The sequence below is a fragment of the Euleptes europaea genome, chromosome 1 (assembly GCF_029931775.1).
Source record: "Euleptes europaea isolate rEulEur1 chromosome 1, rEulEur1.hap1, whole genome shotgun sequence".
Taxonomy (NCBI): domain Eukaryota; kingdom Metazoa; phylum Chordata; class Lepidosauria; order Squamata; family Sphaerodactylidae; genus Euleptes; species Euleptes europaea.
This window is the reverse complement of record NC_079312.1, coordinates 70,154,290-70,206,762: the sequence shown is the minus strand read 5'-3', so window position 1 is coordinate 70,206,762 and position 52,473 is coordinate 70,154,290. Positions and strand designations below refer to the sequence as shown.

At 41.3% G+C, this 52,473-nt stretch overlaps 1 protein-coding gene across 1 annotated transcript; it reads right to left on the bottom strand.

The window, feature by feature from the left end:
- Positions 1-318: 318 nt before the first annotated feature.
- SFMBT1 (Scm like with four mbt domains 1) lies at positions 319-47,226 on the bottom strand. The gene is made up of 20 exons (XM_056854723.1): positions 47,080-47,226; positions 40,393-40,487; positions 32,655-32,895; positions 32,177-32,265; positions 30,898-31,144; positions 29,723-29,820; positions 27,466-27,567; positions 24,039-24,189; positions 23,084-23,166; positions 20,438-20,564; positions 19,680-19,793; positions 19,224-19,266; positions 16,906-16,970; positions 15,123-15,262; positions 11,235-11,344; positions 10,951-11,126; positions 9,483-9,661; positions 9,150-9,395; positions 7,528-7,656; positions 319-946 (listed from the first exon to the last, which is right to left on the bottom strand). Exons 1-20 carry the CDS (start codon positions 47,105-47,107, stop codon positions 806-808), a joined length of 2,604 nt encoding a protein of 867 aa, XP_056710701.1. The 5' UTR covers positions 47,108-47,226; the 3' UTR covers positions 319-805.
- Positions 47,227-52,473: the final 5,247 nt, after the last annotated feature.

Genomic DNA, 52,473 nt, shown 5'->3' with positions numbered 1-52,473 from the left:
CTGTTTCTCTGCAGTTTATTAGTTAAAAGCAGGACCATAAGCTAACATTTAAATTTCTATTAAAAAAAAAAACAACTTTGGGCCTTTAACAGCAGTTGTGTCAGCTGGAAATTGCAACAAGCATGACCTTCACCACTATCTTTTCATGTCAGGGAAAACTGTGCCCGTTAAACGCACAGAGCATCTCTCATTAGAAACAGAGGCAGCATCCTGACCTGCAAAACACCTGTTGCACAGCCATATAGGGCCTTTTCGGAAGAATTTATTTCCCTTGCAGCGCTTTCAGGTTGCAGAGGTAGAAAGCACGCTCCAAAATAAGATCACAAATGAATAAAACTTGACTGTACTTTTTCGTTTACAGGCTTTTGGCCACCTCACTTACCTTGACACTAAGCTTTCCTTTTAAGTATTATTTTAAGACAAAGAAAAATGGGACAGTTCTGTGAAGGGTAAGGAAAGGGAGATTTCCACCAAATTGCATTCCCTTGCACATGCTGTCAGTTTGGCTCTTTCCAGACCATAACAAGAAAATAATATTTCTCCCCTCAGAGGAGAGACGTTAAACCACCTTTATTTCTTAGAAGAAAAAGCTCTGATGTACAGAACGAGCATTATTTGTGAAGATAGCCAGGACTGCATTAACATTTTGCTCCAGGAGTCTTTTTTCCTTCTCTCAAAGTGCAAGGCTGCAAATGCCAATTTATAAGCAGTTTCCATGGGATCTTCCTTGGATTCCCCTGCTGAAGGAAGAGCAGGAGACTGCAGTTGTGCTTCAAAAATTCGATTTCAACTTGCTTCCCCCCACCTAGTTAGCAAACTGCTGGTAGAAGGCAAATTTGACTCTTTCGATGTGGTGGCAAAGTTTAATAGCTGGGCCAAGCTTCAAGTCCATGCACTCCTGAACAGTAGGAAGAGTAAGTAGCAGAAGTGCCTGCCCATCTATTTCCTGCCAACAAACAAAAAGAAAAAAGAGAGTCAGAATTTACTGTTTTCTTTCTGCTTCTTCATTCTGGTTTCTTTTTTTAAAATATAATTTTATTGATTTTTTCAAATACATATATCACTATTTATCAACAATTAAAAAATAAATCATAGTAATAAAAAGAAAACCAAAAATTGTTGTTGATATTATAAATTACTTAACTAATATATTGACTTCCCCCATCACCTTCTTCTACCTCAAAATAAAACTATGAATTCTATTGTTGATTATTTGCTGATCCTAATATCATTACATCCATGCTACCTTTAATTACTTAATAATATATCTAATTTTCCTTTCAATCAATTGTATAGATATTACTCTCTGGATCAGATCAAAGAGTAACCTTCCATTTCCCCCATATATAATTCTTGTTCACAGTAATTCTTCCAAGCCTCCCATTCTCCCATAAATTGCTCATTGTCTTTTTGGCTAATCATTGCAGTTAATTTCGCCATCTCCACCAGTTCTAGCATTTTTAATATCCAGTCTTTTTTCTCTGGAATATCCGTCGATTTCCATTTAGCTGCATAAAGCAATCTTGCAGCCGTGGTGGCATAGATCAAAAATCTCTGGTGTTTTGGGTATATTATTTTGAATAATCAGTCTTATCTCGTTGTATATCATATCCCAAAAGTCTTTAGCTTTATCACATGTCCACCAGCTATGATAAAAAGAACAAATTTCTGTTTTACATTTCCAGCATTGTAGGGATATCACCTTGTATATCTTCGCTAACTTTTTAGGTGTTAAGTACCACCTATACATCATTTTATAAACATTTTCCCTCATTGATTGAGCGTAGATACCCTTTAAGTCTCGGGACCACAGTCTTTCCCACTTATCTAAGGGAATATCATGGCCCAGTTTGTGCCCAATTTATCATAGTAGGTTTGATTCTTTCTTGTTCACAATAAATTTCCAATAATAATTTGTACATCCTAGAGATGAGCTGAGTATTGTAATCCAATAAAGATTTATGAAAAGGTGACTTGTTTTTGGAGAAACCTGTTTTCATATCTTGTAAAAAAACTGAATTAATCTGATAATATTGAAACCAGGTTAAGACGTCTTTCACCTCCTGATAGTCTTTTAAGTAACATTTATTGCCATCCCAGTTCAATAGGTCTTGATATGTAATAAACTGTTCAGGTCTAAGTGGGCGTAGTGTCAACATTTCTTGTGATGATATCTACACTGGTGTCTTTGGTTCAAAAGCATGTTTGTATGTCATCCAAATCCTAAAAAGCGTGGATTTAATTCTATGTTTCCGAAATGATGTTTTTATCTTATTTTTGTCATACCATAAATAGCCATGCCATCCACTTATATTCTCGAAACCTTCCAAATCAAGTAGTAGTGCATTTGATAAGGTAATCCAGTCCTTAAGCCATACTAAAGTAGCTGCTTCAGCATACAATTGAAAATTAGGAAGGCAAAACCTCCTCTATCTTTAGAGTCTACAACATGTTTGTAAGCAATTCTCGATTTTTTCCCTTGCCAGATGAAATTTAATAAATCTCTTCTCCAGACATCAAAATATTTTACATGGGAAATAATTGGCAAATTCTGAAATAAGAAAAGTATCCTCGGTAAAATGTTCATCTGAGTTGTTGATATACGTCCCAAAAAGGAGTTTCTTATTTGACCAAGATATCATATCCTTCTTAATAGTCTCCCATAGTTTAATGTAATTATTTACAATCAAATCTTTATTTTTTGTAGAAATCCATATTCCCAAGAATTTAACTTTATTTACCTTTTCCCATCATGTATATGATACAAAATCCCTCTGTTCAGTTTCAGACGTATTCTTAAATATTGTTTGAGTTTTTTCTTGATTGATCCTAAACCCTGAGACATGTCCAAATGCCCCCAAACCTCCATCAACACGCCCATTGATTGTATTGGATTTTCCAAGATTAATAAGAGATCATCTGCAAAAGCTCTCATTTTAAATTCATGTTTTTTAATTTGTAATCCATGGATGGTCTCCATTGCCCTTATTTTACAACACAAAGATTCCAATACTAAAATAAACAACAATGGAGATAACGGACAGCCTTGTCCCTTTTTGAATTAAGCAAGTATCAGACATGGATTCATTAACCAAAATTTTTGCTTGTTGTGATGTATATATAGCTGTTATGCCTCTCAAGAATCGTTCACCGAAGTTCATTTTTTCCAAAACTTTTTTCATAAAGTCCCAAGAGACCATATCAAAAGCTTTTTCTGCATCCAAGAAAACAAAAGCTGCTTTATGCTGATTATTATGCTCATAATATTCCAAGGAGTCCAATAGTATCCTAATATTGTCCTTAATTTGCCTTCCTGGTACAAAGCCTGCTTGGTCCTCATGTATTAAATCTTTAATGAACTGTTTAACTCTATTTGATAGTATCGAGGCATAAATTTTATAATCCACATTCAACAATGAAATAGTTCTATAATTCGAAACCTTCTCAGGATCTCTTCCCACTTTATGAATTAATGATATAAAAGCATGTGACCACGTCTCAGGAGAAGTTCCAGTATCCAAAATTGTATTACAGGGTGTCAAAAAGGGATTTAGAATACTTTCTTTGAACATTCGATAAAATAAAGCAGTAATTCCATCTGGACCGGGAGTTTTGTCAATTTTTTGTTTCATTATTGCTTCTTATAATTCTTCTTTGGTAATGGGAGCATCTATAATTTTCTGTTGGGCAATTGAAAGAGAGTTCATCTGTATTGAATTTAAGAACTTTTCTATTTTCTTATTTGAAACATCATCTTTTTGAGATAGCTTAGTATAAAAAGTCACAAATTCCTGTTGTATTTCCACAGATGTATACAATGGTCCCCTTGCAGATTGTAACTTTGTTATTATTATTTTTTTAAAAGAGTCTTTCAGTTGAGAGGCCAAAAATTTTCCAAATAATTGCTTGTTCAAAATATTTTTGTTTAGCAAATTTCAAATTCTTATTCATTTCTTCCGTTACCACTAAGATCAATTGATGTTTACATACAGATATCTTCATCATCAAGTCCCAAAGTATATTGTTGGTCAACTGTAGTTGTGTTTTCTTCCATGCTGTATGTTTCTGTATCATAAATCCTCTCAAAACAGCTTTAAAGGCATCCCATACAACATTCAAGGTAGTTTCTCCATTCAAATTGATTTCAAAAAAGTCTTTAATGAGAGTATTAAGTTCCTTCTGCAATTTCTCATCTTTTAAAAGTTTGTCATTTAATCTCCATCTAAATGCTTGTCTGTTATTCCATTCAAATGAAACTGGATTATGATCCAAGAAGGTTCTTGGAATAATTTGAATTTTACGTAGTTCTGTAAAGATGGATTTACTTGCCCATATCATATCAATTCTGGAGTGTGAATAAAACGTATATTCTCTGGCTGTTGTATTCATAGTTCTCCAGATGCCTTGTAATTCCAGTTCATTCATCATAGAAAAAAAAGTTTTTGGTAAACATCCATCTTTATTGTCCTTAGCTCTTGTTTTCTTATCCAATATAGGCAGAGTAACTCCATTACAATCTCCCATAAATAATATCTGATCCCCAGCATATTGGGAGATTACTTCATGAAGTTGTGCGTAAAATTTAGCTTTCCCTTCATTGGGTGCATATATTCCAACAACAATTGTTTTTTGTCCCAATATTTTTATTTTAATAATTACAATTCTGCCTTCCTCGTCTTTATACATCAATTCTGGACTCAAATTAGGATGAGCATATAAAGCTACTCCTTTAATTTTTGTTTTAACTGATGAAATAAAAACTTGGCCCAATGACTGTCTTTCCAAAAAATTTCTGTCTTTTGATGAAATATGTGTTACTTATAAACAAATCAGTGAATACTTTTGTTTCTGTAGGTATTTGAAAATTATAGCTCTTTTGATTTTTTCATTCAGTCCATTTACATTCCATGAGATTACTTTAGCCATGGTAATGAAATTTTGTTAAAAAGAAGGAAAAATTAAATTTATGATTTGGACCCTCCGGTCACGCCTTTCAGTTCCTCCTGGTCTTCTTCCTCTTGTTCTCGTTCTTGTTCTGGAGTGAGACCTACTAGTTCTTTCTTATATCTCCTCATGAACTTTCCAGCATCCGCTAATGAAGTGACAGTTATTCTGACCTCTTTGTAGGTAAAAGCCAGGCCTTGTGGCATTATCCAGCGGTACCTTATGCCATTATTTTTCAAAACCTGCACAAATTCTTTGTATATATTTCTCTGAGACAAAAGATGGCGAGAAATGTCTTTAAGAATAACCAAGGGTGTCTCTCCTGCAGCAACAGGATTATCAAAGTGAATTTGCATTATCATGTCTTTAATCCTAATATAGAAAATTATCATAACATCTCTTGGTTTTGACTTTTTCAGTCTTGCCGGTAAAGGTATCTGTAAATTCTATTAATTGCCTGGTTCAATACTTGTTCTTGGATTTGAAATAGATCAGCCAATGCTGTAATCAGGGCCTCCTTATTATCTCCATAATCTTCAGGTAAGTTGCGCAAGCAGAGGTTAGATTCTCTGACTTTCATATCCATCATTGCCAGTTGGTCTTTAACTGTGTCTTGATTAGTATGTATCACATCAATTTGTCTCTCATGTCCTTCTATCTTCTTCTTGACTTCTTTTTGCTCTTCCGTTACCTTCTTGACTGAAGAATCCATCGCCTGCATATCTGTTTTCATGGTCATCATTTGAGCCTTGACGTCCTTTATATCTTCTGTAACAGTATCCAGTTTCTGATTAATAGACTGTGTTGATTGACTCAGAGTTGTCATCATAGATGTCAACTGTGTCATCTGGTTAGACATCTGTTCAAACTATTTTGCAGTCGCCTCAGATTGTTTGGCCAACATGTCCTGCACTTTTTTCTCCATTGTTAGATCTTGCGAGGCTTCTTTTAGTTTTGTAAATGCAGGGCTTTGTAAAGAACCAGAACATGGACGGCCTCCAGACATTTACATAAACTGACAAAAATAATAAATACCTAGCAGGAGTCCAATATGTAGAGCTTGTAGAAGATAATTTGCTGATCGGCAAATTTAGATTTTCGACATATCAAAGTTATTTTTTACTTAAAAATAAGCTTTTAAAATTTGTAGAACCATCGAGTTGTACAGGATGCTCTAGGTCGGCAGAAGCAGGAAGTAGTAGGGAATCAAAATGGTGCAGACCGTCTATTGCCTCGTCTCGCTGATCGTTAAGTGTAGGAACGGTTTTGATGGTACACGAGTAAGACGTAGTTATGGTCCTACGACCTTCTTCCCAAGTTGTTCGAGCAGTAGAAAATAAGAGTTAAAGTCTTCTGGTTCTAGTGTCCCTCCATTCCAATGCAACGTGGCTGGAGGACTCTTTTAAGCCGGAAAAGCGTTCCAATTATTAAGGGAGGAGGTTCAGTTTTTCCCTCCCCTTCTGCCTGTATCGCATCTGATTGGTAAGTCCCCTGCCAGTCTCTGAGTCCCGTTTGTTTTGTTTTAAGCTGATTAATTTGATAAGGCTCCTGATGCTTTATCTGATGGATTTTAAAAACCAAAATTCTCCCATTGTATTAAAGGAGGAACAAGGATTCTAGGAGAATGTTCATCGGCCCCACATTATGCATTTATTCCAAGTAAATACGAGAGATTGCTGGTAACTCACTCGGATTTCAGAAGGTGAGGTTTCAGTTTTGATGATGTCGATTAGATGGTTATTGATGGGAGAGGGCTGAGCCTAATGCCGAAGTAGTGTTCCGGCGATGATATATCCCTTCGTGCCTGCGGGACCGGCATCTAAACCTCTGGGGGACTTAAAAAAGCTCCCTCAGAGAGTTCAGGAGGTCTAACCGCTTCAGTGGCTGCAGGGAGTTTCCTGCTTCCCAATCCACTTATTAGGATCGGGTTGGGGTGCTAGTTAGCTCCCCAAGTTCAACGCTTCTTGGATTCTCCCGGAGAGAGGTCCGGGAAACGTAGCGCTCAGTCCAGCTGCCCCACCGGAAGTCCCTTCGTTCTGGTTTCAACCACAAATTCATTGCATTTTCTCCTATTTATTTCTTTTAAAGAAAACTACAGTTCCATTCTGAACTGAAACGGAAATGCAACCATTCTGATGCACTTATTGGTGGTAAATCTGCCATGCAGCTGAAACCTAACAAACCAGCTTACAAAACATTGAGCAACTTAATATACCAAGTTAAGTATAAATTGCCCTGACCTGGGTAGCCCAGGTAGCCTGATTTCCTCAGATCTCAGAAGCTACGCAGGGTCCACCCTGGCAAGTATTTGGATGGGAGACCTCCAAGGAGGCAGGCAATGGCAAACCATCTCTGAACATCTCTTGCCTTGAAATCCCTACCAGGGATCGCCATAAGTCACATGTGACTTGACTGCAAAAAAGTTAAATATATAAATATAAATGTGGGGATCAGAAAGGACAGATATTTGCCATGATAGAAAATCACTAGGATAGAGGCCATTCCCTTTCTTTTTAACACGATAACCTAGTTTCACCTGCTTAATTGGCAATTATCATTAAGGAAACACAGACAGCATATTACCTGATCCAGAAATATTCTAGCTAATGGTGCACAGTCTGTGGATTTGAGGAATCGCACAACATCAGCTACACTCCATTCCAAAGGGTTGCTATCCAGGTGCAGCTTTTCACCAACTTCTATCTTGATTTCCTGTTCCACAAGACCCGAACACAAAGCAAGAATATGACGTGGGCTCTGCTTTTTTCTTCACAAACCTCCCCAATGGACTTCCGTATCAGTTAGTGTGCCCCACACCAAGAATCAACCATTTTGAATTTCCAGTGCCAGTTGTTTTGATAACCAGGAGATGTGTGCACTGACTAAACGGAGTCAAGAAATGTCGTCTGTATATTCCAAGGCAGAATTCCAAAGAATCTCAGCGTTCACAAGTGTAACAAAGATGTATACCTTGTTATTGCAGCACAAAATTGTGCCATAACTGGGGTACTATTGTGAGGGGGAATACCACAAAACCAAGCAACCAGAACTGTTCAGTGGAATGCACACAGCCAAACCTCTTACCCTTCCACCATCCCACTCCCTACTGATCCCAATTCTGTGTGCACTGCTTAGTAGTATTCCTCCACTTTTGCCCAATCAGGATTTTCCCCCTAGTTTATATTTTTTCCTGTGACTGGTAACATAGTGCAAGGCGTGTGACTTTATTTCTGCTACTGATACTTAGCTTACATGGGAAAGTATACTAGTAACTGTATATACCATTCTGCTCAAACTGTTTAACTAGGTAAACATTTACACACAAAAATTAAACACTGTGCTATACACTGAAACAAAGTTTGGGGTATGCACTCTGAGTCGCAAGCTGTAATTTTTAACCCTGCTCAAAGAACCACACTAAGTCTGTATCAAAAACAGCTTCTTAGAATTTCTTATACATTCTAAAGAAAATGATTTGATATGGCTTTACTATGTTTAGAGCATTTTGAGCTATTAATATTAACTGGAATTGTTTCCCAGAAACAATTTTAAACAATCACCTGTTCATTGCAGTCAAGGTTGGCCTAACCCTGAGGATCAGAGATTTTGACCCAACCTAAATCTCAGAGTCTTGCAAAGAAGCAAGTGCCTCCAAGCTGGCCTACCACACCCATGAAGTGTTCCTCTTCCATGTCACCACTGGGGGAGACCAATCACATGCAGAGTGTGGATGCATGCACATGTGTGTTCATCTTCAAGAACACCAAATCATAGAATAGAAACATGGAGTTGGAAGGGGCCATACAGGCCATCTTGTCCAACCCCCTGCTCAATGCAGGATCAGCCTAGACCATCCCTGACAAGGGCTCATCCAGCTGCTGCTTGAAGGCTGCCAGTGAAGCAGCTCCAATATGTAAGCAGAATTCAGCCAACTAGAGGGTTATTTTGTTTCAAAGGACACCCTTAGAAAGTTTAATAGTTCTTCCTTGTCAGGAGAAATTATTTTGTACTTTTTGCTTTCAGTATTAAGTATGCCTGATAACTAGAAGTATGTAAGTATATATTGCCATCTCAAAATTAAATAGAAATAGGGCCTAGAATACAAGGAACCTCAATGGCTGAATGACCCAGTGAACAAGCTCTACGTTTTTGTTTTAAATTAAAAGATGTCCCCTACTAAGATTTTTTTTGAATGCCAGACATACCTTTGGTGAGGGAGGCTTATTTTCATCATCTGAGAAAGAAAAAGTACGTAGCTTCCTTTTCCGTTTGTCCCGGTCTTGAGCCACAAAATGTGACCGCTCACTCTGTGTCGGTGAGGAAGACTGTGACTTCTTCTCTGAAACTTCAGATTCTTCAAGCAGATCATCTTGGTGATCGGAGCCACTGTCCTCTGTTACAGAATCTTCATCCACCTCATCCTGGTCATCATCGTCTTCACCCCCACTGCCCTGAAATGGTACAGAAAACATGTCAGAATATGTCAGCATACCTATCCAGGACAGGATGCATTAGAATTCTCTATTATGATGGCATACTTGGGGTGAGCCAGCTGGTGTGTTATCCACAGAGGTAGAAGATCGTTTCTTCTTATGAACAAAGAAGTTTTTCCGCTTCTTTCTTTTCTTGTTTGCCTTCTTCATGCTTGCTTCTATGTTGCTGTGGATACCTGGTGGCCGGCCAATCCTTTTGTTTCTTTTCTTTCCATAGTAATGAGCTAAAGGAATTTAAAGAAGAGATTCTTGCCATGAAACTTCAAGAGTCATCATCATGTTTTAGTCCATAGCAATAAGACTTTGGAGACTCTGGTTACTAATAGGAATTATTTTGGATATTTGTAAATCCAGGCCATTTAATCTTTAGAAGAGAGCACTTGGGTATCCACCTTAAAAAGGATGACCAATAGCCCAGGATATATTTAGTAGTGGGACAGTCAGTTCACGAGCACAGTCAATCTTGGGGCAAGCCAACCATTTTGATGTCAATATTGGTACTTGGCATACAACAGTTAAGGCTCAGGTTCCTCTCTGTGTGGGTTATGATCCCCGTGGAAGTGATGAAAAGGAGGAATCGCACTGTCCCTGCTATGGGTCCAGTTAGCTAAGCATAACATAGCAGGAGAGGAATGTGTAGGATCCATTATGGAAAGACAGGGAGGGGGGAAGAAAACAAGGAGATTAAGAATATGAGCATAGGGAGAATTAGTATAGCAACAAAACTTGTCTGCTAGCAGAACTGGAAGAAAAGACGTGGCGTGAGACCTACTGAGGGGTAACCAATTAAGTGTTTATCTTTGACAGTGGAGAGCGCAGAGAACAAAGGGAAGATCCAGTACTTCACAAATGCTTAACTAGAAATGCAAAATAGTATGGCTTTTCTTTTTAAACCAGGGACCAGTTATGATCATCTGGAAGTAGCCCTAAGCAGTGCTTAGTTTGCTAGATGCCAATATAAATCGGTATTCAGTATTTTTTCTCCCCCCAAAGCATGAGAAAAAGAAATGGAAATGTTTATGATCATTTATAAAGAAACTGGGTGTTATTCTCAATGGTCCCATTCTTTCCCACAAAGAGTGCTGATACACACATTCCTTTGAAGCAAATAATGAATCCCAACACTGAGATTACAGCAGCCCTTATGAAAGAATAGGTAAGGACGATTATACTTCACAAGCGCTCTGTGCTGCTAGTTTTAACTTTATATGAACTCTTTGGATGCATACTGGACACAAGGTCAACATGAACTACTCTTTGGATGGATATTGGACACAAGGTCAACATGAATTACTCATATGATCCTGGCATACTGGTTTTTCTGAACTAATTATCTAAGGGGGATATGACCACGAACTTTAAGGACACTGGGCTGTATTTACTGCAAAATGTGTTTTGCAAATAGCAACAAAAATCAGTGCTATTTCATAGTAGTTAACAAACTAAATTCCATTCATGGAATTTCCATGTGGATTTTTTGCATCAATTAACACATACAATCTGCAATACTCACTGTATTTGGTTTTTGTCAAAACAGAGCAGTTCTCTGAACACTTGTCTAGCACCATTTGGGGGCCAAAGAGATTTGGACAACACTCCAGTTTGATGCAGGTCTGCCTACAGAACTCCGCCACCCGATCAGCTGTTCTTACAACTTCCACCGTGGCACGATAGCTCTTCCCTTTATATCTGTAGCAACAATAATAGAAATATTATCAAGCGGGCACCTGGATTATAATTAATCAATTTTTAAAAGTTACAAAGCCATGTGACTTTTAAAACTCTAATTTAATTTACTTTGCTTTCAGGGTTTCTCCATATCCATGCCAAGCAGCCTCCTCATCCAACTGTATTTCTCTAAGAACACGGCTGGGTTTATAAGCAGCGTTGATCAACAGAGAGAGAACCTGAAACAATGTACAGATAGTGAAAAACATTAAATGACCTGCCCAGGGACAAATGCATTTTAACGTGACTTAATACAACTTCACTGACCATTCTGTTTATCAAAAATAATTATACCATTTGGGAAGGGGGTTCCCTACTTCGTGCCTACACACCAGTTATTACTGCTGGTGGGAGTGCAGAGCCAGAAGCTGCAGCACTTGGACATCAGCCATGTTTATCAGACACCACCTGGTGTTCCAAAAAGAGACGGCCTTCAGCATCAAAGAAATGCAATCGGTTTTACCATTGTTCTCACTTTGAGATTGATCATGGTTGAAAAGCAGTATGCCAGTACTAGAAATAAAATACTCAAGCAAAACAATTATTGGTGATAATAAAAAATAAAATAGCCAGTATCGTGGCGCCTTGATAGAAATCTACGGTAGGGTCTCTTCTGGGATAAAAGCCAAAGGAACCAGGATTGTGTCAAATAAGGTTTGGTAAAGAGTTTAAACATGACTTACTTTCAAAAGACAATACTGACTTCTGCATCAAAATGCCCCTTAAAAATGAGTGAAAACTGCCTCAATTTGGTTTACTCCAAACAGACGTATAAGAATATACACAGGATTTTAATGAACAAATAGCCCAGAGTGATGATTTCTAGCAGTGTTTCAAAAAAATCTCCAACAAAAGATTTTGCACTCCCACACTGTGGTTATGAGACCTCTAGTTGACAAAGCTGCCACTATGAAGAATAACCAATGGCATTTAACATGCAGTAGAAATTCCCAGAGGTAGTTACCATAATCTAAAATGTTCTCAAAGGATTATAAATTTGTCTGATCTGATCAACTTGCTGACTCATCAAATCTAATTCTCTGCCTAGGGCAGTTTGATACTATACCTTTCAGAGACCGGTGTAAATTATCTTCCATTATACTATCTGGGTATTTCTGCCACCCAGTGAATAAATAAAAAATCCTACAAAAATCTGTACACACACAACAGCACGGACAGTGGATATAGACTACATGAGAATTTGTGTGCATGTGTACAGACACTACGCACAGACTTGTGGTCCATAATTTTAGTATAGTAGTTAGTCCTTTACAAAGTCAGGGAGAACAGTCAGCGTGACTCTTCTCAGAAAGGTTTGTGCTGCTATGAGTGATCAAAACAGGCCAAATTATGAATGGACCAAGCAGTGGATAACTGAAAGGTGACAGCCTGAAAACAAAAGCATGGTATGCTCCTTGATAGCCAAGAATCACCCTTCAGCCTTTAGAATACAATTGCCGTTAAGAAAGTTTAGGCAGAAGACATTTTCCTGCTATAAGTAAGGTTTGGGGCTGTTCACACCATCTGAATTTGAGCTCAAGGTAAAGCAGGAAGAAAACATGAATTCATTGGGAATTAGCTAAAACTGGGAAGCAGCCTGAAGTGCTAGTTCATAATAGCCGCGGGGGTCTATAGCAGGAACAGGCAACCTTTTTGGTCTCGGTGGCAAAAAAATATAGTCTACCTGTGAAGATGCTGAATGTGCTGGCAAACAAAAGGGGTGGAGACAAAGGGGGGTACTTGACCAGACACACCAGGAACAAGATGAGCCCCCAGCAGCTGCTGGTGCCTGAGGGGCTCGTCTCTGACCCAGTTGACAGGTGTATGGGTTCAGGAGGCGACGATGGGCAAAAGCCATGCCTGTCCCCTTCTCCTATGCTAGCTTCCCCAGAGGCATGGCCAGCATCCCTGGGGCTAGTGCTGCTTGGATGGAGAATAGCACCCTACTGCTCAACAAGTGTGCTAGGCACTGCTTACTCCAGTCTGTGCTATTGCTAAGGGAATCTGAAACAGGCTTCCAATATGTTCTTTTTGCATATATGTAAATGAAACAAATACTACAAACACTACGAAGATGCCATTAATAACTATTTCTTCTTCTCCAAGACTTCCTGCTCCTTGTGGAAAGAGGGGGACACAACAAAAAACAGTATTTTGAGCTTGTTATTTTTTTTTATTTTTTCATGTTTCAAAAGTAACTAAATGGTTACCAAAGCATACAAAACTCACGCATGTTCAACACTGATGCACCGAAGGTTATAGATCTGCAACCTTTTGTGTAAACCAGGCATTTTACCAGCCATTGGTACACAAACTCCAGCCACAGGAGACCCAACCTCCTCCCTAACCCAGCATGTCTCTTCAATAAATCCTACACATAAAGCCCATGCAAGTGAAGCATGACACACTAATCTCCACCACTTATTGTTAGTACCAGAGACCAATCAATCTGGCCTTCTTTAAGTCTTTCAACTATCCTGGGTCGAAAGCATACTGTGGGGCACATGAGCTCTCTCACTTCCTTTTCTGTTTATCAATATACCCCCCTGTGTTGTAAACAAGAGCTGTGACTGTCAGACAAACTGCCATTGCTTTGCTTCAGTTGCTTTTTAGGGGTACTTAACATTTCAATTACATTTGCAAAGAATGGTTTCACATTTGGGACCTGGCAGGAAATAACCTAGGGCAGGTGGGCTGCTAGACAGAAACTTTTAACCTGCCATTGGTAATGTGGCTGTAAACCTGTATCACTTCAAACTGCAGGTGCAGGCCATATGATTACATGCGGTTCTTTAAGGAAAAAATTCCTCCCCATAAACAACCAGGAGGCCAGAGAGAAGTCCAGCTTTCCACAAGGAGGGATTTTTAGGAAGTGTGGAGAAGTATTCGGCCTGGGAACCTCTAACTGAAAGTTGACCTGGTACAGCCCAGACACAGGTTTACAAACTCAGTAAGAATGAGACCTCAGCTTGATCTCTGGCACAGTACAGGAAAGGCAGGAAAAGAAATATTGGGAACATGGTGAGACAAAGGGAAAGCATCTCTCTCTGTTTTGCGTTTGTACAGCAAGGTTATGCATATGATATGACGTGACCACTACCACCCCATTTTGGGAACGAAGTGTACAAATTATATGGCACAACAAAATCTAAACGCAGAAATTTATCATTTGTCAGTTGTGGCACGTTGCTGTTCTTTTTGTTCTGAGGAAATTTTCAGCCTCCCAGTTTGTAGCTATTGCTTCTTGCTAAGCAAAACTATCAATATTTTTTAAAAGGATGTTCTTGGAATACCAAGGCTTGAGTTGTCAGTGGGATTTAAGGGCAGGCAAAATCGATTATGCTTATGCCATAAACACTGGCTGGTATTACTAAGAGTTGCTTCACACATGATTATTCTCCTACACAATTAATGCTCCCACTTTGGAAAAATGGCAACATATTTTATCTATTTTGCCACGTGTACACATGGTAAAACATGCAATTGTGTGTTTGTGATAGCATAAATGTACATGCTACACAGGATGGATACCTATATAGGAAAATAGTACATTATGTCATTCTTATCTGTCTATAAAGGATTTTCTAAGGTAATCCAACCCGAACCAACCAAACGCTTTGCCAGATTATGTTTTGTTCAGAAATTCAATGGAACTCAGATTAAAAAAGCCACTGCTGGCAAACCTTTTCTCAAACACAGTCAAGGAAGTTATTTTTGTTTTAGGATCCAAAGGCTGAGAATATAGCAAGCAATTTGTTTCTGCTACTCCCACCTGATCTTAATTTTTAAACATCTTTTAACCTAGCACAGGCAAGCTAGGACAGTATATCACAAGTCAATACACATTTTTGTACTTACCCTGAAGGCTGTATTGATTTACTTCTTGTCTGTTGTTACATAGATAAAGGTTACTAATAGTGCTTCAAACACCTAACTGTGTTTTCCTAATGCTCTCACCTCTTTAAGAACAAGGACACAATTCCCAGGTCCCACAGACTGTGGCAGTTCTGCGATTCTACCTTTATTAAGGTATGGCCCCGAGAAGCAGCGATGATTGAAGTAGATCTTTGGACAGCAGTATTTACCGTTAGTTACAACTGGAAAAAGGAAAGTAATATCAGAATACCCTGCATATCCAAACACTTTCGAATATTAGCATCTAGGGTCTTTCAAACTATAAAAGGGAAAGTAACATCTAGCAGCTTCACACACCGGCACTCTTACTACTGACAATTCAAACTCCCATTATAGAGACCAAAATACATGGTTGGTGAATCACTGTTATTCCCACATGGATGTTCTGATCCAGCTTGGTTTTAAAGCACAGCAGGGTTCTTTTTAGAGCTTTCACATGGCATCACGGTATACTTGTGTACCTTCAAGCTTCCCCCCTGCTTTGGTGCAATCGTTCTAACGCCTGTTTTGCTACTTTGGGCGGAGGGGGGGTAAAGATCACAGTCAAAGTACCACATGAATACCATGTAGTATAGAGCCTTCCTTGTCCTACCCATACTGGTGCCATTTTCTCTGGTACAGCCTCCCCCCTTAGCCACCAGTGCACCCCACCACACCTGTTGGAGGGGTTTGGGTGGGGGAGAGGGTTCTTAAGCAGTAATTGACAATTACCAATTTTAGAACAACAACAAAAAACCAAAGCCCTCTGGTAGCACAGGGGGGACTATGGCAAGGAAATATGCCATGTGGATGCTCCATCGCTGCTGTGAATGTCTCCACATTTGCGCCAGTGAGAGCCCCATCACAGTGTAAAAGCAGCCCATTTTTGGCTTGGTGACTTAAAAGTCACAGTGCCTGATCTTAAATATTCGTAACGTCGTCTCTGCCTTGAAAACCAGTTCTCCCACTGCTACATACATATTTTGATGTTGAAGCAAGGCTTGTAGTTATTATATATTGCTCCAGTTTGCAAAATAAGTCAGAATCTCCTGTAATAGTTATGGATATGGATATAGCGACAGTCATTTCATTCTAGCTGAGAGTAAGTTTCTCTTCAAGCCCTCAAATCCAAAGGTTTATAACTTGCATATAAAGAGACAGGATTATATTGACATCATGCTTCTCCATTTAAAAACTAATTAAATCCCAGAACAAGTAGTTCCCATTTCTGCAAAGCTTCTATTAGGCAGTGCCTCATGCACACATTTTTGCTGCATTGTAAGCCACACAAGAAGCTGCTAGGAAGTGCGGATAGATTGGTGTAGCTATTTCACCAGCAGTTGTATTTATTCAACATTCATTCACTGAACAGTTTAGCAAATGATTAGATTTCACCATCTGGCACAAATGGAATTCTACTGTCAAACACACTTATTTATAGTGTTGCCACAGTTATCTCCAAAGTAGAAAGCAGTACCTCATTGTGAATTGAAAAAGTTCAAAGTACAAGCAAGGAGTGTGCATTAGGGAACAATCTATCCTCAGTATCTTGAAATCTTGGGAAGTGGAGGAACTGAATTATATTTATTTTGGTCTGGAACTATCATACTATTATTCTGAAAGTTTAAGCTCAGTGGTAAGAATGGAGTCCCAGAAAAACAACAACATTTCACCCATTTTTATCTACTGCTGCCCCATCTTTCACCATTATAAAGCAAGTCTCATACCTTTATAAGGAGCAGCACTTTGTAACATGCAAAAATTAATCTACCCCTAGATAAGATTCCAGGTCAACCCTTTCCCACTAGAAGAGTATATTACACAGGCTGTAATATACTCTTCTTACCTGTGTCAGCTGAGTTCAGTTCCTGGCTTTTTAGTCCCTCGTGGACAGTTCTTGAAGACAATATTCTGACAAAGAAGGAAATGGGAAAAAAAACACAGCATTGTTTACACTTGGGGCCTTTCACTTTTCCCACACCTTTTTAGAAGCCTCTGAACTTGATATCTAGCACACATACCGAGTGAACAAATCCAAGGAATAATCACATGTGATCTGAGAAATTGGGGTGGGGGGGAATGATTAACCAAAAAACAAACAAAAACCCCCTAGAAATAGTAAGGCCAAAGCATGCAACGATTCCTGCAGAAACTGGCGAAAATCAATGGCTTTTTAGATGCTTTCCCAAAGCACATTTGTGTTCCAGGTACCTGCATTTCAGTAAAAAAATATATGAGGCAATGAGACCCATTGATTTAAAAAACATACATTTCTATGCAAATATGCTGAGTAATGCAGCCAGAGACAATACCACACCCTTTGGACAAAGTCATCCCAAAACAGCAGGTAATTTCAACAAGGCAACCGTATTTTGAAAGAGGGTTAACCTTCCATGGTTTTCACCAGACTTCTAAGATCTTGATTAAATGGAATGGCATCTTCCAGATTAGCTAGACATCTCATACTTCTAATTCTTCTGATAACAGTATAATAACAGTTCCAAAAGCTACCTTCATATCTCTGTCTCAGGCATTCTTGGACTTGGGGGAAAAAAACTAAATGAGAATACCCGCTCCTATACATCCTCCGAACAACACATTGAAAAGGTACTCCCAGTCTGAGCCCTACTTAAAAGAGGAGGGCATTCACACTGGAAAACAGACTGAAAAACCCAGCTCCTCCCTCCCCTAACTGAGCAGCAAATAAGTGCTCATGCTGATTGCGTTCACCACAGTTGACCTCCCAGCCAAACAAAGCCAGGGCAGCAGAACAGAATGCCCTGCTGTATATGGAAGCACTTCCTTCATTACTTTTCTAACATCAACCTCAATAAAAAGAGTGCATTTTGAAATATCAGAACAGCTGCACAAGTATCTTTACTGCCATATGGGCATATGGGTGGCAATGCCAATACATAGGGTGCTGTCCTCATCTCCCTTGTTTGACAGCAGAAATGGCACCTGCAAATCATTCAAAATACTTGGTTGGTCAAGAAAAGTGACCCCAGAGGTATTCTTTGAGCACCATGTGAACAGTGCCTACTCTACACCATTGCACGAAGAAGGAGCGAACCCTTTCCCTGGCCATTACCAAACGACTATAGGGCACAAAATATAAACTGAAGCAGTGGAAGCAAGATGTTGACCTCCTGCAAAGTGCCCACCCATATGGTGTCTCATTTATTTATGACAGACTTGCTCACTTGTGGAGGAGTGGGAAAAGGTCTGAGAAATCACTTCAGTCTGATACACAGATCCCATTCCCTCAAACCCAAGTGTTTATTTCAGGTATATATTTTTCAGGGCTGATTACATAGAGTTAGCCTACTCCTAGAATGTCAATCAGTTAACAGGAACCAGTATTAGATTTCCCTCTGGTATGAGCATTAAGAGGAGCACCAAGATCTTGCTACCCTACATTACACTGTGTGTATTCTCTCTTCACATAGCCAAACCTCAGAATAACAGAAATGATGCAGAAGAACTACACATACGTTGATGACCTCAGAGTTCGTCATATTTCCACTCTTCTCCAGAAGAAGAAAAATTAAATGCAGCTTCTCTTGCCAGTTTAGCAATTGAGTTTTCTCAACCATTCTACTCAGTATGCTTCCAGAAGGGAAGTGGACCCCAGTGGACTCACTGCCACTGCAGAAATCACAGCAGCAACGAAGAGTCATCACGGGATGATTCTCTGATCTTTCCTCCCTGTCTCCTCATATCTTCCCTGCCCTGGCAGAGGGATTTTGCCAGCCTTTAAAAAGAACTCTGTATTAGGTATATCTGTAATATACATTGATTTTTTAAAAAAAAAGCTAGTTAAAAGCCCAGGGTGGTGATGATGGCATTGGATGTGGGCAGAGAGGTTGGAAACGGCATTGGATGTGGGCAGAGAGGTTAGGAAATCTGGACATTCCTATACACACTGTTGGGAAATTCATTTTGGTTCTAATGTTTCTAGAAACGTCAGAGCAAACTGAGGGAAATGACAGAGGGTGACAGATGGAGCACAGATGGGGGACAATGTCTGAAAAGCCTAGCTTCTGCAGAGCACATCCACTTCATGGAAGCAGCCAAAATGTAACTGCGTTCTAGTAAATTGATGGTGATTTCAAGATTTTAAAAAACGTGACATTATCAATGAGTGATAGATTTAATGCTTACTGTTTTTCTGGTTGGACCACTGCAATTTTCTTCTCCTTGTTCACTGTAAATCAAGATAACCCACAATTAATAACTAATACAAATTTACTACAGCTTTTACAACATTATGAGCTGGAAGCGAATTCAAGGGCAATGGTGACTTTCCTCCCCAGAACTGTTCCAAGAAAGCTCATCAAATGCCAAATCAAGATGGCAAACTCACCTCAACACTAGTCTCCCAGGAGTTCTAGATCACCCAGTAATAATGTAAAATGTCTTGCAAATAGGATTGCCACACACCTTGCTTCCCTAAAAGCATGCTCTTGTGTTATGAAGTAGGGCTATACTATTTTTTATCACCATCAGTACTAACATTGACTTAGTGGCATATACTCACAGTACTCTGAAGCACTATACCATGATCAGTTCCATAATATATTCCATCCCATCCCATTAGAGTAATGATATTATTCATACCTACTCCTTTGCGAGGAGGTCTGAGCTGATATCCATTAGTTTCACACCAACCTACTGGAAATATATTCATAGATTCTACACTCACAATGAAGTCGCGGGCTGGTACTTTAGAGCCTGTTAAAATAAAAAGCAAAAGGTTACAGGGCTACCCAAATCAACTGATTACTGGGATTGGACACAAGCCAACTTAACATGTTCTTTGCATCTGTCTGTTTCTTCATTATCTGGGATTGATCCTTCTTATTATTTTTCCACTTATATATGTATGTGTGTGTGTGTGTGTGTGTGTGTGTGTGTGTGTGTAAGTACACACGGACACACACAAAGAACATGAAGATGACTATGTTCTGATGTATCTCCAATCCCAACACTTACAGCACATCCAGGAACGGAAGGATTTCTGCTCACAGAGCTTGGCTTTCTCCCCTCCTCCCTCCCATTGAACCCCTAAATGCCCCTCGTGCTGTTCTTTAGGGTCTTCTGTTCCCCAGAAGCACCATCTGGGGAGGCATTTGCAGCTGTGGGGGAGGGGAATGAGAAAGTCTATGGGCAGATTCAGTTGTCTTTTGTGTGGACTTTACCAACAGTGGTGACAGCAAACATAGGCTAAGCACATGTGTTCATTCATATTCAATTTAACGTTTTTCAGGACATGCAGCTTGCAGGTGATGTATGACACCGAAACAAAGAAGTTATGTTAACATGTCACTGGGAAGGCAAGCCAAATGTAAAAAGTCTGTCCTCCTGTGACAACTTACTTTCTAGCTGTAGCCAGAGATAGGAATCCTTCACTTTTGTGACAGTAGCAACACAAATTTCTTCTGGGTCTTGTGGATTTACAGCTTCTAGTTTCATGTTCTCCTTAAAACCATGGTCAGAATTTAGCTACAAGAAGCAAAACCAGAGACCTTCAGGCAGGGACCACACAGATAAATTGTCAGAATGACTTCAGTATAGTTGTTAAGAGGTTCTTAGAGAATAAGGATTAATATCTAAATTTCGACAACAGTACCAATCAACAAGTGTGATCTAAAAAAGAATTTCAAGTCTGCCACCAGATGACTATGAAAAAATATCGATACATTTTCAACAGGATGTATGAGATACTGTGCTGAAAATTTACCGGTCATAATGTTTAAAATTGAAAACAATCAAGACAATGCATCACGCATAATTGAAGATGTAAAGGTAGTCTGTTTCTCACAGATAACCTTCAGGCTAAAAAAACGGCACTTGTTGTGTTTGATCACTCCTCCCTACTGCAGAACCCCAAAGTCTGATGTTGTTTCCTTGCATGTACACCCCAGGGCTTTGCTAGCATTCTCCCTGAAGCCCAGCACACCCATCTAAACTGCTGCTCCTGAAGATTAGAAGTCACTTCAGAGAGGAATTCAGTGCGTCACAAGGACTGCAGTTGGCAGGCAATTCTTTCCTGTACTGTGGCTGCAAGGATCCTAGAGAAAATAGTTTCTTGCATGTAGAAAACTAGATGGCAAGAAGAAGGGTTCTAGCCTAGTCTTCTCCCCAACAGGCTAGATTTTTTGGTGAAATAATTTATTTTTACTGGGGAGCACTATATCATATATGCCTGTATTGGCAGTCTGAAATGTCATAGTCCAGCCACAGGTTTATTATCTCATCTGTCCTTTGTAGGAAACTAGGACCGAGAGCAACTGTTGAACTTTAAAAGCTTGAGGTAGTACTACCTCTAGTAAAGTAAGCCAAATAGTAGTGCTACAAATCATGTTTATTCTATAATATTTTCTGAAGTCATTTCGGTAAAAAAACAAAAAATTGCCCATTGTTGCAACTGATACTTTGTTTCAATTCTTTGTTACTTCATGTATTTCATACATCTGCAACAAATACCTTTTGCGAATAAACACCAGTGAATAGACAAACTGGTTTTTTAGCACTGCTGACTCATCGCTCTTCTGCAGCTGGCAGCAGAATTAAAACTGTGTTCCCTACAGCGCTTAACATAATGCCATATACCCCCATAACAATCCTGCTGTGTCCATCCCCATGAGCAAGTATGTATGCTCAAGCACAAGCCCCTTTTGATTTAATGGACTTCCTAGAAAATATATTTAGGAATGCAGTCTTCAACAGGCATTTACATTGGCTCCAGCTCTTCCTAGCTATCAGCTCATTAGTTAGCTGTTTGCTGCATATAATCCAGCCACCTGTAAAAGTTTTTTTTTTAAATCCATGCGGGGAGAGGAAACCGGGGTTTCACCAACTGTACTAGCTAGCAGTTTTACAGTCTATTTTTTTCAGCTGAATGTTTCAATCACACTTTGTCAGTACATACTAGACAAGGCTGCAATTGAACCAAAACTCACGAGAGGGAAAAAAGCCAGAAACCACATTGTAAAAAACAACAGGAAGTCAAGATACAAACCACTAGGACAGGGGTCTGCAAACTGCGGCTCCCAAGCCGCATGCGGCTCTTTGGCCCGTTGAATGCAGCTCTCCGAACTTGATTTGGAGCCCCTGCTCTCGCACCCGCTTGAGCTGGCAGCCGGCTGCGGAGCCGGCGTGCCTGAGACAGAGAGAGAGCAAGCGAGCACGAGAGAGCAGGCGAGCGGGCGCGCTGTCTCTCCCACCCCCCCGCCGTGGAGAATGGCCGGGTCCCCCTTTCCCTTCCCCTCAATGGTTGGGAGGCTAAAGCCTCCCCTCCCCTCTAGCCGTGCGATTGCTGGGAGGCTCGGCGGTTCCTGCCCCCCCCCCCGCCTATCAGCTGTTGGGCGGGGCGGGCTTCCTTTGGTAGACCTGGCCTCCGGCTGAGTCCCATTGGGAGGCCATGTCTACCCACTGGCTTTCTTGGCGGTAGATCTGTACTCCGAGGAGGGGAAAAAGTCCTCCTTAGAGGCTAGGTCTACCAATTGGCTTCTATGGGCCTCCGGAGGCCAGGTCTACTGCCAAGAAAGCCAATGGGTAGACCTGGCCTCCCAATGGGACTCAGCTGGAGGCCAGGTCTACCAATAGGCTTTTATGGCGGTAGACCAGGCCTCCAGACGAGGACTCCAGATGGGGAGGGGGAAATGGCAGGGACTTACAATTTAATTTTTATCAATAAATAAGATCACTATTAAGTATGATATCAAGTTTTATTCAGTGTACCTATAGTTTAATTAAGACTTAAAACTTTAATTAAAGTTTGTTAAGTTAATAAACAGTGTACCTACCTATATAGTTTAAGTTTAAGAAATTTGGCTCTCAAAAGAAATCTCAATCGTTGTACTGTTGATATTTGGCTCTTTTGACTAATGAGTTTGCCGACCCCTGCACTAGGATAATAACTAAGTAAACGAAACATGTCTCTTCTGGAAAGAAACAAAGCAAAAACCAAAACAAAACCCTACTACAATGAAAACATCCATTATGAGTTGAACGCTCACCAAGGGAAAACAGCTCTGGGGAGCAGCTTCAGCTCCACACTGCTTGAGATAGTCTGCCCAGTCAAAGTCTTGCCCAGGGTAGCCTATGAACGCACAAGCAAAATTACTCGCAAACTGTAGCTTAAGTATAATATACATAGGTCCTACATATATATTAACACCTTTATCTCTACACACTACACAATCTCAACACACCACACAATACACAAAATAATTATTCAAATGATAAATGTAGGGTAAAAAGAATGCATGCAGAGGGCGGGGTGGGGGGGAAGAGAAGGAACAAGCATGCTGGTCCTGCCCCCAAGTGCATATAAACTGTATACACCCAGATTCAGTCCCTCTACCTAGTAAAACTGCTTTTTTGAATGTTCTCCAGAATGGGGATAAAACCCGTGGGGAAGGGCCGTAACTCAGTGGCAGAGCATCTGCTTGGCATGCAGAAGGTCCCAGGTTCAATCCCTGGCATCTCTATTAAAGGGACTAGGTAAGTAGGTAACGTGAAAGACCTCTGCCTGAGACCCTGGAGAGCCACTGCTGGTCTGAGTAGACAATACTGACTTCGATGGACCAAGGGTCGAGTATAAGGCAGCTCCATGTGTTCAACCTATGTGCATACACTTTATACATGTGTGGATGCCACATTCACGTTCTGGTAATTGCACATGGGTGGGGTCAGACTACTTATTCCTGATTCCACTCCACACACATGGTCATCCTTTGGGAGGGCTATAATTTGGAGAGGGCTATAATGATATTATCCTTACATATACACACTGGCTTACGTACTAGGAAAAATGTTATACAGTTTAGCAATGTAATGCAAGTAGGACAGTATTGCAACTGGGCAAGCAAGACAGAGCCTTATCTAGTGGAACAAAGTGTTTTCCTATATCAAGTAGACCATTTAAAAGAGATCAGCTAATATGAGTACAGAAAGACTGCATGTGCATACCAGGTGGAGGGCTGAGATGCAAGCCATTTTTTAGACACCACTGCACAGGAAAAATACAAGCACTGTTGACATGACAGATGTAAGACTTGCTTGTGGTACGATCTGGTCTCAAATCATCTATTTCTATCATGAAATATTTATCATCAAATACCTGCAAGAAAAAACCAGACATGACTCAACAGTTTTTTTAAATACAAGTAAGATAAATGTGTATACTGGGGGTTTGATTCAGCAATTCACAGTTACTGGGTTCTTGGATCATTCCCTCCCCGCCCCAGTAGTCCTTTCTGAAAGTTTATTCCAAGGGTTCCTGGACCTGTGTAGACAAATAGGCATATATGGATTGAAGGCTGTGAAATTGCTGTGCTGATGGTAGAGGCAGGACAGGCTATTTTGTGCCATGGGGTGGATGAGTGGACAGAAAGGTCCGTGATCATCAGCTCCTTTCATTGATAGATCTCTGGGTTCAATTACAAGGTTCCTAAAAAAAATTATTTATTGGCCCAGGTTCTAAAAAGCTACTCTCAAAGGCTTGAGTTTGTCCAACTGGATTTTTTAAATTTAAAACCACATCAACAGCTGGATTCCATGCCATGCCACAGTCTGCTTTAGAAAGTCCGGTCAGTTTCCAAAATATGTTGCTATAAGGAATGGGAGGTGGGGGAGGGGGCTGTGGCTCAGTGGCAGAGCCTCTGCTTGGCATGCAGAAGGTCCCAGGTTCAATCCCTGGCATCTCCAGTTAAAGAGACTAGGGGATGTGAAAGACCTCTTGCCTGAGTCCCTGGAGAGCCGCTGCTGGTCTGAGTAGACAATACTGACTTCGATGGACCAAGGGTCTGATTCAGTATAAGGCAGCTTCATGTGTTCATGTGTTTTTAAAACATATGACCAAATACTTTTTTTTTGTGGGGGACACACACACATGGAATTAGTTGTGCAGTTCTTTGTGTCCTACCAGTTATATACTTAGCACTTGAAATATATTTTCCATTAAAAAAAGGAAGTAAAGAGGCCCAAAGCATCTTACATGCTAAATACAGACAAAGGGCACAAGAAGCAGGAAAAGAAAGGGCAAGGAAGAATGTGAGAACAATGTTATACTCAAGACAGTAATAACAAAGGATTACAAAATATAAATTTAATATACAAATGAAAAGTTATAACAAGAAAAAACAGTAGGCAAGGTCATATGAAAAAAGATTTAGATACTTCATAGAAGAGGAAAGGGGAAAAGAACTATGGCTTGTTCAAGAAGAGCATCCCAGGAGTTAGGAGAGAGAAGGTAAAAAACAATGCTTGATGGCACGAGGGATCTTCAGCTTATCCAGGAGAAGAGAGAAGAAGAATGAATAGGGTACCCTGGATAAATGAATCAAGGACTAAAGATAAGGATGAACTAAACTATTGAGAGCCTTAAAAGTTTAAGCTGAATACAAAATCTGGAGCCCACCAAGAGAGCTCTAGAGAGGAGTCAAACTCTTCCTACACAGAGACAAAATTAATTTTTAAAAAATGCTCCAATTAATAGCAGTTGCTATAAAAGTAAAAAAATTCCTTATGACTAGACAAAATCGAATTAGGCAAAAATAAAGAGTAGGCACACTTTACCGGAGCATTACATGAGACACATTAATGATTCCATGGACTCGCTCTATAACAGATAATGCACCTTTTCAGACATCAAGACAATTACAATAATTAACTGCAGGGGTTGATCAGACTGAGGGCGGAAGGGGACTGCATCAAATTTGAAGCTGATGGAGAAGGAAAGTACAAGATAGAAGGCAGGATAATGATAACGGAACCAATTTGACAAACCAATATGCTATTTTATGTCAAAACAATGATATGGCACCTTGGAAGAAATAAGACTCAGAAAGATAAGACCAGATAAGATAAAGGAAGTTTTGGCTAGGCAACAAAAATGAATTGTCATTATTGACTACAGAACTCCCAGCTGCCAGAATGGTTTATTGCTGAGAAAAAGATCCAAAAACTGTGCATTACTTCCATACACACAAATCTTGGTGACATCTACAAAGAAGTAAGAAGACAGATTTTTATTTTGAAAAGAGACAGAGATATTTGGGTATAATTTAAATTATGGTGAATGGTGCCTTCTTTCTTGACACTTCTTGAGACTGAAGCTTCTGCCTCCAAATCATCCCTGCTTTAAGTCTCAACTTATTTGCCCCGTTTCCCACACCATTCATCCCTAGACCTGATTTACTTCCTCCATAGTTACCTTTGTTTATGCTCTGGTACAGAGCAATTCTGGAAGAGGGGGGAAAGAGGGCTGAAATGTCATCCTCTCCTTCTCATCTATTGTATACCTTGCTTAGCAAGACTACACTACCACTTCAATCCACTTCAATTCTAGGACTCCACAATGCCCCTTCTCCACCCCGATGACCACTCAGGTCTACCTGACTGCTTTCCCCCTCTTAGTCTCCGCTTAAAACTCTGACTCATTTTTCAACAGTGAAATTGAAAATTGGCCTTTCTACCCCATTTCCCTGCTCCTCCAGCTTTCTCTTCTTCCTCTTCTAATCCTTTCCTCCCCTCCCATCTCAACTTGATGAGCTGACTACTGCAACAACTTTATCTAATATTTCGACAGGGAGAAGCTCTTCCTATGATTCTTTCTGTCTGATGGGGTCTACCAGGGACCTGTCTTTGGGCCTCTTATTTTCTCTCTACACTTTATCTCCAGGTGATTTCATCAAATCCCATAGCATTCAGTACAGCACATATGTTAGTGACACCCAGCCTTACTTCACTCTCTAACCCTGATCTTTCTCCTTCCATTCAGTCCCACATATCCAATAGCCTCTGTGATATTTCTGCCTGGATATCTCATTATTATCTCAAACTCAGTATGTTCAAGACTGAACTCTTCCTCTTTCCTCCCTCTTTTCCTCATATTCCTTCCATAGACATCACCACCACTCATGGGGAGGGGCCATGGCTCAGTGGTAGAGCATCTGCTTGGCATGCAGAAGGTCCCAGGTTCAATCCCTGGCATCTCCAGTTAAAGGGACTAGGCAAGTAGGTGATGTGAAAGATCTCAGCCTGAGACCCTGGAGAGCCGCTGCTGGTCTGAGTAGACAATGCTGACTTTGATGGACCGAGGATCTGATTCAGTATAAGGCAGCTTCATGTGTTAATGTGTTAACATCACTTAAATTCAGCTTTGAGATGTTTCTCTTTTGCCTCTCATATTCACTCTGCCGCCAGGTAAATTCTGTTCTCTCTTTAAATCACTGCAAAAGTATGACCCTTCTTCTCTATCTTCTCAATGCAAATTCTGAAACTTGCTCCAGCCATCTCTTATCTGGATTAGTGCAACTTCCTTTCAGTTGCTCTCGGTTACACTTAAATCCCTACACTTTCTCCCAGAATGAGTGCAGCTTATCCAAACTAGTACCTTTGTAACAGTAGCAGGTGATATGATAGAAGGTGCTTCCAGGTCAACAGCCTCTAACTTCATGTTCACAGAAAACGAGTGGATGCCAACAACAGGTTTGTCCTAAAAATGACATGAAAATATTAATTAGTCCTGAGGTTCACCACAGGGTTGAAAATAGCCTGGAGAAAATGTACATCCCCTTTAATAAAGGGTAATGTGTGGAAATGGCCAGGTGGGACCTCTTCATGGTATGGAGGTAAACAGCATCACCTGGTAAATAACATCCCTTTAAGCATCTATTAAAGGAATTGATTTTTTTCCCTCCAGGCCAGTTGCTAACCATAATTATTTAAATTTGTTCCTCTTTTCAGTTGAAGTTGTTCATAATAAAAAAGGAAACTCTCAGAGTATCTCCCACTGGTCAAAAATACATTCCCTTAGCACTTCATATTTCAATAAGAGATTGACTAGTTCATGTAGGAATATTTAAATTGTGGACAGCATTTGCTCTCTTACTAAACTGAGCATGGCATTCTGTTTTCATTTCAATGGAACTGGATTGAACACAATGCTTTTTTTAAATCTAGAGATTTCCAATCTGAAATACACAATAAAGGCAACAGGAGCCTAAAGAAATGCTTATCTACCTCCATGGGAGACAGTTCAGTATTTTTTCCAAACCCCAACAACCCAGAAAGAAATTCCACTCATTTGAAGATGGACAAAAGAAAAACCTCTCCAGATATCTAGCACTGAAACTACTAGCACTGCCATTGCAATCAACCTACCTTCGTGATTTTGTTGCCCTCCTAAATGCCATACCACTGATAGGCAAGCTATGATAGGAACAGTGCAATCTTAACCAGAATTATACCCTTCTAAGACCACTGAATTCAATGGACTTAGAAGGGTTTAACTCCACTTAAAATTGTACTGTAGCAGTATGGGAAAAAAAGCATTCTTGGTGGTTACTATACCTTCTTATTGGCAAGGCATCTTTTGAAAGTGTTGTAAGACTCTATTGTTTAGTCTAGAGTTCGACATGAGTAGGCGGCAGAGTTAACATGTTTTTCTGTTTTGCTGATATTAAATTATTATCATCATCATATAATCTAACAGTAAAGTCTGGCCCATCTGCAGATATCTAAATCCAGAGTGGGGCCATGCAGAAAGAAAACAGATGGTCCTGCAAACTTGGAGGACCCCCCAGGTTTGCAGAAAAATCTGAAAACATTTAAAATACACTGGGGTTTAAATCCCCCCCCCCAATGAGGTTTGTCTGCATCAAGGCTGTGATGCTGCAGGCAATGAGGAAGGTAGGTGAGTTTCTGACCTCAGTGCTGTTGAGGGAGGGAAGCTGCTGTGTGGGCTGCAGTCGCTGCTGTTGCTGTGGGTGGGAGTTGCTGGGTGATTAGGAGAGCTGATTCTATTGCTATGAGGGGTTAAAGGTGCCAGCCAGAAGCCTCCATTGCTCTGTGTAGCAGAGCTGCTGGTCAGCTGGGTGAGCCCCCTCCTTTGCTGTGTGTGGGAGCTGCTGGGCAGGTGGTGTGAAGAGCTGCTGCTGCGAAGCGGAGGAGCGGGTGGGCAGCCAGGAGAGCTGCCCCCACACTGCTGTAGGGAGGAGGTGGGTGGGAGAGCCATTGCTGCCATTGTTGTAGGAGCTAGCGGCTGGGCAAGCCATCACTGCTGTGGTGGGGGAGGGGGCTGGCAGCCAGGAGAGCCACCACTGCTGTGGGAGGAGAGGAGTGGGTGGGTGTGTGGCCAGGAGAACCACTGCCATTGTCACGAGGGAGAGAAGCTGCCACTGAGCAGGTGGCAGAGAGTCACTGCTGTCGCTGTGGTCGGGGGTTAGGGAAGCTGCTGGGTGGCTGGGAGAGTGATGGGGGGCAGAAAGAGAAACAGTGATGGGGCGGGGAAGGCAGAAAGAAAGTGACAGTCATGGGGGAGAGAGAGTAAGAAAAGGGGTGGTGGGAGTGAGAAAGAGTGAGAGACTGAGAGAAGTAGAGGGAGAGGGAAGGAAGCACAGGTTGTGTGAATGGGACAGCCAGTCCCGCAAGTTTCTTACTGGTGCACACTTGTTTAATGTACATTTCAGATAGTTACCCACCCAGAGCCTTTGAGATTCAGTGGGCTAAAAGGTTAATTAAAATGGGCTTATGTGACTTGTTCTCAGTTATTACTTTTTTGTACTTAGTTAACTATATAATGTGTTGTAAGCACTCACCCAAAGTAATCCACTGTACAGTAATCAATTGAGAGGTCCCAGGTGTCATACCTTAAATAAATCAGTGGGCACCAAAGATTCTTCTTCTTCCTGTTTCACTGTTGTTAGAATCTCCTGCCATTCTGCCTCAGTCTTCAAGTACCGAAAAGCTTCAACGAAAGAACAGTATACAATTAAACCTATCAAACTGGTTATGGCATTAACATGGAAAGAACAGCACTTTAAAAAACTGAGTTAATCACACTACTCTTGGACCACAGCTAAATCAATAGGCTGCAAATAGTTAGTAAAGCCACACATTAGTTTATGCATGAGAAGATACAAAGATGTGAATTTCCTCATTGTCAATTTCCACTAGTAACATTTTGGATGACTTTTACAGTGCATGCATACTATTTTCCACTGAGGTTCCCATTTGCCAGCGTTCATGCCAAACCTTCAATAGATTTTTAGACTTACAAAAATAACAGAATTAAGATCGAGATGTCAGTTGCTGGAAGGGGGTTAGGATAGGGAGGAGCAACAAAGAAGAACTGCTGTAAAGGATCCTTAAGAAATATCTCTAGTGAACTGCCTGTAAATCTTCAGATTGATCCTTTAAGAGCATACACACCCCAAGCGTTCTCAGAACATGTCAATCTGTGTTCCAAGTTATTCAGAGGAAAACAAAAGAACTGTAAAATCCTTAGCATGAAGAATACTGATTTGTCTCCATTCTCATGGCAGTGATGTGAAGGGGGCACCTTAAATTAGCCTCACTTGCATTTCATTGGGTGTACTACCCTTCATGGTGCCAAGGCAGAAGATATGTTAATTTTTGACTGGACAGAGGGACCCTTGGGACCGGGGCCACAAAATTGCTACACATGGCTTCCAAAAATGGAGGCAAGCCAGCACAAGTTACCTTTTCATTGTTTGGAGAAAAACTACACTATTTTTTCTCAGAGCTTAGCACTCTGCATTACAGCACACTAGTGAAAACCTAATCCCTGAAATCCTTCATTTGGATGTCAATATGCCCCAGTTCTGAGGCAGGGCATACTTTGACAAATGTACATGTTAACCTGTTCTTTACTCCAAGCAAGTAAGTCCTGTTAGCAATCCTACAGGTGTGCAAAGAAATTAGTATAAACACATTTTAAAAAAATATATATATATATATAAATCAAACTCTTCTCTTTAAAACTTGCAGTTCTAATGTTTGGCAATTTTTTTTTGCTTTGTACCTAATGGAGGTTCAAGGATGTAACCCTGCTGAGTTGCCCAACCCACAGGATGGAGAAAGGGATCCAAGTAGAACATCCACAAGTCATACTGATCCAAATCTCCAAATCCTTCATAACGCAGTTTAAGTCTTCCACCAATATTTTCTATTACATTGACTATCCAAGCTCCCAAGGAATCCTTCAAGTGCTGGCATTCTAGTCTTGAACCAGGCGCGATTAGATCTAAGGGATTCTTCCCTCTATGGAGCTGCAGGGGAAAAAAAGATCAATACTCAGTGTCCATTCACCAGACTTCAAGTGACTTTAAGACAAATACTCATGCCCACCGTTCTTGCTGAATTCTATGTAAGCCTCAACTATGACCACAACTAGATCAGCTAAACCAGAACAGCGGGAATTGTAGCAAGGTGCAATTTGCAGCAAGGCAGCATTTCCTTTTTCATGATTCACAAAACTGAACCTTCCGTTCAGAAGCTTGAAAAAAAGTCCAGCCAAAGTGTTGGTAAACTGTAATTCACATTGCATTAGGAATCAGCACTTGTCTTCATGTTTTCTTTTCAAGAGACTTTCCCCCAATCCATTCCTAAAACAAGTGAGCTACAGCTGCCATTCAAAATATGGATCTGTTTTGCTTGTAAGGGGGAAAAATACTTTTACCACAATTATGGAGGACCTGTTCTCATGGAGCTTTATATCTACTTTGCAAAATATAACATCTTCCAATGAAGTAGCCATTCATTTACACCAAGATTAAAATTTCCCTTCCTTTTGTATTTGTGTTTCTGCAACCTACCGCAAACACGGAGGTTGTGTCCACACAGAGTTTTGCATCCAACGTGCATCCCCTGATCATCTACTTTCTAGGTTTTCCCCTGCTTTGCTGCCACCTTTTTCAAACCTGGCTTGATACGATTTTTCTGGAAAGACTGCTGCAGGTGAAGCAGATGGAATGGTGAACATTTCTGAGCGTCCTGCCTGCATTTTCTTACTTTAGCCCCCAGCAGCTATCCCTCCCCTCCAATACCTCTGGAAGGTTCTTTTAAAATTGGCAATTGCTAGATTGCTATAGCACAACAACATGAATTTCCAGCTTTTTTGTTTAAGTAATGCTCTAGGAGTTTTTTTACTGCAGAAAGGTTGCATTTTCTTAATTTCTTCTGTTTTTCTAAATTTCTTATACCTACTCTATTATATCTCTTGTATTATGCAATGACAATGGTGAAGTATAATATGCACAAAGTTTCTTTACTGCTGTCAGTTTTGTGTGCAAAACATTTACCCCTTCTAGAAGGTTGGCAGGAGCACTGCAAGCCCCTTTCAGAGTCTGCTGTAGAAATTCTTCCTGGTTAGAAATTTTATCCTTGATGCCTAAAATAAAGAAGAAAAATTAGCTATACTCTAACCATGCAGCACAAAGACAGAATTATATTTATCTTAAGAAGGTCAACACCACAGCTCATGTATCTGTTCCCCATACAGGTTAGCAATATCTTCAGTGTTCAGCAACAATAACCGCAGTTAATATTTTTGAGCACAACACCCATATTTATAGAGTCCAGTGCTGGAGAGCAGGTGGGAATTGACAGAAGACATACAGATGCTACAGCATGGGTGTCGAAGCATGGGTGAGATATATGAGGAACTGAAAATAAAAGATTCTGCCACAACCCTGAATATGTTCAGATTGAATAAAGTGGTAAAAGGTTTACTGAAAAGTTGTTTCACAGGCTTCTCTTATTCTTATGGTAGCTTTTTACCTTCGGGCACTCTGAGAGCCTTTTTGTTCTGTTCACACCAGCCAACCGGGTGCAAGTCAGCTGTCATGATGTCACACCAGAAGTCAGCTTTGCGGTCTTCTCCGTAACCATCATATCGTAGTAGCAGTAACTGCCCACAAGTGGTAATGATGGTGGCTACCCAGTACGTATCAGGGGCAGGTTTGACAGCAACCTCCAATTTCATGCCAGGTGCGAAGCCATTTTGTAGACTAGTATCCACCTATGAAAAGGGTAACTCTGGTTACAATCTGAGCATCTGATAGTACAGCAACATATGTTTAAAATACTATACTTGTATCATAAACAACTTCCGTTTTAAACAGGATGAACAAGAACTAAGGCTTAGCATCTCTGGATCTGACTGTGATCCACGTCAAATCAACTCACAATAGGGTATCTTGGGATAAAATGGTCACAAGATTTGGATATAACTGTAAGGGAAAACAGGGTTGCCCTTACCTGTAACTGTTGTTCATCTATCTTCTGCGCACTGTGACTGTGTACTGTACTAGCCGTGGAGTAGAAATTTCCAGCTACTAATGAACTGACGGGGGCGACACTCCACTGCAAGTGCAACCGTTTTCCCCACCAAAACAGTCACATGCTCTGGACGAAAGGCACCCCCTTCTCTTAGTTCCTGCTTGCCTGCTGTGAACTCATAGGAGAATGAATAACCATAGAGTCTGACTACACCCAACAGAGAGCTCACAGTGGGGCTGGAGGGAATGTGTGTCTGCACGGAAGACATAGATGAACAATAGTTACAAGAAAGTGCAACCCTGTTTTCATCGTCCATCTTCAGTGCAGCCCCACACTGGGATTTTAGCAAGCTGCTCACCAAAAAGAGGCAGAGTGAGTCTCTCATTGAAACGATGAGTGGAGCACTGCTTTTCCAACTTCTGCATGTCTTCTTACCTGCAGGTCCAGCTATCCTCAACCAGGGCCTTCTTGGATGTGGCCCCTGCCTGGGGGAAATCTCTGCCTGTAGAGGCCAGGGGCCTGCGGGATCTCTCCCAAATCTACAGGGCCTGTAAGGCAGAGTTGTTCCGCCAGGCTTACAGTTGCGGGCAGCGACAGTTTATGTTCCAACTCTATTTATAAACTGGGACTGGCTGAAGTTTTAAATGGTATTTTATTTTAAAATATTGTCGAAGGCTTTCCAAGACCACGGTTACACAGCCCGGATAACCTACAAGAACCAATGGTATTTTATTTTATTTGTAAAATTGTATTTTACTGTATTTATTGACCGTGTTTTAAAATAGTTCTTATTGTATTTATTGTATTTTTAATTGTCGTTAGCAGCTCTGAGCCCCACTTTGCAGTGCAAGGGTGTGATATAAATTGAAATTAATAAATACATTAAAATGGTCTGAACAGAATTTTCCTAGAACCTTGCTGAGGAGCAGAAATGGGAGAATGCGGAAAAAAACATGTGACCTTTACAGTGAATCTGGAGGGCATCCCTTCACTCCCAGCGAGCGAACAAAAAAATGGTGCCTTTGTCGTTACACTGGTCTACTGGAGGGGACCCCCAAGACTCAAAAATGGGGTGCAGATACTGATTTTGAATTGATTGCTCATGATTGCAGGAGTGGTAGACCCTGTTCAGCATATATGCCATCAAATTCAGAGAACCTGATATATGTATTGCTCTCAATTACCGTAAATGTTTTTCGCAGGTGGTTAAGAAGCGCTGTAGCGGGGAACTGAATGTGACGGGGGGGGAGGGAGGGAGGGAGGGAGAGAGAGAGGGAGGGAGAGAGGGAGGGAGAGAGGGAGAGGGGGAGAGGGGGAGAGGGGGAGAGGGAGGGAGAGAGGGAGAGAGGGAGAGGGAGAGAGAGGGAGAGAGAGGGAGAGGGAGAGGGAGAGGGAGAGGGAGAGGGAGAGGGAGAGGGAGAGGGAGAGGGAAGGAGAGGGAGGGAGAGAGAGGGAGAGAGAGGGAGAGAGAGGGAGAGAGAGGAGAGAGAGAGAGAGAGAGAGAGAGAGAGAGAGAGAGAGAGAGAGAGAGAGAGAGAGAGAGAGAGAGAGAGAGAGAGAGAGAGAGAGAGGGGCTCAGATCCCGAGGCTGACTTTGTAGTCTCAGAGGAGGTGAGAAGTCTGTCCCATAATGCAGCTTTTAACCTCAAGACCCTGTCACTTTTCACTTTAGGCATACATTGCTGGCAAATCTTACAGGTGGGAGCCTTGTGAGACTCTCCCAGGCACATGAGACAGGTCATGCTCATCACTGAGTTTTTCTTCTTGCTGCACTGCATGCACTTTTTAAACAAGGCCTTCACCGACATCCTGAGCCCCGTGTAGATGGTCAGCATAGGCTCTGGTGGCCCATGAAGGATTGGGGTGGGCGGCTCCATGGATAAACCGAGCTTTGGTGGCCTTTGAATGAGAAACAGGTAGGTCAGCTAAAGCTACCTCACCCAAGGACACAGTGGGAACAATCGATATAAAGAACTCAAAATGGCATACTCCTTCACTTTGTTTTCCCTTTCTTACAGAGAAAAAAATACCAGAGAGGAAAGACAACAATGAAAAACAAATGCTCAAGTGGCCAGAGGTAAGCAAAGAAGCTGCTATCCAAGCAGTGTCAACAAAGGAACTGAGGGAAGGTGGCGCTGCTCCTCCAGAGCACATGACGGTTTGGGTGGGAAAAGAACACTGCACTTGTTCTGGAGGGGAGGGAGTGCCCCCATTGGTTTCTTGATAGCTAGAAACTTCTACTCCAAGGCCAGCCTGGGCAGTTCCAATGTGGAGCTGCACTGAAGATGAACAATGTTAACAGCAGAATCCTGATAGTTGATTTCAGAAGAGCTGATTTCAGCAAATTCAGGCAACTCACTAGGTTAATAAGTGTGATGAGAAAGAACTAAATGAGAATACAGAAGGATAAGCAATGAGGATGCAAGAGACAGGTTTTATAATCTGGCAACTGAATAAGAACTCTATAAACAAATGAGTGGAAGATAGGAACTGTAATGGACTATGGTTTCCAAGACAAAGTCGGTCAGACAAAAGTTAAAAGTGAGTGGAGATTAATACAGAGCATTAGAAAGCAGTAGTTTCAAATCTATTCTAGCAAGATGTGATTACTATAGCCCTATGGGAGAGAATTCCAAAATACAGCCCAAAATACAGCAAACATAATTGATCATTGCTTATCATTTTTCTGCCTCCACAGATTACAAAGCCATGCCTAGGAAAACCAGTGAAGTCAGCAGCTGTCCATGGCAACAGCCCACCAGTATTTTGCTCAGACATTTTATAGGAAGCAAAGGAGTCTGGAAAAAGGGAAAAATCAGCTCCTTTCCTCATAAAAGAGGCCAGTGTGTAGAAAATTGTAACCAATCCACAATACCAGGCATACTAAAACAGATTACAAAATTCAATTTGTAAGCATCTAAAAAGATTATGTGCTGCTAAAAGCCAACAAGAATTTATTTGAAATGATATCACACTATTTATTACCTACCCTCATTTGACATTAACAAGGCCAATCATATGTACATACCAGCCACAACATTTTAACCACATTTGTTTGCTTGCCGGGGGTTGGGAAGAAGTAGAAGTAGTGTGAACATTTTCTACTTAAAATTTTTATCTTTGTGTGAAACACAAATAGTAAGCTTTAAAAAACCACTGAAAATACAGTGCTGCAACTCACACATTCTAGTAATGAACCTGAAGTTAGAATGACTCAGCAGAACAGTGAAAGACGGCTACTAACAGAAAGTTTAGGAATTTTTAAATATACAGAGGATTCTGCAGATATGCAGAAAAATATCAGTAACTTTTAAAAGGCAATGAGCTAATGGAGTGCCCTGATGAGGACTAAATATACATATTGCTCCTGAAGATGCACAGAATTTTGAGCACCAGTTTAAAAAGTAAAACCTTAAGAAGGAAAGAGAGCTGTGATGAATTGGTCTAACAGAAACTCTAATAGCATATTGGCAGTGGAGGTGTGAATTAAGGTCACAAGATGTGTGTGCTTCCCTTTCCCCAAATCCAGGATATCATCAACTCCAAAGGACTTTGACACTGAAGCTAAACAGATTTTTCAGGGGAGGGGGCGGATTATTAGAGTAGAAAGTAGTATTTTCTCCAATTCTAATCAACCCTATCTCCCTCCACCCCAAAGGAGTCCCCTGAAGGTGAGCAGCTGAGAGAGGCTCTGATTATTTATAGCACTCTAGAATGGAAGGTGTATGTGCTGAAACTAGCATTGGGTAGAATGCATGTCCAACTTCTCCAGCTCTTTCAGCACCTCCTCCTCTCAGGTACTAGAAGCAATTAGGGGCACCTTAAGAGCCCTTTGGGGTAGAGGAAGATATGACTAAATTCGATTGATAGGACTGGACAAAAAGCTCTTCCTCTGATGCTACAGCATAAGAGGGCATTTTTACCCCTACCACATCTTGGGACACAGGAAGTGCTCAGATATGGAACCAGTTGATACTATGGCAAGAATCTACTTCTCTTGCCCCAGAGTGCGGGGGCGGGGGAGTGCTATTTCCAAATCTATTATTTCCCCTCTGCAAATCCTCACAGGCCTCCAATGCGTTCTAATTCTGACCTAACAATACAAGTACATACAGCGTTCTAATGTCAGCAGAGCTTGCCACAAAAACTTCACTGCTTTCTCAGTCAATACAATACAATAAAAGCTCTACCACTTGATTATCCAGAATGTTCAGTTAACCAACATCATGCAGAGAGCAAGCTCCTCCCCCTTAGTCACTGTACTCCTGTGCCTTTGTGTGCACAAGTGCCCCCCCACTTACCCCTCTCCAGTGCTCCTTGACAGGAAAGTGTACATCATTGAATCAAAGTATGCAAATGCCTCTCCTCAAAGCAAAAGCTAAGCCTTTTTATTAGATTGTTACCTGGAAATACATTGTAAAACACCTGCATACTGACTACTAGTATTCTTATTCCTTGTTTGTGATTAGGCTGAAATACCGGCTGACTTTTAAACTAATTATCACATACGAATTATGTACACACTGTTACACTAAGATTTCAGGGCCTTCAGATCTGGACACAGTTATTCAACTGTTTATCATGGAATTAGCCATATCTCACTAACCTCTAACCTGTCACAATGGCCTTAGACATATCCAGGATATGGAAATGACATACAATTCAGAGGGGATCCATTCCCTTAACAGCAGCAGAGTTGTTCAAGTCACATTTAGCCTATACTGATCAGAAGATACAGTTTAAGTTTAAAGTACTAATAAAGGGCGTAGTGAAATATAATTATAGAAAAGAAGGGCGGGGGAGAGATCTTACACAGTGTAAGCAAATAAGGCTGGAATACTTCTACAATAGAGGCAACAATCTTATACAATTCTCTCTTGTGCACAAACAGCACCCTCTTATGGTAGTCCGGCAAGCCAGCAATAGCATGAGGCTTTTCAAAAAGTTTTTTACCAACTAAAAAATTCCTTTTCACTGTGATGGTTTTGCTGGGGGGGCGGGGGGCGGAGAAGATCCCAGGTGACCAGTAAACCAGGCACCTTAAATATGATTTCAGATCTGCCTCCGGCAATTATATTGATATAAACATAAAACCAGCTTATTTAATTGGCAAAATTTTATATCAGAGGTTTCTTTTGACTTTGTACATATTTCTTCCTGGGGTACACATGGTGGCACAATTCAGCCCTAACATCAGCTGTGGGGAAAATAAACATACTGTTTAAAATGTGGTGATAAAACATACATTTACACTACCATCTGAAACATTCTAACTTTATAGTATACTATAGCACAAGGAATTCTTTTAGTAATTTGAAAAATAATCTGATTATTCCAAGTCCTAATATTTTCCAGGGGAAAATTTTTTTTTTAGGTCTATAGTCATTTGCATTAAAAGTTTTGGAAAATGTTAACGTCCTCTGGTTAATTATATGTAAAATGTAATTTACCCAGAGTAACAAAAAGCACTGATTTATCCACAAGGGGGAATCTTTACTTTTATAAGGATACAATAGACAAGTGCAGAAATAGATACTGAATAATTTGCAAGCACACCGAAAGAATGCTCCAATTTGCTTAAATCCTTGAAGCAGCAGTTTAGCCGAGGAAAACTGCTAGTACATCTCCACAAGGACTCCACCCACTTTGATTTTTCAAAGCCCATGTCCCAGTAGCTCAGTACTGGATGAAGCTTTTTTAAAAAGTGAGCACCACACACTGCCCAATTACCATTTCAAATACAATAAGATGGGGCAAACAAGTTTACAACATCCATTCCTCCTCAGCCTTCTCCCTAGTCCTAATGACTGTCCACTTCAAGCAAGGCCCAATCTATTTGGTGTGCGATGAACCTACTACCACAGTGCATACCAGCAGAGCTACAACTTTCCACCTCATTTAAGATTGGGGCTCGGGGGAAGAATATTTTTGATAAACTAGATGGTTCAGAAAGTAAAAGCTAGGAAACAGAAAATGTAATAAAAAACATCCACAAAATTAGCAGCTATTTGGGTGGGAATTCCTACAGTGTGTACGCGTTATCAAGTCACAGCTGACTTATGGCGACCCCAAAGGGTTTTCAAGGCAAGAGACGTTCAGAAGTGGTTTGCCACTGCCTGCCTCCACGTGCACTGAGAGAGTTCTTAGAGAATTGTGACTGACCCAAGGTCACTCAGCAGGCTTTATGTGGGTGAATGGGGAATCAAACCCGGTTCTCCAAATTAGAGTTTGCTGCTCTTATCCACTATACCACACTGGCTCTCAACAGTCAGACAAGTCCAGGGATGGCCCAGCATCTTTTTCTGAAGGCTTCAGAGCTTCCTGGGTGTGACTACTGATATTCACTCTGTGAGAATGTTTCCTCAACTGTGCCAAACTAGTGCCCAGGACAAAAAACTGATAAACTCATTGAAAGAAAACTGATGTATGTGCAGAATCTCACTCTACATTCTAAACTATTGAGGAACTTCTCAAAGAAGTGACATTCAATTTGAGAAGTGACTTTCAATTTGAGACGCATCCAAGCATTATGAGCTAGGAAAATTCACATTCCAAACTAGGTAATTACAAATTTTGGCAACATCACTACACTTTACTACATTATTAAAATCAATGTATTACCATGGAAACCCTGGAGCTACTATCCACTAATGTAAACAGCAACAGTAAAGTAACACCTTTATTAGGACTAAGAAAGTCACAGTCGCAAGATAGTTTTGCTTCACAGCCCTCAGGCTAGAGGCTAAACCAAAAAGTGTATGTGGGGGGGGGGGGAGAGAGCAAGCTGTTGCTGGTAAAGTGCATGATGAAAGCCCCATACGAATTACATGATAATCTTAAAAGTGGTGATCTGGGAAGGTGATCTGACTAATTAAATTTACCAGCAGCGCAAAAGATTTTAGGTTGCATCAAAGCATACTGGGACAAGGGGGGAAAAAAGCAATGACCACTCTTTAATATTTTCAAAGCCAGCAGTTATTTGGGTCTGTCTCTAGCACCAGTAGGAACACAGAGTTCCCTTACAAGGCAGAGAGAGGTAAATGTTCTCCACTAATGCTACCTCCTATTGGCACCTTTGATGACATTAAAGTTCAGAACAAGAGTGTCCCCCCCTCAGAGTTAAGGTTCTTAAGTGTTTGAAGTCAAAAGAGCTTCCTGACAATATGGCTCCGTAGAGATGAGAGCTCAAAGGATGTGTAAAACAGAGACGAATGACTACAATCAAATGCTTACTTACATGTTTAAATGAGCTGTGGGGTGCTGCCAGTGCTCCCGTATCTTCCAAATACTCATCCCAATTGAATTCAGCTTCTTCCACACCAGATCCTGCATCTACAATGAAACAAAACCAGCATAACATTCTCTAATGAAGACAACTCACTGCTTCTGCCCTTTTAAATCCCTTGGATGTGAAAGAATTTTTCTACATTTTCTTCCTACTGAGAATCAGTACATTAAGAAACCAGACAGTTAATCAGTCTCAGTGATTCAGAGAGATGACCCCCCTCCCAAGACAGGTGTATGCATTAACAGCACTGTGCTTGGGGAGAAAAAAGAGCTTTTTTTTTTTTTTAAGAGTGTCACCAACTATCACAAGTGGTTTTACAGTACAGATACTGATTAGGACTATGGACTGGATTTACATATCATGCTGAGTCATGCTTTGGCAATTTTACCAATTACTTCTATTTCAGCATGAGCCATAGTACTCTATTTCATCCAAACAGACAAACTACAGCTTGTCTTTACAAGCAAATCAGAATTACAATCCATGGGTTGGATCTTATAGAGCTGTAAACTGAGCAAGTTCATAAAAGGGAGTTTTGCTGCCTCTCCCTTCCTACTACACCCCCTCCCCTCAACGCTCCTGAAAATTGGAGTACTCCAGAATAACGCAGGATGCAGCACACACGTGACAACAGTCTGAAGACAGAATTAGCAGAAATTGTTTATTGTGCAAGAGGTGTGTGTGTGTGGGATATCTGGCAATGTCCCTTCTGGCTGCAGCCCCTGTACCTCAACCCTGACTCTCAGGAGTAGCCTTGAGGAAGGGGCACAGAAGGATGAAGTAGGACAGGGGAGGAAGGCTGCAAAAATCACTTCCATGAAATGTATGTGCCCCTAGGTCTAGAGGGTCTGCAAAGGTAAAATCCTGGATTAGAAAGCACAGACCATACTTTGCCAGTGTTCATTTCACTACAAGCTGTGATTCGTGCTTCAGGAGACATAACTACTTGAATCACAGCTTGCAAAGGGAAGCAGAAAGCAAGTGGCAAGCTCCAGACTCATTCTTGTAGTGCCAACCAAAGGCTTAGATCCACCAGAAATTGCCACTGATGGAAGGGATTTCTATCAGGGGAGTATGGCTGCCCTGCCTCCTCCTTCCAAGTGCAGCATGACTGGGAGGGAATAGGTAGAAATGCTCCACCTTTCATCTGTGTAAATCTTCTGCTGGATCCAAACCACAGTCCTGCATAAAGTCTGAACTAACTCTATGCCACCTGTGCGGATACTGCTAGTCAGTCGGCAGAAATGTGGATCCTAGAACTTCTGATGTTGCTTCAGTGTGGGCACCCAAGGACATTTCTGCAGGGAAGCCTATTTAAAGAGACACAACATGTATCTCCATTGTTATATGGACCTGAAGGCTGTTAGGAAAAAAACAAAAAAACTGTTTAATTGCAATTTCATCCAGTTTGAAATGCAAACAGAATGTGCGGCCCTGGCCCCAGCCTGGTGGAATGCTCTGCCTAATAACATCAGGGTCCTGGGGACCTGAAGGAGTTTTGCCAGGGCCGGTAAGACAGAGCTATTCCGCCAGGCCTATGGTTGAGGACGGCCGCAAGTGAGATTAAGTGAGATCTGTGCTGGCCTCCCTACTCCCCACCCTCAGTTTGTGATCTATTGGAGGGTGGATAGCCGAACCAATTATATATTATGGTTGGCCATTTATATACGGCGACCATCTTTTAAATTAATTGGGTTGTTTTGTGGTTTTATATATTTTATTGTTTATTGTTATATTGGAAATTTTAATGTTGTAACCCGCCCTGAGGCCTGACCTGGATGGCCCAGGCTAGCCTGATCTCGTCAGATCTCAGAAGCTAAGCAGGGTCAGCCCTGGTTAGTATTTGGATGGGAGACCACCGAGGAACACCAGGGTTGCTGTGTAGAGGAAGGCACTGGCAAACCACCTCTGTTAGTCTCTTGCCATGAAAACCCCCAAAAAGGAGTCGCCATAAATTGGCTGCGACTTGAAGGCACTATACACACATAACCTGCCCTGAGCCCGGCCTGGCCGGGAGAGGGTGGGCTAGAAATAAATAAAAAAATAAAATGGACCAAAGAAGTAGGAACATTAATGTGAAGGCTGAGGTGGCAGACACTACGCAAATCCCAGGTACATGGAGCTCCTAATCCTTCCCATTCACAATTGATTTGCAGCATATGTCTATACCAGTATGGTTCTGATTTAATGCCACAGTGAATCAATCCTTAAATAGAAATATAGCTCCCTATGCCTGATTGTGCTCTTTATTTTCAAAGGCTGCATGTAAAGCTCTTAACTCCAATATAGTAACTTCCCAGCTGGGCTTCATGGTTGAGTCCTTGGGCAGGTTTATCTAGCCCAGATCCTCAACTATTCGATGTTCCAGTTACAATTCCAATTCACTGAACTAGCTTGTTTTTATAAAGGACTGCATTCTTCTCAGTCACTCACATTCTGTACTTACATAGTGCATAGTTTTTTTGAAGCATTATATGGGAAAGATGGATGGTATTTTATACTATTAGCTTTATAACATAACCAATCCACAGTGACTCAGGATAAACATCTTTAGAAAAAGATTAATTCTTGCAATTAATGTATTTTAAACACAAGAGACAATTTAAAATGCCATGCTTAAAAGTCACCCTTCTTTATCCTCAACTCCCAGATGTTCCCTAATCACAAAGGTCTTACACAAAAATCAGGAAAAAAGAAACTGTAACCTCCAAGTGGACAAAAGATGATAATCAGAAATATTCTCAACAACAATTTTATTTCAAAATATTGTCGAAGGCTTTCACGGTCAGAGTTCATTGTTCTTGTAGGTTATCCGGGCTGTGTAACCGTGGTCTTGGAATTTTCTTTCCTGACGTTTCGCCAGCAACTGTGGCAGGCATCTTCAGAGTAGTAACACTGAAGGCAGTGTTACTACTCTGAAGATGCCTGCCACAGTTGCTGGCGAAACGTCAGGAAAGAAAATTCCAAGACCACGGTTACACAGCCCGGATAACCTACAAGAACCAATTTTATTTCAATTTATGTATCTTCATATGAAGGATAAGGGCAGAGTAAGTTCTTGTTACACACTTACAATCTTCAACTCTCATTTAAAAATAAAATACCTCTTCCAGCTCAAATGATTTTGAGAGAGGCTTAAAAATGCAATGCCACAAATATTAAAGAATCACTGAAAGCAGAAGGTCAAATTCTATGATGGGATTTGTTGTTCCAGAAAGGAGATTAAATATTCAAATAACCAAAATGTGGGAGCAGCACATTATTAGAAAACCATGTTTACTCTGTTCTGAGGAGAGGTGACTTATTACTATAAACAGGTCAACTCATTTAATTTCTGCACACAGTTTTCTAGTCCCCATAGCTGCATTTGTTGTATTACGCTGACAAATATGTAGACATCTAGATGAGTATTAGGATAAAACTTTATAGAAAGAAGAAGCCAGTATCCAATGACAGTTGTGGAAAACAATCTACACAGTCGCATTCTTGCCTTGAGAATATTTATCTAGATGAGTTTATCCTGACTCCCAGATGGGTGACTATTTGGGAGGGGACCAGGGAACTCTTTTCGAAGTTCAGTAGGTACCCATGTTCCTGCAACAGTTGAATGACCCTTGAGGTGTGAGCGAGGGATAGATCCCGGGACTGGGGACAGATCAGGATGTCGTCGAGGTAAGGGTGAACCTGGACGGATTCCTGTCTCAGTACTGCTATGATGGTAACCAGTACCTTTGAAAATATACGTGGGGCTGAGGAAAGTCCGAAAGGGAGGGCCTTGAATTGCAAGTGTTCCTGGGCATAAGCAAAGCGGAGGAACCGTCGGCGTAGCGGGTGAATGGGGGTGTGTAGGTAGGCCTCCTTGAGGTCCACCGCGGTCATGAAAGTTGCAGGGAGGAGGGATTCCACGATGGAGCGAAGTCTCCCCATGCGGAAACGTTTCTTTTGCATCCTCCGGTTGACGTATCTCAAGTTGAGGATGGCCCTCCAGTCTCCGTTTCTTTTGGGGACCGTGAAGAAGGTGGAGTATACCCCCTGGAAACGTTCTAGCTGAGGAACTGGCTCTATGGCAGCCAGTTGGAGGAGGTGGTTGATGGCCCGCTGGGTTCTGGAATGTTTCACCTTTTTGAGGAAATTGGTGAGAGGAGGAAACGATCCGATGGTGGGGAAAGGAATTCCAAAAGGTATCCTTTGGAGATTATTTGGAAAACCCAGCTGTCCGGGTTGGAATCCCTCCACCTGCTTGCAAAGGCTTGCAGGCGCCCCCCCAGTTAAAGTGACATGAAGTCACTGAGATCTAGACTTCGGGAATTTGTCGGGTTTGTCCGACCTGGGGTGTTGGTTTTGTCTGTTAAACCTTCCACCCTTGCGAAAAGGCTTGTTGTTGTTATTCCAGGATCCCTTCCTGAAATCTGCCCTGTAGCGAAAGGGAGTCTTAGAGGGACGAAAGGGCTGATATGAGGCAGTGCGATTTTCCTTTCTGAGCTGCCTGGGCATGACATTTCTTGTCTATGGTTTCTATTAGGATCCTATCTACCGTATATACTTGAGTATAAGCCGAGCTTTTTAGCCATGATTTTTGGCTTAAAAAACTCACCTCGGCTTATACTCGGGTCAATACGGTAATTCGCCTGCCGGGCCCTCTCCCAGCGCGCTCCCGACAGCCAGCTGATGGGCGGGCTGTCCCGCCTTCTCCACCCCACCCGATCACGCCTTCTGCACGGCGGCGGTGGCGGCTTCATCCCACCCCACCCCACCCGATCGCGCCTTCTGCGCGGCGGCGGCCTCGTGAGCTTTCCTGGTTATGGATTCTGTTTTTCTGTCTAATTGATCCCTTATAGAATCTGCTCTGTCCTCGGGTACTAACCCAGGTGTTTGGAGATCTATGATAGGTGCTTCCACAACTGGCACCTTGAGTAAGCTCATAGCGTGAGGGGCTAAGGTATAGAGCTTCTTGATGCTGGCCGGAATTTGCCTGCCAGCGGATGGGTTGTCCCATTCCTCCTTGACTGCCCTGAGGAAGAATTCAGGGAAGGGAATAGTGTTGCTCTGTGTTAGCTTCCTAGGGAAGCATTCCTTGACTCCCTGTTTACGTGTTTGAGCAGGCTCCTATGACTCTTGTTCCTCATTAAGGTCAAGGGCTAACAAGGCTTTAGCCAGTAAGCCCTGGAAGTCCTCCCCCGCAAATAACCTGGGTTGTTGTTCGTCAGAGGGGATGATCTCCTCATCAGAATCGAACTCACCTTCCTTGCGTTCCTCTGGTTCAGATTCCTGATCAGAGGAAAGAGGCTCTAAATGTGGAAGGCTGTTGGGATTTTTTGGCTGCCTTGGTGGTCCAAATGATAGGAGTAGTAGGCAATATGGGTTCCTCTCGTCCCACACTGATGGGTTGGGAGGAGGAAGAGGCTGGTGAAGGCTCTTGAACTGCCCAGGAAAGGGGGAGAAGTCTCATTTGAAGTGCCTGAAATGCCTGCCATTGCCTCTGGAGGGCCATGTTAACTAAGTCACTGGCCTCATCAGTGGAATAAACCCTCCCGCCTGACGCTGAATTGAAAGGAGGGGGGTTGAAGGGAGGGGGGATGCCACCTCCTGCCTGGGGAAATCCTACCAGTAACCCAGCTAAGTTCAAAGGCTGCGCGGTTGTCGCAGGCTGAAGCGGGGTCGTCAAATCAGCAGGCTTCGAGGAGGTGGTTTTTGTGTGGCCGGCTCTCGGTAGCTTGCTGCACTTCTTTTTTTTGTGCACTGGAGGCAGCGCGGCTTTAGGAGCCTTTCGCGGCTTTTTTCTCTGTGGGGTGCGGGGATCCTGCTTCTTCCGCGCCTTGAGACTCCTCCTCCTTTCCCTTCCCTAAGGGTCCGGAATTGTGACCATTGGGAGGGCTTTCCCTCTGGACGGAATGGACCAGCCCACCGCTCTGATATTCCTCAACTGAGAGGAGGTCATCCTTTCTCCCAGCTGCAGCGTCGGCCATTATGTCTATTCTAATGCTAATGCCGGTTACAGATAGGGACGGTGGAGAGAGGGAAGGGAGGGAGGGAATCTCAGGATAAAGACACACGGAGGTGGACGATGAACGACAGAAGACGCTGGCACAACAAACACACTGACGATACAATCTCTCTAATCCTAGATTTGAAGCCAGAGCTGAACGAAGTCACTGCTCTCTGATTAAAGGCAGGACGGAAACTGGGATCAGGGGCGGTCTTTCCCGCAAAGGCGACAGGAAATAAAAATTTGGTGCTGCCTCCTGGAAAGAGCGGGAAAACACCCATACATGAAGATGCCCTCGGAGGAGAATATTTATCTAGCCAATTGACTAGCTGGGTTAAATATAAGCTAGAGGAGAGAGGACAAGGAAAGGTGGAAAACTGTTCAGATTCACTGCTAGCTAATGGTAGAGGTTTTTTTGGGGGGTGTTTGAGGCTGTATGCATATTGAGTTTATATGTAATGTAAGCACCCATATGGGATGAACATACATGAAGAGGAACTCCACAGTTCTGCCTGTACGCATAGTACATTTTACCTTACCTATATTTTAACCAGTGGTTTATTCATGCCAGAATGTATTAACACTTGTCCAGAATGCATCAACAGCAGAGAAGATACTTGTTGAACCCCAGGGTTCCATGGCTGCAATACCTGTCTCCTGCTGCTGTTCTCCATTCATCTCCACAGCAATCTGGCAATAGTCCTTTGGTAGTTGTAAGTTGCTCGAGCCACCTCAGTCACTGCCTTGATCTCATCTGCTCTCCTCTGTCTTCTGTTTCTATATGCTTCCAGGATATCCAGACAGAAACTGTCAAGAAAAATGCAAATAAGTATGTTTTTAGTTGCAACTCAAATGTTCAAAGATGACTGCAGTAATCTCCCATGATTATGGAATTAAAACAAGGTCCAGGAGAAAACAATGGCAACTATTTGGCTAACTGCCCATTTTGCTTCAAGAAAATTTATCAAACACAGTATGGGAATATTGCTGCAGTTTTATTGTGATGCAGGGTTTTGAACAGTTAATTATTCCTTTATCATTCTCTTCCCTTGCCACCCAGTTTAAATTATCCTATTTTATATCACACAGAATATTAACAGTTAATTATACCCTGCGCTTTCCAAGAAGTACCATACATCTGAGACATTCTTTACCTGTGAAATATTATTATGTCTTTAATAAAAAAATTTAAGAACAATTGGAATGCCCTTGATGAAGGAGAATTAGCCTGTTTTTATTGTGTTGTATAGTAGATTACATACTTCTGTAACTGGGCTACAGCTGCTGAGTGAGTCAAACCCTAGCAGGCCATAGCATTTGACTGTTTGCTAATTGTAATTTTCATTCAGGAAGATTTTTTAAAGCATCAGGCATATCATAGAATGCCCCCCCCCCAAAAAAAAACCTGCCAGCTGAAACTGTAATCCAATGCATGCGTTTTTGGAAATTAGTCCCATTAAATCAATATAAATCATTAAATATACCTGCACAGGATTGGGCAGAACATCACGTACCTATTCACTTGTCTGTTTTTGTATCATTAACTAAGAAGTATGCGTGTTTACATAGTATGACTATACAATGTATGTGCTTGTCACTCCTAAATAAACAGTGTACCCAATCATGTGTGTGTGTAAAGTGCTGTAAATTCACAGCCTACTTAAGGCGATCCCAGCAAGGGGCTCTCAAGGTAAATCAGAGGTGGTTTGCTATTGCTTTCCTCTGCAGAGCCTTCCTCGGTGGTCTCCTTTCCAAGTACTGACCCTGCTTAGCTCCCAAGATTTGAATGCAACATGCCGCCTTCCCTTCCTGTAGCCAATTAGGTAAGGCTAAACAGTCTGCAGGTGAGACATGATATAGGTTTATAAAATTACTAATGGGATGGGAAAAAGTGGATAGAGAGAACTTTCTCTCCCTCTTCCATAATACTAGATCTCAGAGGGAAATGTATTGATGGGCAGTTGAGTTAGGACAGACAAAAGGAAATACTTCTTTACTCAGTGAGTTGTTAAATAGTGAATTTCAGAACCAGTGGACACAGTGATGGCCACAAGCAGAGACTGCTTTAAAAGGGGATCAGACAGACCTGTGTCTATCAATGGCTACCAGTGTTGATGACTATGAGGGAATCTCCACATCGAGAGGCAGGAAACCTCTAAATACCACTGCTAAGAAGCAGCATCAGGGGATGCCCTCAGGCTCTGTACGCCTCTGCTATACACTGCCTAATTGCATCACTGATGGCCAGTTTGGACATTTACAAATGTCTGCTGTGCCTTGACCTCTATGCCCTTCAATGCAACTGGCTGACCATTTTGAGAAACAAACTGCTAGACTAGATGGGCCTCAGGTCTGACCTAGGAGGCCTGCTCTTATGTTCTTATTGGGGCTTGGTTCCGATCTGATTAGAGATGCTTATTTTCCTATTAAACTAAAGGGCAAATGATAACTGGGCACAAGACTAGCTGGCTAATCTTTAAGCCACTGTACTGCAAAGCAGTACGCAGGACTGAATGCAAGGACTCCTACTCTGTAAACGGGTAATGCAGAACAGAACATGGGGTCAGTCAGTGCTCTATAAAACATTTAAAACGAATCTGGTTACATTTCAAAATCAATGACATATAATGCCCATCTAAAGGGATGCATCAATGCCAGCACGGGTGGGAGGATGGTCAAGGGAAAGCATAGTTGCATTTGAGCTAAGCTGTAAGCAAACACAAAGTCGCAGGCTGTATAAAATATGTGCAGCTCACCTAGCATAAAAATTAAGATGAATCTTTAAATGCCTTAACACTTCTCTAATTACCTTGCTTATTTGAAAAGGGAGATCACTGAATCACATTTGCCCTCTGTGGCAAACCTTTGCTTTTCTTAAATCTTTGTCTTTCCATGGGAAGTCCAACAGCAGAATCTTTCTCTTGCTCAAAATAAAAACTAGCATTTGAAAAGCCCTTCAAAACTATCTATTTGCAAGCTGAAACATTTTTTTTTCTTTTTGGGAAAATATTCTATAGAGAACACTTAACTTCCTGACTACAGAAGTGCTCAATACTTGCCTTTATTTCAATAAACAGTTTAAATGGGAATTTTAAAATCCTGTAATGCTGAATGCTGGGATGTGGCACGGTACAGTATAACCCAATCTTGTCAGATATTGGAAGCTAAGCAGGGTCGGTACTTGGAAGGGAGACTGCCGAAACTTTGCAGAGGAAGGCAATGGCAAACCACCTCTGCATAATCACTTGTCTTGAAAACCTCAGCAGGGGTTGCCATAAGGGGCTGCAACTTGACAGCACTTCACACACACAATATTCAGCGCCACAAACTTCACCAAACCCATTAGGGCAATATCCCTGGGATATCTGAACATTTTTTGGCAGACAAGGGAGGGAAATTAAACAGAAGGTATATTTCGGGCACACCAAAAAACAAAAAAACAGTCAGCACAAACATGTGACCTTCCAACGCAAGACAATAAAAAACTTTTGTAACACAGCTATTTTTCAATCAGATTTTCCTGAAATTTTATCCAAATTACACAACCCACTAGATAGCTTCTCTCTGCCAGACTTCAGATTAATGTTAGTCATGATTTTACAATGAATAAATGTTCATGCATTCTAGTAGTAAAACACTGAAAACCTAACAAGCTGTTACATACAGCTGTTTTCACAGCAGAACAATACACTGACAGTTGTGTCATACCGCAGACCACACACAAGTGCTTGTGCAGCAAAGGAACTGATTTTGGAGGTCATATGGCTATAACTATGCTGAGTCAAGAACAGCTCTAAAATAATTCCAGGTGTGGTCATCCAAGCACTTAAGTGCAGGCATTCAAATGCACTAAGTAAACAACCCAAAAAGGGCATGAAATAACTCCTGTTGGAATAAGTACTTAGTCTTGAAGGTAACACTGGGCTTCTGTCTTATAGGGAATCTACAGAAATAATTGGGGGTGGGGGCAGTGTTACTCTAGACCTCTTGCTGACTAATTGAAAATATGTACATTTTAAAAAATCAATAAATTTAGGATTCCCCTAAAGACTGGTAGCACTATCCTAAGCAGAGTTAAACCCTTCTAAGCCTACTGAAGTCAATGAGCTCAGGAGGGTGTAACTCCACTTAGGAATGCACTGTGGCTGTCCAAAAGTTGTTTCCCATCTGCTGCAGCAACTCTTGCACCTAAAAATATGATGCTAATACCCCGGAGTCCAAACATGTCTGAAATCCTGGACACAAGCAGCTCTTTGCATCACTGCAGCTACATTTATCTTTGGACTGGAATATCAGTTTGCCTTGAATTTTTCCCCCTGCAATAATTTAACTACCTAATTGTCAACTTACTCAATGCTAATTGAATTCACACTTCAGGAAATTTGCCCCAGAGATTAGTATGTGAAGCTGATCAGAGGGTAAATATGCGAAGTAAAGATTTTAGTAATCATAAAAATTAACCTATCCCTATTCAATAGGTAATTAACAGAAACCAGACAGGATTTGCAAGTGCCCAAGAGTTGGTTGAATGTTTTATTTTAGTTCTAAGCCTTAGTACCAACAAGAATGTCACCTTGTCACCTATTTATGTGCAACTATGATCACAAACAAGTGAATGATTATAGGGGTTTTTTTTTAGTAAAAGAATATCATGCTGTGACAAGTTTACCGATTGATAATTAACCCCGATAAAACTGACAATATATGCCAAGACAGGTTAAAAACACCAAATATTTATTCAGCATTCATTTGAGTGTGCATATTCTTGTGGGGTAACAAGTTAATTGCCAATTAACCAATCATAACAGGTAGAAACTTCAGCCTAGAAAAATTCATAGATAGATCCTGGAAACACATTAATACTCTCAAAGCCAAAGGACTGGTTCCAGTGATCCAGACACAAGGACTTTGGATATTTCCCAAGCCCCCCACCCCCCCACTGACAGTCCTTTCTGACCCCAAGAAAAGTTATTCCTAAGGATGCAAGACCTTCTAGCCTTTGTTCAGGACTTGCAGCCTGGGACCAGTCATCAGCCTGACAGACCCACACCAGCCTAGATTTGTTTGTACGCATGTGTGTGGCGAGGTTGTTTGTTTATTGTTTGGAACTTTTTTTGTATGCTGCATTGGGACTTTCCAGGGAGAAAAGCAGATGAAAAATACATAATCAGCCTCTTCTCCTTCCTCCATCAGCTCCACTGATGAAAGAGGCAGAAAGCGTGAGTTTGTCCCCTTCTCTACCCCTGCTGCAACTTCCTAAAAATTGTGATTATTAGTCCACATGAACCCCAGGACCCCACTAATAAACTTTCTCAGAGTCAGAAATGACTGCTGCGGGGAAGGAGAACATAGCGGAAAACTGCCTTCTGTTTATGGATTGTTGGATCCAATCCAAAGAAACACTGGACTTACTACGAAGGCTCCTTCTACTCAGAACAATGGAAGGACCTTATTGGCTACAACCAAGCTACAAGATGCTCCCCTCCTGAGTGAGAAATTAATGGATTCTAAACAATAGGGGTTTGGTTTTTCCCCAGCAAGATAAAAGCTAATCTATAATGTATATCTTACAGATTCAACCCCTATGACAACAACTAACTTAATTCCTTTGCAGAAAGTTACTACTTCATGCACTTACCCAAATTTAGGAAACTAAATCCAGTGGCAAAACATAAAATTCCTGCCTCAATACTTTACTTATTCCAATCTACATGATTTTACTCCATGTACTTCTTTCAGGGATACAAGATGTGAAACGTTAACATAACTTCTAGTTGGAAAGTTATAAAATATTTTGAACACTCCATAGACAGAAAAAAATGGAGTTTACTTTAGCTTCATAGCTTTGTTTTGTTTGTACAAAATTTATGAGACTGGTAAATTTCAGTAATATTATATATTTGCGCACTAAACATTAGCACACAAAAGCTGCTAACCAGAAAAAAAAATTAAATGGCTATTTAAACTGAGATCGGACTAGAGTCTGGAAAGAAGCCTGAAATTTAAAATGGCAATAATTCTTATTGTGGTATCTATACCCCAAA

Bases quoted from the DNA above. Each gene is read 5' to 3' on its own strand.
- SFMBT1 (XM_056854723.1), bottom strand. From the start codon at position 47,107: ATGAATGGAGAACAGCAGCAGGAGACAG. The intron at 23,167-24,038 runs GTATGCACATGC...GTGCGTTCATAG, and splicing joins GCATCTCAGCCCTCCACCTG to GCTACCCTGGGCAAGACTTT. The intron at 20,565-23,083 runs GTGAGCGTTCAA...TGCTTCTTGTAG, and splicing joins CCCAGAGCTGTTTTCCCTTG to CTAAATTCTGACCATGGTTT.